Source organism: Megalops cyprinoides, chromosome 25 (assembly GCF_013368585.1).
Source record: "Megalops cyprinoides isolate fMegCyp1 chromosome 25, fMegCyp1.pri, whole genome shotgun sequence".
In the NCBI taxonomy this organism is placed as follows: Eukaryota; Metazoa; Chordata; class Actinopteri; order Elopiformes; family Megalopidae; genus Megalops; species Megalops cyprinoides.
Window position 1 is genome coordinate 1,224,088 of NC_050607.1, and position 54,940 is coordinate 1,279,027.

Genomic DNA, 54,940 nt, shown 5'->3' on the forward strand with positions numbered 1-54,940 from the left:
TGCTTGGCCTTTCTGACGGCTTTAGGCTTTCACAGGAATGAAAATATTTGTGCTCCGCACGTGACGGCTTATTTCAGGAATGATGTTTGTGTTGTCGCAGGCCCTATGTGGTTATGACAAGGAGTACAAATATAAAACCTGAATGTGAATAGTATATTCATTAATTAAAAGCAGTGAAGCATAGCCTCTCCTCTGGCTTTAGTCTAGTACTGTAGCATAACCCACATCAGTCACAAAAGGGAGATGCAGTCATTATATTCTTTCCAAGACCGGTGCTGCTGATGCAGACAGAATCAGAAATAACACCGGCAAAATGACGCTGAAGAAAAACTGGCAAAAACAACACTAAAATGTCACTGGCAACTTGAGCATAAGCATGGATCTAGTGAAGAGAAGTCTTTCAGGCAGGGTGGTGTTTAAAGTTGAAGCATTAGTTGCCAAGTGTACATTTATGATAGTCAACATCAAAAATAGTACAGCATGATGCCGAATAAGTGAAAAACTGGAGGTCAAATGAAAATACTGTCTGCGAGCTAACTACTGTCCAGAGTGTTAACACACTCCAACCACAGCTCCTCTCTCCAGCTTATGAAAGAGAGTCTGAGAAGCCCCAGGAACATTCTGCTTACTGTTCAATTCCCCATCAAGATTAGCACAGATTGTCAGGCTGATAGTGCCGTCTTAACTTACATCCAGCCCTTGGTGGCCGGTGCTGGTAGAGTAAAGCCATTCAGGTATGAGCTAATCTGTGTTAATGGTGCAATGTCAGTACAATGTGGCAATCCATCTAAACTGCTTTTATCAGACAGGACCTCACGTTAATGCACTACATGAAGCTGTTAAAGCCACAGCCTTCCATCACACTGCATGCATTAGGCTCACTGTACAAACAAGGCCTGGAATTCTGGGAGGGGAACAGAAACTTGGAATTCTGGGAAGGGAGCAGGAGCCTGGTACTGTGGGAAGGGAGCAGGGGAATTACCTTCAGTGTTCAATATCTTTTCAAACAAATATAACTGAACTGGTCATCTGGCAAACATACAGCCCATATTCATTAAATTTTAGTTTTTATGAGCATGCATATGTGATGAAACAGTTATTCCTGATGCTCTCATTAGCTGTAGCAAGATTACACGGCAGGCACATGGACTGGAGCTGGCCGATCTGCTCTGTTTGACTGTTTGACAAAGTTTCACATTGTAGGTGAAAGATAAATTATTAGATACATCATTTTGTAATAAATTGTTGCAAGTAAACATGCTGCAGCTCCTGACTCGCATGCTGCATGTTGCCATCAAATGTTTTAAACTAAACTTACACATGGATGTTTATACTTGATATTTTACAGCTGTAACCTCAGCAAACACCGCACTGATGATGATGTGAAATGTAAGCACTGTGATGTAACCCGCTCATTTGCCTCTGTGTTTCATCAGGTTGAGTTTCCTGCAGAAGCTCCAAGAGCACCAGAAGGGCAAGAGTGTTGCTACGGGAACAGTGGCCAGCCCCACGGCTTCCGATGACTATGCCCTGGAGGCCAAACGTGATTGGTGGGAGCTTCTTCTATTCAAGGGGCCTCCACCCAGAGAGAGCGGTGACGTTCCCATGCTAAGCAGCACCCTCCCACAGGCAGAAGACGCCCCAGAGATCAAGAAGAGGGGGTCGAGAGCTCGTCGTCACATCCACAACGCGGCCCGGGGTCACCACCATCCCCAGCTAATGCGTGTGGGCTGCGTCCTGGGCACCTGCCAGGTGCAAAACCTCAGTCACCGCCTCTACCAGCTGATTGGCCAAAGCGGCCGGGAAGACTCCTCCCCCATAAACCCCAAGAGTCCACATAGTTATGGATGAGCCAGAAAAGCCAAACCAAAGAACAGAGACATCCAAAACGCAGCACTCTCAATGTTTATTAGCCTTTTTAGTGCAGTTAGCTCTTGCATAGAGATTGATGTAATCCGCTTACTTTTTCTGTCTTTGAAAAAAAGGCAATTTAATTATGTTTTAAAATATCTGCTGTGCCTTTTTCTTCTGCAATCACCATGACATCATCAGTGGAGTCATACATGTCCCTGGGGAAGTTATCTGGGATGGCTGAGGGGGCTGCAGTTCCTGAGAACCTTTGCACTTTCCTGCCAGACTCCCTGGGAGACGCTCTGGTCTGAGGGATCCGCTTTTTCGCCGAGACATTTTTGCTTTCTGTCCTAATCCTGTTAATGTGAGAATAAAGGCTGGTTCTCAGACCTTCTCATCACAACCCCAGAGTGTGACAGTGTGTGTATGCAGGGTGCCAAATGCCTGCCCTTACCTGGGCTGGAAGCAGCCAGGGAGCCTTTAGCTTCCGCGCCGCTGATCAAACGCCTAAGCCTCTAATGTGGACTTAAAGCAAGGGCAGGACTGAGGCTGCTTCAGCTCTCAGAGCTGTGCATTCCAAAGGACTGGGGGAGATAACCCTGCCCCCCTCCCCCTGGGATTGAAGGCTGACAGCTGGACCCGGTTCATAGGCCATGACTTCCACCCTCTGCGAACGACCCGGCGCCGCCACTCGGGTCATGTGACCCACCCCGGCCACTGCGTGTGCGTGAGGGGTGGTCTCTGCTGTCGGCACACTGCTGTGGTGCATCGTCAGCGGGTGACAGCTCTGATTACTGTAATTGGCCCTCAAGGATGCAAGGAAAGCGAGAGGCTTTGGTGGGCTTTCACAGCTAGTGATGCGGCTGGAGATTAGCTGCACCCTCTGCTCAGGCAGCACAGAGAAATCAGGTTAACGCTGGACGTGAGGGAACGCTGCCGCTGAGGTTCAGAGAGTTTACCTCCCCTGGGTTCAACTACATTCCCCTGGATAGAGCTTTGGGTCTTCATGAGTGCTGGAATGTGGAATTTATCTAGTCATTAGACAAAGGTTACATTTCATGAACCTACTTCACTTGTACACCATAGGATCAGTTATGGAGAACGGCAGGTTATCACCTACACACACAGAAGTGAGTCTGTGTCAGTGTACCTTCCTACTTTCTGAATGCTAACGTTTCTTCATGCCATCTAGTAGGACGTTTAAGTCATGTGATTTATGAATTCTCTTCATAACTCCACTTGAGAGCAATTTAATAAAGCTGCTTAATGTAGGCAGTTTGAGTGCCATGGAGTGGCCGTTCTCTCCTTTACTGGAATTTGTAAACAAGCCGTCTCTCTACAGACTGATTAACACACCACTAAAACTCATAGCGTCCAGATTAGTGCTAAACACAGAGGCCAAAGAATCCGCTATAAATAGTATATGAATTAGTAGAGGGCTTTGAGAGACACTGCTTCTATTGACTCTTTATACTTGTAAGACTACACATCAGCAACTGCTTTTCTGTGAGGAAAAAAAAGCAAAAAGTTACAGTACGCTGCCCTTTTCACAACAGTGTGGCCCACTATACCATTTTGATAGCATTATGAGGGACCGTGGATTTTTCTGTAGACTAAGTAAAGAGATCTGGAATGGAATGTGAAATTGACAGACATCCAATGGGGCAGTGGGGTGTGTGACTGTCTTTTAGTGTGACTGGGGGAGAGTTAGCAAAGGTTCTCTGAGAAAATGGCAACAACGTCCTTTTAGAAATATGAAAATATGGTATATCCTGTGTGCCAAAAATGTCTAAATTTGGCCTCAACTTCTGGTGCATTGTGGGTTTTAAATGAATGGCTGTCGAGTTACCAAAATTCAAGTTGGTAGGACGCCAAATGGTATATCCCTTTATGACCACACTACACAGGCTGTAAAATTTTCTGGGACTCCTTTTTTTGGTGATGCAGGTTTTTGAATTATGGGTTTTCACACTAAAAATAAAAAATGCACTCAGCCGGCAGGACCTAGCACTGAAAAGCCTTAAAATACAAAATACAGTGTAATCCAAAACATGACATTCTGAGTATTCCTAATTTCATTACAATGTGGCTGAAAATCAGACATTTATGGCAGATTTCATACTTTCAGTTCCAGAGGATTAAAACAATAATGATCATACCTGACACTCAGCTATGTCTGTTCCCAGACGCCCAGTTACCTTTAATCCCAGGCTACTAGTGCTATGAAGAATAAATTCTTGGGATTTCTATGGTTACCGAAGGAGCCATTTCAAGATAATCGTATTCAGTCCGTTACAATAAATGCTGCCAAAGACATTTTGGTGAACGAGCCAAAACGAACACTAATCTGAGTTAATGTTTTTATTGTTGCCTATGCCCAAAAGTAATGCTAAGGAATCCTTTACCTAAATCATTTTACTACAATATTTAAACCAGTCAGCTAAAAATTCACTAAAGACCTGACAAGACTTGACAAATCAATGTTGTAATCTTGCTTCTGCTTCAGTAAATGGTTTACTGAACTCCTGTGGAAACTGTGCTGCAGAGCCACACCATACAGCTTTAGCTTTTAGCTTTTCCACCCTCACTGATTTTTTTCTGAATCTATGAATCATTTCAGGGGATACATGCTGTCATCTTCACTTATATTAACTGAACATTATTCATTGCTTAATCTACTCTCTCTTCACTTTTGTCAAGTGCCTCATGATAATCATACCAGCTGGGTAATAATCTGCATTGGCGAGTTTCATTTAACCTGTCCACAGACCTTCCGCTAGCTCATATTCATGTGCTGTGAAATGGATCGAATCACTGTCTCGTGATTGAAAATTAAAAATGCTTTCAAATGCTGAAAATCTGTTGGTTTCTGTGCTTTATAGACTTAAGTGCTTTAGAGTAATAGTCAGTGTGTAAGAGAAAGCTGGGCTGTAGTCCTGTCCGCCACACACGTTACCTCAGTGCTTAGAGGAGGGGTGCTGGTGAGCCTCACTGGGAAGGGTGACGCAGACGTTGTGTCTCACAGGTCCTGACACCCCCCTGCATGCCCTCCTCTCTTAGATGCAGTCTCTGCATTGCAAAGTGAGAGGCTTTAAACCCCCTGCTCAGAACAACCCCTCCCACCTCCCCAGCGTCGCATCCCCAATCTGTCTATTCAAGCTTTTTGGCAATTCACGTTTTTAACAGAATGAAGTTATTTGACAGTATTGTAAGTTTAGCCGTAGTTTTGGAGTTTTTACAGCCACTCCACCTGCTGGAAACTGCTGCTGCTGAGTATCAAAACATGAAGTATTCGAATTATGTCATGGATCTATACAGTAACAAGCATCCTCCCTGTTGACCCATGCAGATGGCTTCTCAATAAGCAGATGGACTGCAAAGTGCTGGTTTCCGCTGTTAGAGGTGAGGCTAGCATCCCTGACTTTACTAAGAGTGCCAGGCATTGGCTGTGATGTGCAAACTTCACAAGTCTTCAAATGAGCGAAGCCTTCAAGAGACTGTTAGCACAGACTTTCTGTCTGTAATCCCCAGGCCAGTGTTTGTGATATGGTGGCAGTTCTGTGGAATGGTGTTCTGTAAATACTCCCTGTGTTTAATAGAAGCATAGCCAACACCTTATCTGTGTGAATGGCATTGATTTTACCCAGCTCTCCACACCCTGTCCCATTTGTTCCACGTTTTACACAGACTTCTTAAAGGTCAGCTGTTTTTCTGCAACACGTCAAAGCACTTTAAAACAAGTACAATTCGATATGTTCTCCATGACTTGAATTAAAAAGTGTTTTATTTACTTAGAAATGAATGAAACCTTGGTTGTATATATGGCATTTGATACGCATCTGTATGAATGTATCTTAAAAGGGGTCAGTATACTCCAAGTTCTTACTACCCATGTACACTTTGTTAATATTTTAGCTGTAATATTTAATAAAAATATTGTGTTTAAGTGACATTTGTATGTGTATATTTATATGACACCAAAGAAACTATTTATCGCTTTCGGTTTCCTTGGACCTTTTAGGAGTATGTTAGTAGTAAAGAAACACATTTAAGCACAATCTGACAGCTATGCAAATGTTAGTTAAGCCTGTGTTAACATTAGGCACTGCCCTTCACTTTGAGCAATAAAAATTGTCATTGAAAAGAGATAAAAAATATGTGTGCCTATTATTGTTTCTTTTTTATTAAATATAGACTTTTGTGTCTGTCTATGTGTGTTTGGACAGACGGTTCTTCAATATCCTGACTTTGAATATTTTCAGATAAATCCCGATAATACTTCAGTTCTGTGCATTACTCTAAAAAGCCGAATACTTAATCCCATACCATGGCAGAGCTCTGAGGCGTCTTTGCCAGTGGAAAACAGATGAGGGCCTATTTCTTTCCCTCCCCCTTTCCCAGAGCGAAGCCTTTTTGCTCTCACTGTGCACTACCTACAGTAATCTGGGATAGTCTTTCTGTTGCCGGCAGCAGCATACACAGAGCATGCTTTACTCAATACTGGCTGTGTGAACAGCTGTAGGATAACTTATGCATCTCATCAGTGATAAAAGGGAGCCACAGATGTACAGTACAAAGCAGGTTTCTCTGCATGCACAAGGCTGGCAGTTCTAAAGGCCACACCACAGTATGCCAAGTTAGCCAGTAGGAAACCCTCCACAGCAACATACAGCAGACTTAAAGAAAAAGTAATGTGGACCGTGTGTCCTCATACGTGAAGAGAATGTATCACTAAAATTCAGAGTGTTTTTTCATACTCAAACCCATCACCCTGCAATCTCAGAAATGCAACAGAACTGACTGGATTGACAGATGAGAGAAGATTACTCTTTCCATGCGTCCATCCGGTGAAATACGCATTCCCCTCTAGCTTAATGTGGAAAATCAGGCCTGAGCAGCTGTTAATGTGTGACCAGGAGTACGGCAGCACAAGCTCAGCACCTGTCTGTTCACAGACCAGTCTGTGGGGAGACTCCTGCCAGCGCTAGTCAGAGGACACTGCGGGAGGTCACCCTGCTATCTGGGGGGATTTCAGGGTCACCTTGATCTCAGAGGCTCATGTTAAAGGGCTGCTTGTCCCAGCAGGGCAAACTGAGCACCTGCCACATCACAATTAAGCCCAAAAGCACATAAATGGTACATGTAGGCTCAATGTAGCCAGCCAGCCAAATCTGCTTATTATTATTTTCAGTGTAACTTACAGTCCTGCCAATCCAAGATGCCATCGAGAAGAAAAACAAGTTTGTACATGCAATTCATCACTTGTTTGGTTTTTCATACCAAATCCTATTTGTAGTTCCCACAAAGCTGCAAAAAACTGTAGCAAAACGGTGAGTGCGACCTCACCATGGCCACAGGCTGCAGGCAGCCTTCATGAGCGCAGTAAGAGCTGCGGAAAAGGAACCCACGATGAAGCCCACGCGCCGAACTTCAGCCCGGTGTGGGTTACACACACTGCCACTCCATGGAGGAGGGATTACCACAGTGGCCCACCACCCCACCCTCCCCCGACACACTTCATCTCTCAAGGACAAGAAAATCTCCGCCCACTTCCCAGCATGACCAGGCCCCAGTGCTGGCGTTCTGTGCCCTCCACAGAGGCATCACTTCAGAAATAACCCTTCACCTGGCAGTACGCAGGTGTAGCGGGAAAGGTCACAGCTCACTGAAAGTGTAACAGCTACAGGCACAGAAGCATGCGGTCTGAAAATGTTTTCAGAAACTATGGAAAGGAAATGAAACTGTTACCAAACTAATTTTATACCTAAATTTCCATATCCCTATAAAAAGAGTACAGTAGGCAGGTACTGTTGTCAAAATAATTGATGTTCACTTTGAGAGAATTGCCCTAAAATCTGCGAGGTGTGGTGAGTGAAAGCACATGAACAGGAATTACCCCACAGTCATTCCTAAAATGACTGCAACCATCCCATGCAACTGAAAACCCCTCCCTGGGTCATGTGCTCTTTCCTGGGCTTGTAGCCGTGGCTATGAAGGAGCCACAGGGCTCACTGCGGGAAAGCTGAAATTTCAACCTGCAGTTGCATCATTCAGAGAACTATCAGCTGTTCCGTCTCAAACGCCTCAGGGAGCGGCTTCTTCAGGCCTGAAAAAGGGCCGAGTCAATGACTGATGTCACCTAGGTTACAGTGATTTATCTCCTGAATTTGAGATGCAGCTTTATGTTGTATACACTTGCAGGGAACTTCACAATACAACACCACTAAGATAATATAAATAGACACTCTTTGTCATTTTTATTAATGACTCACTTTCAAAATAATTTAGGATACACATTCCAATGTGGTTTTCAAACATATAGCAATAATGTACTTTCTTATTTGCATAATACTGAAATATGATTCTCCTAAATTCCCTGTTGCTATTTATTCTGTAAGTCGGCCATGGAAAAGTCATAGCTGGAAATGGAGGTTTGATTATAAGCTAGGTGCAGAATATAGATGCTCATTATGGTTTAACCCATAACCTCGTAACATCTGACACATACTCATGAGTCATTAAATCTGTCAACCCATCACATCCCACTCTCACCTATGCAGGCTTCTCCACAGAGACTTTCCAAAGCAAACCTGATCCTAAATCCCAAAGTAAACCTGCTCAGCACAGCAGCCCTGTGAACTGCATCCCAACCCCTGTCTGACGGCAGGTTTAAACTGGCCCACCTGCAGCTGCAGACGGTGGCCGTGGTTTCAGTCACGTTCACCTCACCTTCACGCCATCATGCTCCATGTGTCTGGGGGTGGGTGGGGCAGAAGTGGGCGTGGCCATGCTCGTGACTCTGGAAGGAGGGACTGTGATGTTGTCATTTGTCTCCTGAAGAAGTGTCAGAGCAAAGACAGGTCTGTGCTAAAAATACTTTGGGTTTCCCAACTATGTGCAAAGGCAAAAACCTGCTAAACATGTTGCTGAGCCTTGTAGAGACGCTGATTAAAACAGCTGCATAGGTGTGCTACTGCTGGAACTGACAGCGTCACACAGAGGGGATTCATGCTGGACAATACATGCATAAAGCTATTCACCTTACATTAAAATTGTATTTCCTCAATTGAACAGACTAATAGCCACATCAAATAAACTTCTTATTGAATTCCATTTACATGTGATTTCACAGCCAAATAAACTGGACAAACTAAAACACAAAGTAAAATGGAGAACAGGCAAATAAAAAAAAACACACAAAATGAGGCAGCAGTTTCTTATAGTCTTTGTCTCCTTCATTCTCCATGTTCCAGGAGTGTTCACACTCCCCGTCATCCTCAAGTACTTCTGCTGCACAGGGGCAAGGAAGGGCAGAGAGAGCTGACCTCTGACCTCTGACACTACTGGAAGGAATCAGGGGTCAGGTATACCGTGAATACTTTACTTTGGTTTATAGCAGAAGCGGAGACCTTTCGAGAGTTCAAGACCAGGCATGACATAGTGCTACATACACTCTAGACTACAGACAGAATGGTGAACTCTCTGGACTGAATGACCTGTTCTGTGTTCTTATACCTGTTGAAATTCTACAAACATGGAAATGAAAGGCATCACACCAAAGGCACAGTATGGGCTTAGTGCCCTTGGATGATACACTTGGGTGTGCCTACAGGAAGAAAACCACATTAAGCTAAACTGACATTTAACTTTAAGCGTGGCTTTTTCCTTTTTTTTTTCTACAGGAACCAATCACTTTTAAACCATTTCCTCAAGGACCTCCTCCTAACATTTATTCAGTACCAATTACATAAATGCAGTCAGTTACATCTGGGTCTCTTTTCTTGGGTATTTGTGTGTCAGTCACACTGGGGGATAATTCCACTAAATCACTACTGAAGTGAGCCTGCCTCTTCTGCTCCCCATTAAGTTAAAGCTGAACCAAAGAAGCATCTAGTTGGTGGCATGCAAAGGCCCTCATTATTGTTTCTGTCCATAATGCCAGCATTCTTACGCATTGCTTTAAGGAACAGCAGGGGAACAGAACTTGCTAGGGTTTATCTAACTAACTTTTCAAAACTGATTTGCTGATGAGTGAAACTAGTTACTCAGGACATAACTACTAAAATAAAGCACGTAACACACACATTGCTTTCCTGTATTTCTCCAGTGGGGTGTGAGTCAAAATAACGTTATTGAATTAAACTGATTGCACTTTCCCCTCGAACTAAAATGTGCAAATGCAACGTCAACAAAAGATGGGTTCATTATTAGAATGGCAAGTCATTTTCCGTATTCCACAGTGATTTTCCATGACGACTATCCGAGGAATAATAAAACCGTGTATACTAGAAACACACGATTCCCTCAGTATCAAAGTAATTACTTTTTGCCAGTACCAAATGGGTCACTCCGGTAACCCCCCTTGACTACGTACTTAAGCTGCGTAAGGGGACTTCATTCTGAAAAACGTATTTAGGTTGTTACTGAGGAGTAAAAAAATTGCAAGTTGAAGGCATTAGTTTTGTAACTGGCGATCCAAATAATGCAGAATTGATCAAGAACTGATACCTTTCAATGTTGACACTTTTCCTTTGAAGTGATGCAGTTTTGAGGTTTAACATGCGGGCAGATTGCTGGCAGTTTGTCATGATTTGGGTGGTATCTGAGAAAAGAAAACACATTTAGGAATCATTCGGATCCGTGTCTGATGTAATTTTGCTCTGTTGAAAATCGATTCTACGGCGATGTTTCCGACCTGCTCAGACTTTGTTCTGGCTCCACAAACAGCCTCCTCTGTACTTTTGTTCGAAACATTAATAAAACAAACACCACGAAATCTCCTCACAACATTTGAACATTTTTGCTTAACCTGTTTTCCCACGAAAGGATTTTTTCTTCAGTTCAGGACAGCCTTACTTTAGTTGTTAAAAAGAAATTTGATTTCCGAAAGAAATGTAGTCTGCCCTGTCGTTATGAAATAGTATTTCAAGACGTACAAAATTACAATGTTAAAGTGTTTTAAAATTCCTTCCTCAGGAAACCGCCATCGCCTCACTGCTCGCGCGCGTGCGGTGATGAACAGCCTCTGGTGCGTGGCCACAATATTACCACATTACCAATATAGCATTTATGCCACAGAAACGCAGTGCGTTCAGGGGCTACTCTTTATTTACTGGTAAACAGGTATAGAAGTTGCTGATGTAGATACATTTAAGTAATGTGGAGTATTTAAAACAACGACATGGTATTGCCATGGAGTCATACATGGTGACCTGGGTTTTAAGAGGAAATGTAGGGCACCTTTAAATGGCCTATTCTAACATTCCCACCTGCCTTACACTGACTAGTGCATGGATTTGTCATTACTCACTTTAGGGTAAAAGTACCACTTTCAGAAGATGACCTGGAGGACAACTTCACAGAAGCACACTGTTTGAAGTAGAGGTAGGCCTAAAGTACCCTGCTATTAAGATCACATTTCACATTCACTTGTTCAGGTATGTGTCACTTGTACTTGTTTTCATGATTTAGAGTTAGCTAAACATTATGATTATGACATAACACTCACTGGTTCAGTGATATTGAGTAATGGCAAGATATTACAGGAATGCCTCAATTTCAAGGGTTTGAGGGCTTCACAGTCAAGAGATTAAGATAACCTCATGGTTTCAAGGCATAGTATTTCAACCAGTGGTTACATAACTGTTTTTGCAGCATTTTTTAAATTTATCTTATAATTTGTTTACTTATGTAATTACATATTTATTTTGTTCAACTTTATTTTCAGGAAATTAGGCAAATACACATGATAAGAGACCATTAGGGAGTTCATTCCTGAAACTGTATGAACTGTCAACATTTCAATGATACATAACAGGAGAGCCATTCAGAGACGTCTGTGATACACAGCCTACTTCCACCAGGCACACTAAGCACCAAGACAATATGAAACTTGGTGAGCATGTTCTCTGACAGCTGCACAGATTTAGGCTCAATATGTATGTAGTTCTGTACTTCAATATTCAGAGGGAAAAAACATGCCAAAAGAGTTGAATGCATATTATGTTACATACTTTTTCTGTTTTCTGTTCATGAAATAATATCTGTGTGTATGTTTTAATACAGATCCCAGCGGAAACTGGAGCGGCGTGACAGACCTGAGGTAGCTACAGAGTGGTATATGGAGCAGTGCTCAGCTGGCCTGTGACATCATCAACACCCAGGTCATGAGAGCCTTCCTCAGACAGAGCATGGCGTGACTCAGCATCACGCTCCCCACGCCGTCCCCCAGACACCTCCAGCAGAGCCAGGGAGATCACCCCCACTGCCAAATACGTGCAGTCCAACACGGAGGCCCTCCCCACCCAGCAAACTGGCTACGCTTTACTGCCGATGGAAAAAATGACAAGGGCAACTGCAAGTCCTGGCCGTTACACCACCACATGAGTTAGCCTGTATTACCTTAATCCAGACGAGTCTGGAGTGGGTTGGGACTGCGATCCACAGCTGTGTGCATTGTTCACAATAAAGATAAATGAAGGGTAAATACAATGCCCTTTTGTTACACCATGTTCAGTTATTTTTACTTTAACCCACAGTGAGTTGATGGCATACATATCTGCTCAGAAAAGGGAAGGAATAGGAGTGTTTTAGGAAGCAATTAATAAGAGTCCAATGAGCAACAATAGACTAAAAAAATCACACAGATAAATCACAGGGTGACAACGACATCCTTTTGAGCAGTCTTTATTTTTTCACCCAGAGGGAGAGCTGAGAGCGACCCCTGGGGGAGGGCTGCAGAGTTGCACTTACGTGCAACAGCAGAGAAACGCATTGCAAGCAGGTCAAACATTCTAATACAAGATCAAACATGAGAATGAATGTTTATGAACAACTGTGGTATTAATTGTCTGTTTTGGGTGATGTTTAAGTGATTATTGTCATTTAAAAGGCAGGTTCAGCAGCTCTCCTCTGCAATGCTGTAGGATGTTGTGTTTTGCTGTTATATCAGAGCCCGCCCCTTCAGAGTCGACCAATAGCAAACAGGGGTGTGAAGAGACGAACACACAAAGGTCTCTAACCTCGTTCTTATGAGAAAATACGTGGCTGGAAAACTGTATGACCTCAATGGCTGTACAAATAAAGATAGGCCAGTGTTTCGAGCTTTCCATGAAAAAGACCTGAAGCCAGAGGAAAAGGAGAGGCCTTATCAATACTTCATTACAGTGCAGGCAAGGGGACTGATCTGTCAGGCCAGCACAGAGCTACTGTAATCTGGGCAGGACAGTGGAAGAGCCTAGAGAAGGAGAGACAGGTGGATTCTGCTGTAGTTATTAATGTAGAATCTGAAGGATCGAGTCACCAAAATGGAGAATCAGACATCAGAGCCATTGAGCGCAGTTGACAGTGCTGTTAGAAGGCTTATAGGCAGCACAACATACAGGTGTCAGCAACATCAACCTCTCCTTTCTCTGCCTGACCTGGTTTCAGAGATACCCCCCACCGCCCCCAGTGCTAACGCTCAGTCCTTTTCCATGATCCACACTTCTGTCATTATACAATCAATCAATCAGTAAATCAATAAATCAATCAAAACCGCTTTGATATAGAGCACAGGGAATTTCTGCAATAGCACAGATACCAAATTCTGGACAGAGCACATATTGTGCAGAGAAAAAATATGAAAAAAAATTGCCAGCTGGAGAAAAAGTGAAAACGCATTCCCAAGCATAGAATAGGCATAATACATACATATCTACATATACATACACATAAATGCATATACTATTCTTGTATTTAAAGTAATTAAATGGTATAGAAGTCATTACAAGCTTTTCACAACTTAACACAATAATATTGCCTCAAGCAAAACCACTGAGTCATTGTCTAGCCAGTGCTGACCAGTTCGGTTCGATGTTTTGAGAATTGGGTTAAAATCTTACTTTTGATGTAGTGATGATGGCAAAGACTTGGAGTTCAGCCATTAGCTCCTGCCAGAAGTCCCGCCAGTGTTTGGGCAGCCTTCAGTTAAACTGTCACTGTTCACTGTGTGCCATAAGGGGGTTATGCACCTCATAGTTCATCCTTTAAACAGGTCAGATATATAGCGCAGGAAGGCAGCGCTGCGTTAGGACTGTCAGCACACACACGTTTCACCCAGGACAGTGCAACAGCACACCATGCGAGTTGTCAACATCGTACGTATATCTTTTTTGTAAACATTCATTATTAATATGAGTAACAACATATTATTTTTAACATAGTTTATATTTGGCTAAATATACCAGAATGAAGAACTATTTTTGAATGTATTTTGCTGTCTATGAAATTGAAAATAATTACAAAATATTGCAGCATGTATTAGAGTGTACATTTATAAATGGTTCAATTAAAGGCATGAATGAATAAAACAGTGAATGCATTAACTAAAGTTTGGATTTTAAGGTATTTAAGTTATTTAAGTGTTCAGATCTCCAGAGGGCGAGACTTTCTTTCAGCTTTTATCATGCTGGCCAAAACAACAAAAAACTTGTTTTTTTATAAGGGACCAGACCCTTCGCTGGCATATCGGCCAGATCCGGAACTGAAAGATGGCAAAGACAAAAGTGAATACAGGAACTTTGAGGTAAATTTCTTTTGTCCCATGGGAATCCTGAGAAGCTTTAAGAAATGCTTAAACTAACTTTAATCTGAGTTGTAAAACAGGTGCATATGCTTTCAGTATACACTGCATGTGTGACAGTTTGGGTCTGTATCTGGGACAGAGTGGAGATCTTATCGAGAGGGTCTACAACACCTACAGACTGATGCACACCAACCAAAGCCTGGCTTTCGTCAAACAGAAGGTGCGTGTGCTTTACCACCAGTGCCACTGCAATAACACCACATTTCAGCTCAAGGAAATGTACTGCACTGTAAATGTTACGGAGTACCTGTCTTTTACACATTCTTCAAAGGACTGACGAAGAGTTTAGGGGTGAAATACAACCAGGGGTTGATTAATTACTCAAGGGTTGAATATGGACCCTGAGTATGTTTGCGGTGGGAGTGAGTGACAGCTTTGCTGTGGTACTGAGCGTGTGCGGTGTGCGATGTGCATGGTGTGTGTCCCTGCAGCACGAATCCTGGGCCTCCTGCAGCCGCACCAGCATGACGGTGATGGAAAGCATCGAGGCGCTGGACCAGCTGGTGGATGAGTCCGACCCCGACGTGGACTTCCCCAACTCCTTCCACGCCTTCCAAACAGCAGAGGGCATCCGCAAGGAGCACCCGGATAAAGGTAAGAGCGGGGTCACCCCCACATCTCTGCAAAGAGCGGGGTCACCCCCACCCCCACATCTCTGCAAAGAGGGGGGTCACCCCCACATCTCTGCAAAGAGCGGGGTCACCCCCACACCTGCCGCCTCCACATCTCTGCAAAGAGTGGGGTCACCCCCACATCTCTGCAAAGAGCGGGGTCACCCCCACACCTGCCACCCCGACACCTCTGCAAAGAGCGGGGTCACCCCCACATCTCTGCAAAGAGCGGGGTCACCCCCACACCCGCCACCCTCCACATCTCTGCAGGTGCTGTCTCTCACTGCGGGTCAGCTCAACGCCATCAGACCAACACACATTCCAGCTGTCTTTAAAATCCCACACGTCTTCAGAGCAGATTCAGGCTGCATGTACTCAGTCAGAAGAGTGAAGAGTAGGCTTTGGTGGTTCAGCGGCAGGGTGGTCTTGGTTTACTGCTATGTGAGTGGCCGCAGTGTCAGGGCTCTTCCTCTTCCTGTTTGGCTTGGCCAGCAGACACACGCCTCGCTGTGTCACAGCGCCCCCCTCGGGCTGCACAGGCAGCTCATGCAGTGATGTCTCCCGTTCCCTCACAGACTGGTTCCAGCTGGTGGGACTGATCCATGACATTGGGAAGATCATGGCGCTGTGGGGGGAGCCCCAGGTGAGCAGGCCCCTCCCCCACCTCTCTGTGGCTGGATCAGATTATCATTCATTTAGCCAGGGGTGGGGCAGCTTGTGGCCCAGAGGTGCCCGTCCCCACTCTTTGACATCATGGTTTGACAGTAGTATTTAAAGCCATTATTCTTTCCTATAGTTAGAGTGCCTTATAAGGCACCACTACAGTTTGTCATAAGATGAACATTTCTTTTTCAAATTAATGAAATTATTCATAATTAACAGACCCATCATAATGACAAACTCAATCAGTTTTAGTCCAAGCTCAGATTTGCTCAGAATTTTTATTTTCTTAACAATGCTACGATGTTCAAAATGATGGAGTAAAACACTGAAACATTTGCCCATTCTCCTGTATTATATGTATAGTTTGATCATCAATGATTTTTCATTAATCTGCAGTCAGATTGAAAAGTCTTTGAAGTCTTGTTTCTGGAATAAAATAAAAAATATTGTGAAATATTAACCAAAAAACTACATTGAACTTATTACAGTACTATCTATGTCTTCATAAGTCTGCTTGTCATCGTGGCAGACGAAACTGGCCCGCAGTGGACTCTACAGTACACCGAGTTGGCCCCTAGATGGCGTGGTTGCTGTGCTCAGTGTGTGGGTTATGTATTTCCTCAGTGGGCTGTGGTGGGGGACACTTTCCCCGTGGGCTGCAGGTTCCAGAACTCCATCGTTTTCAGAGACTCCACTTTCACAGACAACCCTGACGAGAAAAACCCCTCCTACAAGTACGGTGACCTGCCGCTCTCCCCTCACTCCACACACCCAACCCTGATCTCCAACAGCCTCTTATCCCCAGGGAGAGAGGCCATTCATACACCAATGTGCTAAAGAACAGAGAAATGTGTATGCTGAATGCATCTTTCTGTCCTCACCCTCCCAGCACTGAATATGGAATATACAAACCCAGCTGTGGGCTTGACAATGTGCTCATGTCATGGGGTCATGATGGTGAGTCCTTTAAACATTTTACATCCTTTAAATCAGAGACATGGAGTGGCCCTTCCACTCACACGCTACCCTTCATACCGCTGGCCTGTCATCTCCAGCAGGTCCTACGATTAGAGTGGACAAGTGTATGGACATGAGAATACTTTAACAGAATTCTCTATTCTCTATAATTATACTTTAACAATGACAACGGGCAGCAGTGGGATGTAGCAGAAGGGAGAAGGGCTCGTAACCGAAAGGTTGTTGGTTTGAATCCCCGCTGGGACACTGCCATTATATCTTTGGGCCAGGTACTTAACCCACAATTGCCTCAGTAACTCTCCAGCTGTTTAAATAGATAAAACTGTAAGCTATTATAAACTGCTCTGGACAGGAGCGTCTGCTAAATGACAATAATGTGATGGCATAATGTTTCTAACTGTAAGGGTCAAGATGATGTAACGAGTATTGAATTGTCCCAGAGAAACTACCCGTGTTTTTAAGGACACATTCAGCTAGCATTTTCATGAGTGCCACATGGAGAACATAATTTTTAGGGAGTGTCTGCTGTAGGAAGCAGCAAAGCCTGTTTGAGGTCACCAGTTCTGCTCATTGTTTTCCAGATAGAACAGGAAAGCATCTCTGCTCCCGTGTCCTCAGATCTGACATCTGTTGAGGTTATAAAGGGATCTTGGCAAACAGCTTTTCCTGTCAGCCTCCAGACGCAGAGATGTGAAGCAAAGGGCCACTCATTCTAAAGCTGCAGAGATTCTCCCATGCCTCCTTGTCTTAGTTATTATAAGGCACTGTCCTTTTCTACAGTAGTTTCAAATTAAGACAGGTACACTGCCTGAGTTTTCATGATGCACCACTGCCACCCAGTGGTTATATATGGTACTGTCACACAGTAGAGTCAGCAATAGCTGTCTGTCCATTTGCCACAGAAGGACCTTGTCCTTGCTCACTTGTGTTTCACATTCTTCCCAGAATATCTGTACAGGGTCATGAAGTTCAACAAATGCACCATCCCAGAGGAGGTGAGTGGAAAAAGGAATGCTATGGACGCTCATTCCTGAGGGGGGAGACGCGCAGGGAGACAGCGCATTGTGTGTGAAAGCTGCTCTCTGCACCTGTCCTCACAGGGTCTCTACATGATCCGCTTCCACTCCTTCTACCCATGGCACTCCCACGGGGACTACATGCACCTCTGCAATGACAAAGACCTCAGCATGCTGCCCTGGGTCAAGGAGTTCAAGTAAGGACAGGCCGCTCGCGCTGTGGCAGGCGGGGCTGTCAGCACCGCTGCCCACAGTATCACAGCTCACTGCATCAGCAGACCATGTGAGTGTTACTCGCCTGTCAGTCAGCCTTACGTGCTGCCATCTGACGAGCTCTCCACCGCGGTGGTCTTTTCCACAGCAAGTTCGACCTGTACACCAAGAGCTCGGAGCTGCCGGACGTGGACAAGCTGAAGCCCTACTACCAGTCTCTGATTGACAAGTACTGTCCCGGGAAGCTGTGCTGGTGAGGAGAGGATCCTGCCTTAGCAGCCACTCAGTGAGGCTTCAAAGGACGAGCGACGCAGCCAATCAGCTTCACTCCACACAGCTTTAATCTGCAGCTGCAGTGCCCGCAGGACCCACAGTCACCTGCCATTGGTCACATTCAGACTCTCCATTACAGTAACTGAAGGCCTGAGTGTAACTGAGTGTCCTCCATCCTCACCTGGTGCCCTTTCTGTAAAATCCACTGTCTAAGCCCAGCCCCAGGCCCATACTCTTATCTACAAACACATGCAGAAATGCAGGAGTATTGGTCCCTCTCCACCCCCGTGTTAGCAGCAGCTGCAGTCTGATACCTGCATGGAGTCTAAAGCAGTATCACTCTTTACTTAGCTCCAATACGCTGAAAGGAAAACACCCAAATTACTTATAACAATATGAAAGAGTCTGTCAAGTAGAAATTCAACTGGGATGAGAAATATAAAATTTGTGTTGGTGTAAGGATTGATGAAATTACCATGTCAGTAATATTCCAAATCTTTATTATAAATCATACAGAACATGAAAATGCTTTCTTTGCATATCTGTCTCTCATTAATCAAATGCATATTAACTATTGAAAACAGCAAGTCTTTCTCATATTTGCATAGTAGTAACAAGTGCAGAATCCTAAAAAAACACATTAGTGTCAAGAGTATGTGTACACAAGTATCAAAAACCAAATATATACACACAAACCCCAGAGAGCTGCATGCTGACAACCATCAGAATGTGGATGTGGAATCTGAGAATAAAATTCTACAAGACTCAGTAGCGTCATGGTGATCAGTTACACCTACAACAGAAACAGTATACTGGACAACAAAATCTCCAGTCATTCTCATCACACACTCAGCCACACAAACATAATTCTGGGGTCATCAAGCATGTTTTGCAAATGTGAATGAAAACCGTTTTTCTACAGACCTGTCATGGAATGGAAAGTATGTAATGATGGTGACAGCATGATCTATGGTATCAAGTTTTGGGTTTTTTCCCCCTAAAGAAAGACACATCTCAAACTTTTAAGCTCAAGGCCCCCCACCCTCCAAAAAGGTAAGTAAAACAGCTTGTTAAGTGTAAAAGTTTTCAATGGTTTCTGCGTTACTGTCACTGTATTCCAGGACAATTAATGAGTAGTCCTTCAACACAATTTCTAAAGCATCAAATTAAAGCAAAACCCCCATACAACAGTTAACCAAGGCCACAAAGATAAAGTGCAAAGCAGGAGAAGGACAGCCGAACACAGAGGCCCAGGAAGCAAACTCAAAGGTGAGTTTACACAGTGGAAGGGATGCCTGTTCAAAACTGCAGGTAACACGGGAGCCATTACACTCTCCACCCTCCCACCTGAGATCATGGCAGTTACAGCTTTTCATAAAGGTGTGATTCACACACACAACTTCGTTCTTTCTCTCTCCTCAAATTCCCCTGGTCACGTATGATTGGCTAAGACATGTCACACGGTGTGCAGACCAATCAACATCCATGTAAAATATCAGCAACAACATATGAACTTGAATCCTTCAAACTGTGAAACTTTACTTTTCCACACTACTGGGACAAACTTCCTAGAGATCTTAACTTTTCCAACAGTAAATATAGAAAACAGGCAGTGGATTATGCAGGCAGCCTCTGGCTTGTGGGGTTTTATGTTGGTTGTGCAGAGCAAAAAATAGGCATTCATTGGTATAAGTGCCATGCCACTGTTACCTGTGTGGAGGACGACAGCATGCCACTGATAACTCCTCTGCCCTCATCAACACAAGCATGAGGCGCTGGACCTGAGGTGCTGTCTCCATGGCGCCAAGGTAGGCCACCTTATAAAACACTCTGAAAAACTACTACTCAACACTTGCTCAACACTTTCAAAGTGTTCAACGCTTTGTAGAATCTGCTTGAGATTAAGCAAACCTGTGGCAAAAAGAAGGCAGCAGGCTGGCAAAAGGCAAAGCAGTGATGTCCTGAAGCTCTGAAGTCACATATGGTCGAAAAAATATGAATGCAGCAGAAGATTCTGAATCTCGTATTACAAACAATGTAACATTAATATACATATCTAGGCCTAACCTAGTCTCAACAGCAGGGAAGAATTTACCATGACAATGGCTGCAATCCTGACATTCAGGCAGGTGTGGCAGGCAGGGAGAGACATTAGACAGGCTGACCTTAGAAAGCAGGAACAGCTTCTGTGTACAGAGAGGAAGAGGAGAGACCTTCCTCAGGTTGGACAGTGCTGACAGACAATGTCCCACAGCCACAGAAGTGAACCTGGAGGAAATCCCTGAATGGAAAACATAAAACTAAAGACTGATGAAGAGAAGCACTGGAGGTTCTCTTTCCCTGGAGTCAGGCATTAAAGAGGCCTGCTGTTTGGATGGAGATCAATAGAAAGGCCTGTGCAAGCAGCCCTTTGCAAGTGCTGTTGTATTGCTGACATTCAGAAGTTAGCCTGGGGTACGTTCAGCTCACTGTGCAGCATCACCACCCTGGCATATGATAGCTAGAAGTGCAAGGCATTAATGAATGTGTGTTTGTGTGGGGAAGAGGGGCAGCGTGGGGGTGGGCGGTGCTTTGACAGGATTGGCAGATGAAAGGGCACTTGGGATTGGCACTCGTTTCTGCTTCCTGACTTAGGAGCCGCACCGCCGCATCACTTCCTCTTCCTGGGGCTCCTGTCAGAGTCCAGCGCTCTCTCCTCCGAGTTCTCCCTCTCTCCCTCGCTGGGCTTGCACTCCTCCTTGGGTTCCTTCTCGGGGGCGGGTGGGGACTCCTCCTTGGGCTTCCTGCTCTTTGGTTCCGCAGGGGCGGGTTTGGGCCGGCTGCCCGCAGGGGTCCCGGAGAACAGCACCTTCAGGAGGCAGATGGCCGCCCCAGTGCTGAACAGGGAGCCAAGCAGCAGGGGGGCGGGCAGGCCTCGAACCCCCTCCCTCACCTGCCTCAGGGCCCGGGGCAGCGCGGTGTCTGCAGCACGCCTGACCACACCCTTATCCTTCACAAAGGGACACAGAAACAGCACCATCAGCCCACACCTACTGATCTCCCTTTACACACACAGCACCATCAGCCCACACCTACTGATCTCCCTTTACACACACAGCACCATCAGCTCACACCTACTGATCTCCCTTTACACACACAGCACCATCAGCCCACACCTACTGATCTCCCTTTACACACACAGCACCATCAGCCCACACCTACTGATCTCCCTTTACACACACAGCACCATCAGCCCACACCTGCTGATCTCCCTTTACACACACAGCACCATCAGCCCACACCTGCTGATCTCCCTTTACACACACAGCACCATCAGCCCACACCTACTGATCTCCCTTTACACACACAGCACCATCAGCCCACACCTACTGATCTCCCTTTACACACACAGCACCATCAGCCCACACCTACTGATCTCCCTTTACACACACAGCACCATCAGCTCACACCTACTGATCTCCCTTTACACACACAGCACCATCAGCCCACACCTGCTGATCTCCCTTTACACACACAGCACCATCAGCCCACACCTGCTGATCTCCCTTTACACACACAGCACCATCAGCTCACACCTACTGATCTCCCTTTACACACACAGCACCATCAGCCCACACCTACTGATCTCCCTTTACACACACAGCACCATCAGCCCACACCTACTGATCTCCCTTTACACACACAGCACCATCAGCCCACACCTACTGATCTCCCTTTACACACACAGCACCATCAGCCCACACCTGCTGATCTCCCTTTACACACACAGCACCATCAGCCCACACCTGCTGATCTCCCTTTACACACACAGCACCATCTCCCCACACCTACTGATCTCCCTTTATACACCTGACAAAAAAAGGGCTTCACACCACAAACAATTTCTGCCATATTGCAAAAAGCCCTACTTCACCATTTGTCCTGTGGGAGAGCAGTGTCACCACTATACATACACTGACACATTCAGCACTGCCACACACGACTGAATTTCAGAATTCCCCCAGTCATGTGACAGGGGTGCAGTGCGAGGCCCACGCTGGCCTCGAAGCGGACCGGCTCAGTCATATCTACCTCTCAGCTGCGCGACAGCACGGAGCCCTTGACTAGCAGCTCATAAGCTGGAGAGACTGACAGGTGCACTGCACGTACATGAAGGCAATGTAGCGCTGCAGTCTGCCTGAGCCTGTCTGTGCGGTCGCACCCGGGGGGGGGGGGGGGTGTCAGAGCAGGTTACCTTCAGCCCGTGCTGACTGAGCAGGCCCTCCAGGACAGGGTCTCCCAGGTGCACTGTGGGATAGAATTCCTCCACGTACTGCCTTCTCCACCACTGCTGAGGAGGCGACCTGTACAGACACAGCGTTCACACACAGGGAGTGACAGCAGGCCTGTGACTGACTACAGGCCTGAAATGCATCACACACCAAAGCTGACACTACTAGTATCAAATAAACCACAGCACTCTGTGTTTCTACTGTACAGACAGCATGAACAGCTTCTCTGCCATTTCTTAGAAATCACACAGGATGACATAGTTCTGCATATTATATCAAATTGCAACATATCAAATCATAGTGCAGTTGAAGATTAAAGAAAAGTTTCCAGTTGAAGGATATTATCCCTTGCAACCTTCCCCACACAGACTCGGTCTTTCCATCCTCTTGAATGACTGGCCTCTCTGCAGCAGATACTGAAACCGCTCTTTAGTGGTGTGAGAGCAGAGAGACAGGCCCCTACCCATCCTCACTGGCCTCGGTGAACCAGTACTTGTAGAGCTGGGCGCGGAGGAAGGCGGGGGGCTGCTGACTGAAGGGGTACTGGGACACGTCTGTCTGGATCAGCTCAATCACTGCAGGGAGGAGCACACACACCCATAACCATCTATTCAAACACAATCATTTTATACACAATCTATTCATACAAACTCGCACAAACTCATATCCAACATTCCCCCCAGCCGCTACAAATCCTGCTCACCTCATCCCCCTGAGAAACACACACTCGAGTATTAATAACACTGGCCCTTTTTGCTTCCCAGCTTTAATTCTGTTTCACACGCAAACTATAATAGTACATTATACTACTGTCCAGTATAATGAATACTGTCCATTATAATGCATAGTCACAATACTACTACATATACTCTTAATACTACACTGCACAGACACAGTATTTAGACACTGCAGTATGTAGTGTAATATCTCCTCCTGCACACTCAGTGGCGCTGTGGTCCTCCTTACTGCACGCAGCGGGTCTCACCGTCCCTCTTGCCCTGCAGCAGGCGGTGCACCAGGCTGGTGAACCAGGGGCTGTGGGTGTGGGGGCCCAGGGCAGCGAACCACATCTGCCAGTCCAAGCGCGGCTGGTGGGGGGCCACCACTGGGGGGGGCGCGCTCACATTGCCCGGCTTGTACATGAACTCGATCTCCTGAGAGGAGGGAGAACGTGTCTCAAATTACTGCGACACTGTGACACTTCAGCTACAGTGAATGTTTTCAGTTTCAAAACCCACAGTTTGGAATATCACTTATTACTTATTATTACTTATCTGAAATATTAATATCAATGAGGAACTCAAGAAGCATTAGCCTCTTCTTTGGGCTGCCACTCAACAGCAGGGAAAACCATGACATCACAAGCCTACAGCTCTCTCTCACCGTCCAGGTCACTCTGTCCATGCTGCCCTCGATCACCACCTCTGGCCGTCCCCCGACCCCAGTCATCCTCCTGAAGAGACCGTAGGAGTTGACCACCTGGTAGCGATCCACAGCTTCATACACCTTCCTCACACCTGGCCAGATATTACTGTTGGACTCATACTCAATGTAGGTGTAGGGAACCTGTGGACAAAATAGGGTAATAATGAAAAACAGGCTCCTCATAGAGCAGTTGTTCAGTCTTTCCTTCAAACACAAACCCTCCTCGTAAAGCAGTAGATGAAGGGAGTCTACAGTGCAGTGCGCAGTGTGTAGGAGAAAAAAAGAGTCTGCAGTGCGCAGTGTGTAGGAGATAAAAGGAGTCTGCAGTGCGCAGTGCGCAGTGTGTAGGAGATAAAAGGAGTCTGCAGTGCGCAGTGTGTAGGAGATAAAAGGAGTCTGCAGTGCGCAGTGCGCAGTGTGTAGGAGATAAAAGGAGTCTGCAGTGCGCAGTGCGCAGTAACGTACCACGCTCACAGCGAACACGCCTGCAGCAGCAGTGGCCATGATGGCCCACTGGAGAGTTGCCCAGAGTTTCCAGAAGAAGCCTCTCACACAGGCACACCTGAAGTGTTAAACAACAGCAGGTAAGATGCCACTGGCTTGAGCGCACACACACACACACACACACACACGCGCAAACACGCAAACACACACACACACACGCAAACACGTGCGTGTCCGCAAACACGCAGCATCAGTACCACTGACACGAGCACTCACACACATTGGATTTCAGTACAACTGCCACAGCCAATCACAGCTGGGCATGTTATAAACAGGCATTTCAGACTCTTGTGTCACTGGAAGGTTCTTATCAGAGAGAGCTGTTTAAAGGAACTGTCTCCTATCTGATGAAAGGGGTGAATGAAGACACAGAGGCCCTTACTTGAACATGGCTGTGACCACTTCCCAGGTCAAAGACAGCACTCCAATCCAAATGCTGGGAACAGTGACTGTCTTCAGAAACTGGTTAAACTCATGGTAGGTGAATGCTAAAAAGCAGACAAAACAGTTAGACAGAGCAGGAGCTAATACTTTGTACTGAGTTGCTATAAATAGGTATGTTAAATTCCACAAGTTCAGCAGTTCTTTTGCAGGCATCACTTTAACAAACCCTCTTCCATAATGCCCATGACACAGAAACATATATACAGATATACACATACCAGTTTTTGAGGATACATTTTTGTTATTCCAGTTGATTTCCAACTCAAAATATAATTTGGACAAGTAGATGATGAAAGCATAGACTCCCAGCTCGATCAGGAGGGTGGTCCATGAGACCAGTGTTTCAGGCCAACCTGTGGACCAGCAGCAGAAAGGGTTAGACAAGATAAGATAAGTACTTTATTAATCCAAAATGGAAATTAATGTTCAGGGCTACACGCACCCTTTTCCCTGTCAATGTAGGAAGACATCTTTCATGCCTTTTACACTGATCAGTGAGATCATTTGAAATTAAAGCTATGCACCTACTGGATACAGAGGAATGTTTCAGCTCCCTCAAGAGAAGTGAGGGTGCCAATCAAACTGTTGAAAAAATAAACCCCCTTTACCAGCTTTTAATACCACACACACACACACAGCTGTCCTTGCATAGTGACAGCTACAGAAGGACTCAGAAACCTCTGCAGTGTACCCCTCCAACCCCTAGGGGAGCTCTCTTAACGCAGCAGCTCATGCACTGACACAGAGAGAGTAGCAGAAGGAGAGTCTACAGTACCCATAACATACGGGTCCTGCAGGGTAGCACACTCACGGCAGGCTGCCAGGAGAGACTGGGCGCCGAGCCACAGCACACAGCTTCCTGTTACATTAGCTCCTGACGCTGTGCAGTCATATTTAACAGGCCCCCAGCAATGTTTCCCCACTGAGAGATGAGCAAGGAGGTAACAATTATCTGCATCCTTTCCAGAAAGCCTGAGCATGTGTAGCATTAGCACTGGTAGTGCAGACATGGGGCCTGGAGGCAGAGTCCAAACACACAGGGCTATTCGCCTTCCAGCACCTTCCCTCACACTGAAAATCCATCTAAAAATAACCCCTGTGACTGCGCAGATCTGCCAGAAACACAACACCAAAATGGCGTACTCTTGGCCTTCTTCTTCTTGCCACGCCCGAGCCAGGAGTGCACCTGGTCGTCGTCCAGCAGGGAGAAGCACAGGGTGAGGGTGAGGAGGTTGAAGAAGTTGTAGTTTCCTGTTAAAATGATGAGCACTTGGAGCAGGACCTGAACGCAGGAGAGAGAGAACACAGAGTCACCCCGAGAGCAGCCCCCGCCGGTCCCAGTCACCCGGGCGACTCTGAGGATAAGACCGTCAGGCCGTGTGGCGCACCTGCAAGTAAAAGGCCCCCAGCCGCAGGCACCTGATTGGTGCAAAGAAGAGGAAGGGGAAGGCGATCTCGATGACGAATGTGCCCACCACGCTGAGCTTCTGGAACCAGACAGGCAGCTGGTGGGCGAACCAGGCCAGTGGGGTGGGGATGCACTGCGTCTCATAGTGGTACGTCAGGGCTACAGGGACACAGGAGCATCACACCATCAGCGAACGCCTCTCTGACAGAGAGGACACACTGCTGCCGTTACCCCGATACTACTAACCAGAGATTCCAAGTCTCTCTCTCAAACACACACACACACACACACACACACACACATATGCACACATGCAAAACACTACAGCCTGATACTAAAACGCTACTTTACACCAGTCTTCATGCATGGTTTTGCTGTTCTGTACTGATATTGATGATACAGAACAGAACTCTATCAGCTATCTATTAGTTAAAAGGCACTTAATTTCTGATCAAAGCAATCACTGATCTGAGGGATGTACGCTTTGCTTTGCACACCTGTGAGGCCCCACCAGGTGGGGCAGCGGCTGGTGAGCTTGACCACGCCCGAGGCAAACATGAGCCGGAACAGCAGCCAGCGGACCAGCCAGAAGGTGATTCCGTCATGGAGCTTGAAGGAGGACTTCCCCCGAAACAAGTTGAGAGGTGCAATCAGGATGGCCAGGAAGCCTGTCTCCAGCAGGAGATTGTCCCTAAAAACACCAGGGTGGGAACTCAGGGGTGCAGGAGGAGGCAAGATCTGCACACAGTCCTGATCTTCCCACATTTACAGCATCTTACTGATCCCTCAGGAATACACTATGACCTCACTCCCGGGGGAAATGCCTGCAGCGCATCGTCAGCACACACATTCAGGCCTCGAAATGGGCCTGAGCATACGGCCTCCAGCGCCATATTCAGTCACAGAAACAGTTCATCTAAGAGCAGCTCTGAGGGCCATCAGGGCCATGACTCGGTGTGAGCGACGCAGGAGAACGGCTATGGAGCCACCCCACCCCCTGCATGCAAATCCAGCACTGGCGGCACGCTCTGCTTTGGCCAGCAGAGCGGCGTGTGCGGCGGGCAGCAGGAGGTGCAGTCAGCAGGGCTAACTGACTCCAACACCTACCTGCTGCTTGCACTGCGCAGCCCCACCCAGGCCCCTAAGGCTAACACACAGCACACGCTGCCAGCCCTGGGACCAACCTTCCATTGTTCAGCACTGCGCCCCACACAAAGCGCTCTTCTGTTACATCGTTTACTGCGTTACACAGCAGGTGCTACACATTCCCCACATGCATGTCACATCTAGAAGAGGCGAGGCAGATTGGATCAAGAGAATTTGCCTTGCAAATGTACTTAACAGTAAAGGTAGAGAGTTGATCGGCCACAGGTTTCATGGTTTTACTCAGCAATAAAAATGTACCATGGAGATATGAACATAAAGCTCCCCACTGTGAGACTTCAGAAACATGAATCTATGAATTGCCAGCACAGGATATCGTTTTTAATTCATAATCAGACCATGAATGAACTGAGAAAAGAACACTTACCACTGAAAGTAGAGAAAGACTTGACCAACCTGAAAACACAGAAAAGAGTCAGCTGTTGTTGGTTAGATTGCTTATCAATTCCTCTGAACAACAGAAGTGAATAAAGGCCATGTAACAACCAACAATGTAATACATGTTCATAATGTAATACATTTTGCACTAATAATGTAATAAAAATGGATTATGTGATAACTTTACATTTATATAATATGTAAGATTATTAACTTGAAAACTTATTCAGCTGATAACATTATTTACCACTATCAAATTATTACACATTATCCAGAGGTCATCATATTATTTGGTTTTATTACATTATAAATACAAAATGTATTCACATTATCAGTTGTCACAGGCCTAATGCCATCACCTAAACCTGTGTGAATGGACACTGAGTCTGATTTAATTACTGTAAGTGTGCTGCTGCAGCATGGACACACTCCAGCACCGTGCTCACTGCACCCCAGCCTGTCTCAGACTGCCGCCCAGCATGGACACACTCCGGCACCGTGCTCACTGCACCCCAGCCTGTCTCAGACTGCCGCCCAGCATGGACACACTCCGGCACTGTGCTCACTCCACCCCAGCCTGTCTCAGACTGCCGCCCAGCATGGACACACTCCGGCACCGTGCTCACTGCACCCCAGCCTGTCTCAGACTGCCGCCCAGCATGGACACACTCCGGCACTGTGCTCACTGCACCCCAGCCTGTCTCAGACTGCCGCCCAGCATGGACACACTCCGGCACTGTGCTCACTCCACCCCAGCCTGTCTCAGACTGCCGCCCAGCATGGACACACTCCGGCACCGTGCTCACTGCACCCCAGCCTGTCTCAGACTGCCGCCCAGCATGGACACACTCCGGCACTGTGCTCACTCCACCCCAGCACTGCTGATGACTTCCCCCTTTCCCCAGGCCTACGTCATGTGCCTCTCAGCACAGCTGCCCAAAACCCTATTCCTGCTCCCTCTTCCTATAAATCTGTTGCAACATGCATTCATGGTCCTCTCTAAACTGAGAATCTCTTTAGATGAAAGGCACCTTGGGTTATTCTATTAGTGGATATAAATGGAAGGTACAAGCTTTTCCTGGACATACCAAGCACTTCGTAACAAGCCTAGTTAGGTCTGCTGACTCGGGGGGCTCTTAGTAAATCAAAGTCAACAATTTCCCTGCGGTTCTTTTTTTTCAGCATACTTCTAGAAATCACATGATGTCAAGCTCCAACTGGATGCATACGTTAACACACCCGCCTTGGCCAAAGGTAAAACGGAGGTCATTTTTTCATGTTCTTTAGGGGGTGCGGCTCCCCCCGCAGCGCACCTGGTAGAGGGACAGGTACAGCAGCCACAGACACAGGAACACCAGGCAGTCCCGCAGGGGCTCCAGCACCATGGCGCCGAAGGCCAGCAGCGCCCCCAGCAGGCAGAGGAGCTCCATGCCCTGCTGGGTGTCGAGGCCAGCCTGGGGGCCGAGCCACAGCAGCGTGGGCGCGTCCTGCAGCTGCTGCAGCAGCGGCTTCCCTGTGTAGCGCATCTGCCAGCGCGCCGGCAGGATCCCCTCGTTTCCATAGAGACCTGGAGCAGAGACACGGGGCACAGGTCAGCGGCTGCACATCCCATCAGCAACAGCACAGACCGAGCACTCCTTTTACACCTGCAGAGTGGGGGGCCTGTTTGCTGACAGCACTGGCTACACTAAAAGAACAGAGACCTGCAGAAGAATCGGGCAGTGCATCTGGGTGCTTCAGCCAGCCAAGGGCTTGGAATTTCCTGGGGATTAGTGAAAGAATCTAAAATATGCAGTGAGGGTTTCTACTTGGTATCTTATGCCAACCACAAAACAAGCTCTCAACAGTAAAGACCAAAGAATGGACCATTATTGCCAACCAACATTCAGGCAGCAGGTCAAACTGTACCAACAGGTTGTTTCACACATGCCCACACAAGCAGCACGTGTTAGTCTGGCAGCTGCCCAATCACAAAAGCAAATGTTAAATAGGAAGCTGCAATGAACGTTAAATCAGTTACAACACACAATTAATACAGTCATACTACAGAGGTGACGTGTGGATGTATTAGGAGGGCAGTCAACTTCTCCACACTTGCAGATTCGTAAGAAGGTTTAAACTGACACCACATCTGTGCTGCACACCACCACTGCACTGATGAGATGCAGGGAAGCATTTTAAACTGTGGCATTTTGCTGGAGATGAAGAGCAATCATCATCAGCAAACAATGTTCAAATGACACCTCTGTGCTTGGCAGAGCTCATGCCAGTATTGTCGCTCACAGGATTAGCATCACAGTTTGCTCAATGCTGTCTCTGCACAGTGACCCACGTTTCCTGACACCTGGCAGGAAGTGGGAAGGCTGCCATGTGACTCTTTCCCTGTCACTGGTCATATTTTAGAGTGTTATGATGCACAGGGTTTGTGCGGATACCTGTACAGTTCTGTATCTGGAGTAGCTGACTGATACAGTGGGCACAGTAAATACAGGATAAAGGACACCCATCCAGGTTACTTAAAGATCAGTGAATGTGAGATGAAAGAGTGCAGTACAAGGCCTTAATAACATGACCACTATTTGCTTTGCACTCCCACACACAGCTGCTACCACTGCTCCAAGGTCAAGTTCTTCTGCTGCACATAAGTGGGCAGTAGGACATCCGCCACCGCATGAAAGCGTTTTCATTCCCAACTTAAATGCTTTCTTACCTAGCTGTGCTCCTCCACTGAATTAGTGTGCACATCTGTGCAGCAAAGATACAGGCTGACTATTGGCTCCACTGCAGTTGTAATTTAACTGCAAAACATGCAATCCATTGGAAACTCGGTTTTTCCTTGTTTTGCAATTACCATACTAGAAATACTTCATGCAGCTACCATGCATAGCTGAGGTCAGCAAACACTGAGGCATACAGACATACCTGCTCTGTCTGCAGCGAGATCAGCCACACTTCCACTAGTACAAACTAGACAAACCATACCCCTACCGACAAAGGCGGTACACTGTAATATAATTGTAGATGTGATTTTTTAAACTTAGTTAAATGTTTACTGACGTGTTTTTATTACTGTTTCTCTATGTTGTTGTTATTCTGAAGCAGCGCTGGCTAGAAGCTCCTAAATGACAAAATGTAAATGTTGTTTGTTTTTCATTTCTCCATTGTGCAATCCATTCACAATTAACCATTATATAATCCTGTAGTGTGCTCCATAAAGCTTTCTGATACTTTCATATATACAGCGCTACAAGTCAAACTACAATAATAGACAAACGGCGGTCTAAAGGGGGTCTACGAGCTTTCATTCGTTGTAGGAAAACTTATCATTGGATATAAATAATAAAGAGCAAATGAGAGAGAAGAAGAAAGAACTATCTGCAGTATTTTAATACCCAATTAAAAAATCTAAACGTGGAATGAACACGAGCGCAACCCTGACAGTGACCGCGTTACCTGCGCAATTCATCTCCCAACGCAAAGATACACGAGGAGAAACCCACAACTTCCGGGGGTATCTGACAGCCAAAGAAGTAGATTAGATTAGACCTTTTTCTCAGCATTGCCATGCATTTTGCGATTCTCTGAAAGTTGCCTTATGTTTCTCCTAAATTACAGGTAATCAGACCACATGATCAGTCGCGGACTACAAAGGGTTAATACCGCATGCAGTCAGCGTGTATCTTGGCAAAACCAGTGAATGCATAGAACAGTGCTACAATACCTGGGATTTTCCCTGCGATAAAATGTTGCAGTACTGGACTATAATCGCTGTCTCTGCTGAATAATGTCCACAATGAAATGCGTGACAGAAAGTTAAGACACAAACAAACGTTGATCTAAAATGATCTGCGAATCGCGGGCACTGCACCCTGCCTGTCCCAGCGCAGCCAGGCAGGGCTCTGTCCGCACACTCCGCCACCGGTTACAAGTTTTCTGTAGGGGGAACTTTATTCCTGATGCGATTAATCGCGCCTGAAGCCCTGCGATACACTATCCAGACAACACGCCGTTCACGGGGATGCCTTTTTGGACAAAGTGTCGTGTTACTCTTACAGCAACGAAGAGACACAGTCTGTATCTTAAAAAAAGACAGCTTCTCTTCAAGCTTTGCAAAAATCCATGCTTTAAATCGGACTTTTAGAAGATCCTAAGGGAAAATGCGGATATCAGTCGACTCACTGACTGGAAATGATATTACACGCTGTTGCGTAGTATGCTGGCAAACGTTAGGTACTGTCGCAAAAAGTCTCAGCCACAAAGCCAAATATGCTTAAAGGGATGGGAAAAAATCCAATGACTCAAAGTTGGTACAGAGCCATATTTTGAAAGCAGCTCAATCTGCTTGCAAGAATTTGCTTTCAGGCCAACTCACGCTTGCAAGCACAGACCAGAAAAGTGACCACTTACACATTTCATATAATGTTTTATGATGTTAAAGAATCCAACAGTACCTGCAGATTCTCATAACATCACCCGTAAAACTACTGCTCAAGAAGGCTAGATAGCGAGCTTGCTAAGCTCAGCGTAGCGATGTAAGCGAACAACAATGCGGAACGCACCGCTTACCTGGTATCTGAACGTAGAGAGATGCGAAGGCAAGCATGTAAATAACAGATACGCTCCACAGAAACATGTGCCTCGGCAGCCTTATATCCCCCATGTTTGTGTCAATGCCTGTCACCGTTTCTTTTCTGCGGGAGAGACACAGGCCACGTCGTTTCTACACGGCTCTCCTGCAGGAAAAAGCGGGGAAGCCGAAGGCGTGGTTTGCACTGCGAGACATGCGCCCTGCTTATTTCCCCGATTCTGGCCAAGATGATCTACAAGCAACGTTTATTTATTTAATTTATTTTTAGTTTATTTAATATAATTATTAACTAAATTTAGTTAGTGATAATTGGAATTTTGAGCAGTTTTATATTTATTATGCTGTCTACTGTCTGTGTTGTTTGTAAAAAGTGTGTCAAGATGTATGAATTCGTCGACTGCAAACCAAATCTACCTGCGGGTCCAAATAAAGTAACCCGGACCCGAACCTATGCAAAAGCGCCTGATGCCCAGTAGCGCGCTGTCCGAATCCGCTGCTGATTCCGAGGTGAGCTATACTGTGTAATTACATTTTTGCAGTCATTCGGGAAGTAGAGCGAGTGAAACTTGCTGGAAGAATTCAGTGTGCAGTGCAGGTCATTCATTAAAACAGCAGCTTTGTTTAATTCAGGTTAACAAGAAACATTTTCACAATGATTTCAAATAGGCAATTACTGATTCACACACTGAGATATACAATATAAAAATTATTTTAAAAAAAACCCACACAGAGGATCTGGCTGCTGATTTCCTTTTTGTAATACGTTGACAATGGTGCTCAGCAGAGTAGAAATGAACACACTGTGGGTAGACAGGACGCCCCAAGGAGTGCATACAGCCACACCCCTGAGCGCGGAGGAAACCAACCCTTCCATGTGCTTCCACTGCTCCACTGAAGATTAAAATGCTGATTAGCAGGTAGTATATATATCAGTGAAAAGTAAATGATTAAAGGGATTATAATAATTAGTTCATAATCCTTGAGTATTAAGCTGGGAAATGCTGTAAAAAGCTGTTGTTTCGTTTTCCTCGGTTTAAATGTTATTTTCTGTTGTGCTGATATATGGGAATCTCCATTCCTGATGAATAAACTCTAAGCTATGGCTTATTAAAACATCGGCAAGCAGGCAAACCGCTCTGGTGACCCCAATATGAGAAACACTATCAGACCAGGGCATGGAGACCAAGCAGCAGAGCTGAACCACTCCAAATACACCATGGGAGTAGCATCAACGATCAAGCCCTAACTCTGCACTGGTCTATGACTTTTGCAAGGAACTTTAAAATTAGGCTGCATCATAGCCTGGCTATCCCATTACACATATGTCAAAGAGGAGAGGTGCACCCCTCATTACCTCACCTCAAGTCCACACCAGTGATCGCGGTCTTTAATTCAGTTGGCCCTACAGGGTATTTCAGTTTACAAACATGTGCATAGCAGCCTCACCTACAGAGCTTTACATGCATAGTGTTCCACATCCAGACCAACCAGATGACAGTGTGGATTGTGTGCAAAGAGAAAATCAGGCTACCCTTATTTAAAGGGAATAAGAGAAAGAGTCTACATCTGTGGTGTCAAGAGGGTGACCCATATACAAGAACACCCTGAAGGAGGACAATCCACCTCCTTCATGTTGAATGCCAAGCAAGGAGGCAGTGGGCCTTCATTAAGTCTTTGGTATGACTCTGGCAGGACCTGAACCCCACACCCTTCTGGGTCAGAGTAGAGTCTGACCACAAGGCCTCTGATCCCATATAAAATTAGGAATTTGGCACTGTCAGAAAATATCCGCCTAAAACTTTCCTTTAGTTTTTCTCTCTCCTGTGATGAGCTCACAAAAGGTGCCCATCATGCTAAAGCAGAACACATTTGTCATTGTCAGCATTTCTCCTGTATGTTTGCTGGGCAAATGCAGCCCTTTGTCGAGTGGGAGAGGACCAGCTCAGGGGGCTAGCGGAGCCAGGGCTGTAACGCGGCCCTGACAGCGTACTCGCTGAGCCAATCCGCGAAGGTGGGCGTGTCGTACTGCTTGCCTGGCCAATCTGAGAGGAAGGCCGAAACAGGCTGCTTGTTGAGCCACTGTTAACAGATGCACGTGTCAGGGTGTTAGCTGAGCTAGAGCCGGAGACGAGAGAGTGGGTGAGTGTGCTGGCAGTGCTACCCGGTGAAGCAGAGTGTGACACAGTTCCTGTTGAACTCTGCAGGTTGTCATAGTAAGGTGAGCGTGAATACTGAACACTTGTGGTGTACGATGCAGCTGAAGGTGTGGTGGCTGAGCTCGATGTGCTCGTGCTGGAGGATGTGGCTGCCGCGCTTGAGGAGTTTGTTCTGGAGGGGCTGTCTGAGTACATGCCGGAGGCTCTCTGCAGGTTCTGGTTGTGGTAATACTGTGTGACCTTTGAAAATAAAGGATCGCTTGACACTGAGGTGCCACTCAGTGGTTCTGGAGCCTGTGCTGGCTTTGCAATCACAGGAGGGGCACTGACTGGGGGTGGAACCTGTTTCGGTTGTGAGATCACAGTGGAGGTGGTGGCTGGGGGTGGAGCCTGTGCTGGCTTTGCAATCACAGGAGGGGCACTGAATGGGGGTGGAGCCTGTTTCAGTTGTGAGGTCACAGTGAAGGTGGTGGCTGGGGGTGGAGCCTGTGCTGGCTTTGCAATCACAGGAGGGGCACTGAATGGGGGTGGAGCCTGTTTCAGTTGTGAGGTCACAGTGAAGGTGGTGGCTGGGGGTGGAGCCTGTGCTGGCTTTGCAATCACAGGAGGGGCACTGAATGGGGGTGGAGCCTGTTTCAGTTGTGAGGTCACAGTGAAGGTGGTGGCTGGGGGTGGAGCCTGTGCTGGCTTTGCAATCACAGGAGGGGCACTGAATGGGGGTGGAGCCTGTTTCAGTTGTGAGGTCACAGTGGAGGTGGTGGCTGGGGGTGGAGCCTGTGCTGGCTTTGCAATCACAGGAGGGGCACTGAATGGGGGTGGAGCCTGTTTCAGTTGTGAGGTCACAGTGGAGGTGGTGGCTGGGGGTGGAGCCTGTGCTGGCTTTGTAATTCCAGGAAGGAGCCTGAGTTGGGGTGGAACTTGCGCAGGTGACACGGTAACGGTAGAGCGAGCCCATATCATATCTTCATCGTACTGAATGAGGTACTCAGGGTATACCTGGTGCTTTTCAAACACCACAAATATCGAGGGGTCATAGACATCGTCCACACAGCTGTCATAGAAAATGGTGTCTCCGCCATCTTTCGAGGGAGGGCGAAGGTAACTGGAGTTTCCCTTCGTGTAGTTCCCGACCAGCACCCGGCAGACAAACATGGTCCTCATTCCAACAGAGCTGGTGTAGCTGTGAGAGTACTTGGCATCTCTGGCAAAGTAACTTCCTGGAAGACATTGTAAAATAGTAACTCTTTGAAACGTTTGGCAAAATAAAACATTCTTATATTTAATGCTGTTGGATGAGCCCCCTGTTTACTTGGTCCTTTTTGTTCTGCATTTGTTTTAAATCTGTTGTTTTGTTTTGTGAGTAGCCTGCCTGTTTCTGAAAGGTATTAAAAGATTGAGATGAGGTCATGACTTTGGCCAGGAGTGGGGCCCAGAGTTTTTCCTGACCACGTGCTCTGCCAGCCCTGTAACTGATGTTTTCATCATTATCCTGTAGGTGTCACTACAGGCACTCTACAGTCATGTGATATTCACTAAAGTCAATTTCTCAGGCACTTTGTATAAACCTGTAGAGTTACAGAAAACTGCAGAAAATAAACTTCGTGGAGCAATGATGGGATATTCAATTAAATCCACAAACGTGTGTGTGTGTGTGTGTATGTCTGTCTGTATGTGACTGAGTGTGTGTGTGTGTGTGTGTGTGTGAGATGGCGTGATTTTCAGGGTATGTGGACCCACCCTTCCCATAAGCCGTCCCATGTGTTCCACAGATCCTCCAGTCAAAGTTCTGCAGGCAAATGGCATCGTTGTGTTTGCTGTCAGTGCCGTGGAAAAGCAGCTTCTCTGTGACGTTTTTCCCACCATTATTCTTCCTCATCAGGTCTCTTTGCCTAGAAAACACAGACTGCAGGTGTCAGCCTGGTGTCTGGAGCAGTCTCAGTATATGGCTGAAGATTTTCAGTGTGTTAAATTAAACTGATGTTTCTTTTGTCTCGATTGTGTGTTGCTTGATACCAGTTGGCTTTGCGCTGGAATACTGATTTTGCAAAGTTGCAGAGATATACAGAAGTGTGAATGCAGTAGGCATTCATTGTCATGTTGAAGTTACATATCTATCGGTTTTTCTGTGTTTCTGTCAAATGTAAGAAAAATCACATCTATTAACTACAACTAATGTCAGTAACGTGAGTTTACAGCACTGTGCCATAATCTTCAGCCTCTGTGAATGAGGGGGAAAGCTCATTGCCACTGTTACAGTTTAAGTGACTAAAGTAAGCCTGCAGTGTGAAAGCAATGTAGCATTGTGGTAACCGAAAGGTTTCTGGCATGACTCCCCACTGTCGCACTGTTGTGGCACCCTTGAGCAGGGTAGTTAACCCAGAATTGCCTCAATAAATATCCAGCTGTAAAAATGGGTAAAATTGCAATTTGCTCTGGATAAGAGCATCTGCTATATGACAAAAATATAATGTTCTGTAAACCCTTGCTTGCATTTGAGGAGATTTAACAAATAACATACCACTGAAAGACTTCCCACAAGGCTCTGTTCTGGATCCTCTCAATGCTGCTAATTCTGAACCCCATCATAGTCATATTGAAAAGATCCAGGATCTTCTTGTATTCGGAGATAGAAGCTTGCAGGGTAACCTTCTGGAGAGGAAAGAATACAATAAATTTGGAACCTGACTGTCCAAGGTCAGAGTTCAAAGGTCAGACAGCTCTGAAGAGGCACCCCTACACTCTGCTCAGAAATACAAATGGCCATCTGATGTCTATGCCAGCCCTCAGCCTAACCCTAATACGATCTGTCCTGATCTCTTACAGACAAAATTTATGCAGTTACATTTTCATTTAGCACAACTTTTTTGTTGTTTTGCTGTTTTTTTGCTGACTGTTTTAGTTTTACTCAGTTTTTCACAGAATTGGATCTGGGCCTACCTGAGAGAAGTGGGAAATGCACTAAGGTGGATGGACCTTGTCACCCTGGAAAACTGTCACTGTGGCAACGCAGTCTGCAAACACTGCGCCCTTCATGTGCTTATCTAGACCACGCGGAATAACCCTTCTGTATTTCCAGATTAGCAGGTAAATCAGCATTTGCCTGATTGAGCTGGACAGGTGACCATGCTCTCCAGTCATGCAGTACCTTGTATCCAGTATCAGGCATCAAGGTTTTGTCCCAGTGTCCGGGCACCGCTTTGAAATTATGTGATGGTCTGTAGGGCCCCTTTTTGCTGATTCAGAAGGAAAGAGATGCAGTAATACAATGACTATGAGTGTCCATATGCTTTCTGACAAGCAACCTATCATATGTGTATTAATCATTTCTACAGATGAGCTCATGGTACTTGCTGTACATTGAGAGTTAAGAGAGGAACGCTGCTGTTTGTCTCTGGGTTTTTACTTCAGTCACTCAGCCTCCTCACCTCGTCCTAGCAGCCTCTGCGTCTGCGGCAGAGACGAACACGGGTCTCCTTCTCACCAGCCGCTTGGTGCCGTACCGTTCGTTTGTCTGTGTCATGTCTGTGAGGATAACAATGCAAACAGATTCTATCATCAATTCAGTTTCCACAGGAAAAGCACATCTATACAGGTTTAATTATTGGTCTATTCAATTGGCTAACAGAAAGTCTGAGTTAGTCTATTATTGGCTGCTCAGCATAGCCAAAATTCACACTTTGCAATACCTTGGAAAGACAGCTTGTATGTCTGTGAGCCGGCAGCGAACTCCACCACAGCATTGCAGTCCTCCTGGTACTTCTTCTCCAGATCCTCGCCGGTGATGGAGGACAACCTGTGCTGTCCCTCCTGTTAGTCCCCAAACACAAAGAAGTGAATCCAGCAAATATTAAATGAAATGAGTAGACGTAAAAATATCAAGTCCAGCACTGACTTTGAGATTCGAGCCCTTTTTACTGGGTCTTTTTTAATGCATGTGTCTGAGGGAAGGACGATGTGCTCTGATTTGGCGGGGTGTTCCTGTGTTTGTTTCCTGCAGAGGACACGCTAACAGAGCATATCCGCTCCAGAAACCTCCATACTCCATCCTGCAGGCCCTGTATTTACACAACCCTTCCTCATTCTGGGAACCCAGCTCAGTGCTACCCCAGACACAGCAATGCAAAAATACCAGTTGGATCACAGATGACAAACAGCTACTGTATGGCTCTACTAAATAGATGACAGGTGATAGGGTGGAACAGGTTCAAAGGTTAAGGGTACAGGATTGTTTTGTTTTATCTTTTTCTTTCCTTGACAGAGGCCTGTAGTGCCAGGTGCTGGTGCCTCACACCCTGTTAGATGTTTTGCCAAACACACAGACTGGGTGTAAATGTTGACAGGGTACACACCTGCTGACCAACACACTACTCTATAACTACTCATTGTATGACATCATAACTGACTAACAAAAGAGAGCAAATGTACAGCAACACTTAAGCTTTCTGAACATGCTGTTCATTTATCTGCCACTTTGTCTTTCAAGATGCCTTTTTGTACACTTGGCATTGTATCTGAGATCAGTGGAGCTACACTACACTGTATTTGAGTACCAGTGGCATTGAACTGATTCACAATGGCAGACATTTAAAATATTACTAAGATGCTGTTTTAAGCCAACAGGACACAAACTTTTTAACAACTCAGGTCCACCATTTTCCTGGTGCATATACACTTTTGGGAACAGTCTATAACATGGCACTGCTCAGTCAATGACCAGACATGAGCTCTGTGTGTGAGTCCTCACGTACCAGTGATGCATACTGGATCCAGTTCCCGTACTCGTCCTGCCAGTACCAGGCCCACTCTGTGGTGAGGATGAAGGTGGGCTGAACCACAGAGGAAACGGTGGAGAGACGCCTCACCTGGGCCGATCCGCGGGTCATGGTGTCAAAGTGCACAGGTGGGGATCCTCCACTGCGATGACACCAAAGAGACGATGAAGCAACACCTCACAATGCTTCGTACCTGAGCACTGAGACTTCACCAACGTGAGATTTCTTCAACTAATGTGAATGGGTGGACCCTGGATTACCACTGTTTCACTGACGTGACCCAATCATAGTGCTATGCTGTGGTGAGTAATGCCGTTTGGTTGGTTCACCACACAGTAGCTCCACCCATAATAGGGCTCATGAGGCCTCACTCTGCCCTCACGGCGCTCGGTGTGATACGCATTCATTCACAGCAGTTTGGTTTCACACACACCTGTACTCATTGAAAGGGTTGCAGAAGTCCCTCTCCATCTCCTCGTTGTCTGGGACTGGTGACCAGCTCTTCCCAAACTTCACCTCCCACTTATACGGCAGGGTTGAGTGCTCTCTCTGGCATTTGTCTTCAACACAGATTATTGTATTAAAAAAAATGAATTTAGTAAAGTGTTTACAAAACATTTCTGTCCATCTCACTCATGACACTCATTCAACAGGAGAGACACGTTAGTGCAGTTTGTAATGAAACTCAGGTATTTCAGATGTAAACACAGTGAGATTATGTAGCAGGTGCAGGATATTCTGTGTTCGATGGGTGGAGGGTGCTGGGCAGTTATTATATATATGCAGTAGAAAATCTTCTAAATTTGCTTCCTCAGACCTGTCCTGCTCCTACCTGATCTGTACACCTTTTTCACCTGCATCTGTACACCTCATAGAATATAAAACCATGCTAACCCCCAACACACACACACACACACACACACACCACACACACAGAGGCATACCCACCTCCATGTTTGCAGCTACCCTTGACGTAGTACATACAGATTTCTGTCTTTTCTGCAAAAGATAACATTTAATATTTATGACATGGAGGGACTTTCCTTGTGTAAGTTTTCCAAAGAGCAAAAAAGTAAATCCAATCAAGGCTCATATATCGACACTTGCATCATCTGAGTCTTTCTGAGTCAGATAAGACTTCTTGGCCATATAAAGTAGGACATGTTCCAGCACTGTGATTCCAGTCACTGACCCGAGCACTTGTAGTCTCTGTGTTCATTGTAAGGGTCACTGAGATATTCTGATGTGAGCAGTATCTGAGATATTACTACAGTCTATTACAGTTTTTCTCAAAGTCACTTTTGCAGGGTACTCCTTAAACCTCACAGTCATTCCAAGTTCAAATCATCAGTTGCATGTATAAGTGAAGATATCTCTTACCTGGAGCTGACCTGCCAGCGCTGGTTTTTCCTGTGTGTTGAGTGCTCTGTGTGTTGCTGCTGTTGTTCTTCAGGGCCTGTATGTTCTGGTAGACGGAGAACATGGAACCGATCAGCTCACTGGGGATTCCTCTCTCCTGCAGGGTTTTCAGTGGGTGGGGCTCAAAGAAGTCATGTGACCTGGGGCAGTCCACCCCTGACCTGCAGGTGCCTCTGAGGTAGCGCTCACAGATGTGCAGTCTCCTGCAGCTCTGCTGATCAGGGCAGCTGCCGAACTCTCCTGTGCCTTTGTTGTATGAGAAGCACACCTGACAGGAAACAAATGTCACATTGCAACCGTGACAACAGCAGGATTTAATATTGATACTGATGGACTACAGTGTGATGTATAGGTGAGAAAAGTGCACCTAAAATGGAAGATAACAGACGATCTTCAGCTAGGCTCACTGTCATTCTGTCAAATAAAGGTACTTTTTTATCAAAACACCTGTAAATCTCACAATTTCAATGATAAAGGTTATTTATCCAAAATAATGGAAATGGAAAGAACGCAGTCACTGCAGTGACATAATTACTCTTTTACCTGCGCATGCTTACTTTTAGACTACAGGCTATTGACCTCTGTCACAGCGACTCCTCAATACGCATCTCGGCAAAACAGCTTTTATACTTTCCCTTGGATAAGAAAATCAACCAAATTAATAAAGGTTAATAAAGTTTTGGTGAAACACGTCAACCTTGTGTGGCAAGCTTCTATCTATTTTCCAAAAAGCTATCATTATTTAGCAGTGACAGCTGACTCCAGGCACAGTGATCCCAGAAGCGCTGGGGAGTCTTACAGGGGGCAGGAGGGTGTTGTCGTTCTGTAGCAGTAACGTGCACAGCTCCCTCCTATCCAGCTCATGCAGGTTATTGTCTCTCAGGACCTGGGCGTTGTGCTCTGTGCGCAGGTTATGGCCGAAGCGACACCCTCGCCTACACACAGAATGAAGGAATCACGGGGTCAAGGATATAGGCTGCTTTCTTTTCTAAGTTTGAATACATATACAGCAAAGTACACTCAACACACAATACTTAATATCGTACGGTTCAAAGTCGATGACACACAGATCAGCAGTTTCCTCGAATCTGGAGTTCCCCTGCGTTTCTTATTCTCGCCATCTCGGTGATCACCCAGTTTACCAGTTAAATAAATCCCGTCTCTTCACTCTAATGGACCCCACTGTGCCCCCTAGACAACAACACCGGATTTACACCGACGGGCTTTCAAATGTTCCAACTTTAACGCTTACGGGACAACACACCGGATACACATACGACAGATTTTACGTTTTAGTAACAGCTACAATACATATGGAAATTCAGGTATTTTATATTTAAAATATTCAGTTTTAAACTTACCTCCCCCTGCGCGTGCAGTCTCCGTAGAGGTAAGCTTTGCACAGGTGTAAATTACAGCAGTCATTGCAGTCTCTGGCTTTACACAGTCTTACTTTAGTTTTAGCAACAACTCTCTTGATCCCGTTTAATGTAGTTATGGAAAACAACTCAGAGTTTCCAATGACTATCTCAAAAACGCCTCTTAAATTCTGAAGTCCAAAGCCTATATCGGCCAGCTCTCCGTATTCCATTGCCCCATTATTGAAGCAAATAACTTTTATCATGAGGGACTCCGTCATTTTCCAAACTTCCAAGCAGACCTATTCTGCGGAATCGTCCTTCTGTCTCCAGAGGCCAGCTGATGTGCTCAGTAGTCACGTATGAGCAAGCGTACGTTGCACACAGAAACACTGCTACTGCATCACTTCTCCAGAAATCGAAACTTACGCGTGAGCTACGATCAAGACCATGTATTGCAAAGATAATCAACTCCAAAGATTCCCGTGTTCTGCATCGTCAGGGAAAACTAACGACCAATCTGGCAGTAGGACACAGACAGTATCTGGGGGCGTCCCTCTCCCCAGAAAAGTTTAAAAACCGGTATTTTTCCTATCAGACCACGGTAGCCTGTGCAAAACAGCGCATATATCGGAACTATTAGCCCGTCTTTTCTGCTCGGGCAATTTCGAGACAACAGAATACCCGTCAGGGTCCATTTCATCGTCATTACACACTGCTCATGGCTCTCTTGCTCTCGTCCGGGGTTAGAGACATACAGTATTGTGCGTGTACTTGGTAGCTTAGTACTGGTATAACTGCACTGACCACGAACTGGTACATTTTGTTTTTATCCAAGTTTAATTTTTGTCCTCTCTAGCAGTACAAGTGTATGAGGATCACCTTATACTGAGTCAGCCCAAAAGAATTTAGGGATAATTTCATAATTACCACTCTTCAAAGTAAACATCCGCTTGTTTCTGAGGAAATACCAAATCGGAATCATTTCCATATTTGATATCCAGCTGGCGCTTGAAAAGGAATATAGAAATCATAAGGGGCTGGTGTTTGCCTGGTGTACGAAGCAATAAGCTGTTACTGCAAGCCAGTCAGTAATACACCCTCATGACTATTGTGCAATTTCATGAGTGACCTGCCAAAAAGTGGACTGCCATTTGAGAAACACAGTTTAAAAAAAACCAAAGCATTCCATCAAATATAAAGATGAAATGATGTATAAAAAGATTTTATTATCATTTCACAGTGCAGGTATTCATGTTATTTTTTATTAATTTAAATCCGATTATTTTTATTTACCTCATATTTGTCAACCTAAGAAAAATAGCCCATTCCAAATGTTTCCATTCCAAAACATAAAGTCTTAAAGCACTTTGATTATCTGGAAACTGAAGGTTTTCCATATTAATTCAATTACTGAAATACATATGATAATGAATACATATAACAGATGATAGAGATAAGGATGAAGAATAGTTAAATGATAGATTTCAATATTTGATCTTGCTACTGCAACATATTTGGATTAAAATGCACTCTTCTTTTAACCAAGGACACTACAGCAGTAACATAGTAACAGCCAGAGGTATTGCACTGTATAGCGCTTAAGGAATAGGTGTCCAAATACTAATCTGAAAGTATAACTTAAAAAAATACTTAACACTACATTCTCTCCAGCATATAAACAGTAATGTGAAAATGTGGTGAAACATCTGTCAGTTTCCAGTTGATTTAAAACTGGAGGAAAGATTAAAATGCTCTTGTGACTTCATATGTAATTATTAATAGAAAGCAGAGGAACAGACAAAGCTGTCAAAGAAATCCTCTGGCAGGTGAGCGCTTGAGCACATGTCCACCGGTGAGAGGCAGACGGTTATCTCCACGGTGTCCAACCTGCTAACAAAGACTCAAACCACCTTTGTCATTTCCAGAATACTGGGATGCCAGAACACCCATATCCCCTTTGACTTGTCTGTCACTTGGAAAACACAGAATTAACTAATGACACATAAACTGTCTGAATCAGAGGCAGTGGATCTGGGGGGCACACTTGCTATGGGGGGGGAGTATGCTGGTGCAGGCTGGGGTTTCGGCCTGGGCGTCGGCCTCGGTGGGGGCGGGACATAGTAGTTATGTACAGGTGAAACCGGCACATCATCATAGTACTGAATGAGGTACTCGGGGTATATCTGGTGCTTTTCAAACACCACAAATATCGAGGGGTCGTAGACATCATCCACACAGCTGTCATAGAAAATGGTGTCTCCGCCATCTTTCGAGGGAGGGCGAAGGTAACTGGAGTTTCCCTTCGTGTAGTTCCCGACCAGCACCCGGCAGACAAACATGGTCCTCATTCCAACAGAGCTGGTGTAGCTGTGAGAGTACTTGGCATCTCTGGCAAAGTAACTTCCTGGAAGATTGGGAGTTGCAGAGTAAACAGTATCAGCACTGTGACACGTACGAATGTTTTCCACATGCAAGAGTGTATCCCAGAGAATGTGTGCATGCTGATACTTATCCAAACCTCAGCTCTCCATCACTTAATGTATGTAAATATTTCCTAATTATGTCACATATTCAGTGATCACATGAGAACTACAAGGCTAAGCTATTATTCATAGCAATGAAGTAGAGGGTCACTTTTAACATGTAAGAGAGTTTCCCCCGGATCTGTCCTGACCCGGGGCCTCTGGATTAGCATTTCCAGCTAAACTCAGCTGCTGGTTTAAATTATATAGTTTCAGTTTAGAGCACTGAAGGTAGAAGTAAAAGACTGTTTCACTAATTGTGAGGAAAGCTTGGTAATTTTTACTGAATGTTGTACTTCCTGCTGTTTATATTTATTTAATATAAAGATAAGATTTGAGATGAATAAGAACATGAATGAGAACATGAATAAACCTGGACTCACCCTTTCCATAAGGTGTCTTTGTGTGTGTGTGTGTGAGTGTGTATATATGTGCGTCTGTATGTGAGTGTGTGTGTGTGTCTGTCTGTCTGTATGTGACTGAGTGTGAGTGTGTATGTGTGTGCGTCTGTATGTGAGTGTGTGTGTGTGTCTGTCTGTCTGTATGTGACTGAGTGTGAGTGTGTATGTGTGTGCGTCTGTATGTGAGTGTGTGTGTGTGTCTGTCTGTCTGTATGTGACTGAGTGTGTGTGTGTGTGTGTGTATGTGTGTGTGTGAGATGGCGTGATTTTCAGGGTATGTGGACCCACCCTTCCCATAAGCCGTCCCATGCGTTCCACAGATCCTCCAGTCAAAGTTCTGCAGGCAAATGGCATCGTTGTGTTTGCTGTCAGTGCCGTGGAAAAGCAGCTTCTCTGTGACGTTTTTCCCACCATTATTCTTCCTCATCAGGTCTCTTTGCCTGGAATAATATATAATGTAAAAACCCGTGCAAATGTATAAAAAGCTCCTTTCAGAATAAGAAAGTTCAGAAACACTTATTATGATGTTATACAACAGGAAGCCTCAACAAGGCTCAAACTGTGCATGGCACAGCTGTCATTAAAAGGACATTTTTAAAAAACGTATTAAGAAAGTTTAGGAGATTTAAAGACAGATTTCCACAAAAACAGCATACTGACTGAGTAATAGAAAGATTTTTGTCTTCATGGCAGTAGGATTATGGGACCAAAGTGGTTGTTATTCATACTGCATTGAGTTAATCGGCTGGTAAGGACCAGCACAGCACAGGGACTCACCACTGAAACACCTCCCACAGGGCCTTGTTTTGGATTCTCTCTATTTGGCGAATACTGAACCCTAACATGGACTTTCGGAAAAGCGCCAGAATTTCCTTGAACTCAGTTGTTGAGCGCTCCAAGGGCACTTTCTGGATGGGGAACAGGAAGCCATGAGGCAAAAAGTGGTCAGAACAACCCAAACACCCAGCTTGACACACAGACAGACTTAAATGAGGGCTGGTCAGACCTGTAATCCATGTCAGACAGCGGTCAACACTGAAATCACTGAAAAGACACAGATCTTTGTGTTCTAGGAAAGTGGCTTTGTTTGTTTGACATTTCATGTCTTCAGGTGTTAACTGCATTCTACAGAACATTTCAGAAATATACACATAATAAATACATTACCTTGTACCCAGTATCCGGTGTCACAGACTTGTCCCAGTGTCCTGGCAAAGCTTTGAAATTAGCAGCTCGGTTGACGGGACCTTTTTTGCTGAATGAAATGAGAGTAAGTGAGGATGAAATGCATGCGTGGCGAGTGATGCAGATCTTCCTGCTTCTCCACCAGCACTCCCTGTTTTAATGCACCAATAACCACTCAAAGCAACATCCACTGAAGACAACACCATCAATAAGCAAACATGTGAAGAAGTCTGTTACAGCCATCCCCTGGTGGACAACTGCATGACGGAGCGGGAAAAATTCAAACCTGCAGATGATAGTGCCGTCAGAAAAAATGGGGTCAAAAATGCAGGCAGTGAGACAGCTAAACCCAGGCAAAGGATCTGGTCTGATGTAGTAAGAATTTGCAAAAGAATCTTTTGAAAGCCACTGACCTGTGACTGGTACAGCAAAATAAAATCTTTCCCTAGGATTAATTTCAAATACTCAGTGACGCAGTTCTAACTGCAAATGCATGTTAAATATGGGACTCCTTTAGAGGGTTTAATTATGCTCATTAAACACGCTGCATGCTGTATTACCTGGTTCTGACGGTTTTCTCCTTTAGAGGGTTTAATTATGCTCATTAAACACGCTGCATGCTGTATTACCTGGTTCTGACGATTTCCTCCTTTAGAGGGTTTAATTATGCTCATTAAACACGCTGCATGCTGTATTACCTGGTTCTGACGGTCTGTGCATCCACTGAAGAGACGAACACAGGCCGCCTCCTGACTACTTTCTTGGTGTTGTACTGCTTGTTTTTCTGTATCATGTCTGTCAAACGAGACAATGTCTGAGCAAAAGAATACCACGTTTCCTTGCCAACACTGGTACCACATACAAAATAGAAATGCCAGAATCTTCACAGTTGTTGAAGGGACACTTTGGTGGCGGTGGTTTAGTCGTAGTGTGAGTGTGGCTTTTATGTGAGAGTTGTGTTTTGGTTGTGGTGTGAGTGTGGTTCATATGCGACGGTTGTGTTTTGGTTGTGGTGTCAGTGTGGTTCATATGCGACGGTTGTGTTTTGGTTGTGGTGTGAGTGTGGTTCATGTGTGATGACTGGAGTCTGCACGGATACCTTTGAAACTGAGTTCATAGGTCTGTGAGCCTGCTCTGAACTCCACCAGTGCGCTGCTGTCCTGCTGGTACCTCTGTTCCAGCTCCGCACTGCAGATGGTGGAGGCGCTGCGCCCCCCTGTCTGTGATTGGGCAGCAGACACACCCGTTAGGAGGCCCTCGGTACAGCTCTCCTGGATCAACAGCATACCGAGCATACTGGACACATACCGATGATGCGTACTGGATCCAGTTCCCGTACTCGTCCTGCCAGTACCAGGCCCACTCTGTGGTGAGGATGAAGGTGGGCTGAACCACAGAGGAAACGGTGGAGATACGCCTCACCTGGGCCGATCCGCGGGTCATGGTGTCAAAGTGCACAGGTGGGGATCCTCCACTGCGATGACACCAAAGAGACGATGAAGCAACACCTCACAATGCTTCCTACCTGAGTCAGGCAATACAAAGCGCCATAAAACCACAGTTTTATTAATCTGACATTTGACAGAGGGTACTGTGTGTGTGGGTTTGTGTATGTGTGTGTGTACAGTCAACCCCCTATAGTGCATAAAGGATAATTGCATACTCTGTTCTATTGTATAGCATATATTAATTCCAGGGCCTTAACATACTGCAAAACTTATGTTTATATTCTTGTTAGGTGCAAAGTATTACAACAGTCCCAAGCAGCTGATATCATTAGAAGTCAGCCATGTGCACATTTTCTTATGGAGACATTTGCACGCCTTGAGTGTGCAGCAGCTGTCGCCTATACAGTTTTTACAGGCTGAGGTTTGAATACATCAACAGTGTCCAAAAGGGAAGGTTTACACCTGAGAAAGAATCCCTGATTCCATCGCTGTCCCCCCTTTTAATTCCACATCATTACACATACCTGTACACGTTGGCCGGGTCACAGAAGTCTCTCTCAATCTCCTCGCTGTTGGCTATATCTGACCATCCTTTCTCATCTCTCACCTGCCACAAGTACGGCAGCTTTGAGTGCACCTTCCAGCACCTGTCTTTACAGAAAATCCCACAGGAGGTCATCTCTCTCTTAAAGCACCGCGCCCTGTTGTTACAGTTAAACTCAGTCATGTATATTTATATAGCCTTGCAGTTACTGTGTTCGTCTGAGAGGAGCAGGCCTGTGCAAAGCATACTGCATGTGGTCTGTTGCACAGCGATAGTCTTCTATTCTATGTGCTCATTTGTAGATGGGAAAAAACATTATTACCTCCATGCCTGCAGGTGCCTCGGATGTAGTACATGCATATCTCCGTTTTCTCTGTGGAAAAGAGGTTCTTTCACTTCATATCGCAGCGCTGACAAACACACTGAATTTCCTGAATTAAAATTCCTGATGATCCATCCATACGGAATGAGGCTCCGTATGGATGATTCTCTTTCATATCCAAAATGGCACAAAGAAAACTACTATCACTAAAGGTATGCTATACACTAAAACGATGCACTCACAAAGATACTGTTAAACACCGAACTGTTGGGCTAACACTGAAGGTTCTGGTCCTGTGTAGAAAGCTGGAGTTCGGCGTCAGAGTGTGTCTTGAGATATGCATCTCTTTCCTGACCAGCACACACTCCCCACTGTGATTCAACTACATATTAAATCTCAATTTTTGGAACCTCCACTGTATAATGATTAATTGACTCAAATTAGTTAGAACTAGTTAAATCATTTTCATTTTGCATGCTCTCACTGGTCTTAAATCTTCAGTTTAGTGATGGGGCTAGTTCTACGGAAATGAAGAGAACAGCATGAAAATAGGTCATTAATAAATGGATAAATTCATGAATAAGTAAATATTGAAAAAACTCAAGTCCATCATGGCATACAGTCAGCTACATCATGACATAAATGTGATACCTGGCGTCCTGGGTGTGTCTGCGGGCGTGTCTGCGGGAGTCTTGCTGGTTTTTGCTCCCTGTGTTTGATGATTTACACATGTGTTGCTGCTGTTGTTCTTCAGGGCCTGTATGTTCTGGTAGACGGAGAACATGGAACCGATCAGCTCATTGGGGATTCCTCTCTCCTGCAGGGTTTTCAGTGGGTGGGGCTCAAAGAAGTCATGTGACCTGGGGCAGTCCACCCCTGACCTGCAGGTGCCTCTGAGGTAGCGCTCACAGATGTGCAGTCTCCTGCAGCTCTGCTGATCAGGGCAGCTGCCGAACTCTCCTGTGCCTTTGTTGTATGAGAAGCACACCTGACAGGAAACAAATGTTTTACTGTGTTTCTGCTGAGAACTCTCTGCTTTGCAGTCAGCATTTATTGGTCTGAAGCAGGACAATTAGGGTTTGGCAATCATGAAGAAATGATATAGAGGCACATGCTTTTCCCTCTTCTTTGGCTTAAATGCTGTGGCTTCACAGTGGTATTTTATTTACCATTTTTTCATTAAGTATGTTTCTGTCACAAGATATCAAAGCATCAAAATAAAAATAACTTACACAAAGAACTAGGAATAGGTGAGAATATAATTTTTTATCTGTCTCTGTATACATCTAAAACCAGTTCTGTTTTGTACTGCAGTCTGTAGCACCTTTTGTTAAGAAGTGGGGCTAACTATAAATAAACTGGTAAGATCTCAGACTTTACTGATGCCAGCACCTGAAATAATTTATGATAACAATAACAAGGCTAACTGATAAGTACTAGTTTTTATGTCCAGTGATACTGCAATTAATTCCAAACTACAAATAGATTTACATGTTACAAACTTACATAACAGGTAGAACCACTGTAAGGCCAATCAAATTTTCACAGGTAAGTATCAAAGTACAACTAATCCATCAAAGACGTAAAAGATAAAATAAATCAACTGTGGTAAGCTGTCACACCCCAGCTGGAACTGAAACCATGTTCGGCTGGTGACCTAAGATACATTTACAGAGGGATCTAAGCTTTAGGCATTTACGCAACTTAAAAAGTGACTTAATCTTTAATAGATATTAAGTAGTGTCTGTTTTGAAAAACGACTGAGCTCATGAGGAAGAGGTGGAGCAAGGCTACACATCCTGTTGATCACACAGGACTGGGCTTTCCTACTTTCTTTCTAATCTCTGCTGTGGAAGGTGGCTTAAAGTGGTTCCTGAACTGCAGGCAGTGGGAGGGGCTGGGTCAGTGCTTGGCTCTCTCATCCCCATTGCTAAGGAGCCTGCTGTTGCTGGCATACCCTGTTCACACAAAGCCATGTAAACAGTTTGCCACATTCACATATTTCATGAAACATTCTTCCTGCAAAGTTGACAGATAACACTGCTATAACACTGCTGGTGTGAATCAGCCTGCCTACCTCTTTCATTAGATTTTAAACCAAAAAAAACTGCCAGACAGCCCCAAGTTGTATTTATTTAGTCAGCAGTGACAGCTGACTCCAGGCACAGTGATCCCAGAAGCGCTGGGGAGTCTTACAGGGGGCAGGAGGGTGTTGTCGTTCTGTAGCAGTAACGTGCACAGCTCCCTCCTATCCAGCTCATGCAGGTTATTGTCTCTCAGGACCTGGGCGTTGTGCTCTGTGCGCAGGTTATGGCCGAAGCGACACCCCTGTCTGCAGACAAAACCACAGAAACAATAAGAAACACAGCATGCAGGATTCATCCAGTGCCGTCGACACACCACCATTATGTGAGCTGACCGACACTCCTGCAGCTGCTGTAGCTATAATTCATTTCTGTATTTGAACTTTCATAAACATAACTGATAAACTCCATGGCAGTGATGAGGTCCAGTGCAAAGACCTCGACCAATCAATCAGAATAAATGAGCACATATGTATACAGCAGAGCAGATTAACAAGAACAAGACCAAACAAACTGACGTCAAGGCCAAAGTGTGGAGAGTTACCTGCTCACCTATATGACATCGGCACTGTTCAAACTACCACAAACTATGTGCAATAACACACTGTGTAGGGTGAAAATATTTTGAATCTAAGCAGCCGATAATCTTGAAGTGTATGTGTACTGTGTATTAAATTTGGTGAATCAACATTACTGACCACAGAGATCAGCAGAGATCAGTATAAAGTCCATCAGCTTTTCCTTGAGGTTCGCAGGTTTAATTCTGATAGAAAAGACCATGGGGGCAGCCCAACAGATACAAATGTGTCAGCAGGAGCTCAGCATTTCTCAAGGACACGTATTAAAAGGAACAATATTTCAAAGGTTAACACACAAACCAACAGAACGTTTTTCCTATTACTTTTGCTTTGTCATTAACAGAAAACGAACAAATTTTGTTCAACAGATAAAAACGTATGGCTCCATGCATGGACCAGTACTAATCCATCGGTAGTTTAAATGTACTAATATTTTGCGCCCTAGGTCTGTAACTCCGCGTCTACAGCTATTTATCAGCCTTTCCCTTTGTAGTGCCTGTAATGGGGAGGAAGTTAGTTACCAAAATAGCATGACGTATTTATTTTTGTTTATTAGTGAGACTAGATTAACAGGCTTCTATTAAATGCACTGTCTGGAAAATGCAATGCCTGTTTTAGACTTACCAGTCCATATCAACGTTTTTGTAGTACTTTTTGAGCTACTCGCAAAGACTAACTTGGAGGTGTTACCTCTTTTTCTTTCAAAAATTTTAAGGCATTTATTTCATTTCTGTCATTAACTTCACAGACAGACTTACTAACTCATTTTCTCAAACTTTTTGGTTTTGTTGTTTGCATTTGTTAAAACGGCCTGACTCAATTCAACAAAACAGTACAAACATTTTTACTTTTTGTGAATAAAAATTTACACTTTAATATCTCGTATTAAAAATCGTAGCCAAGACAAAATACATTTGACTGCGTCACGATACAGCGCTATCGGGTTTCATAGTTATAAACAGCACCGGCCGAGCAAAACAACTGTCTGTCTACCGCACTAAAACCATCCGTTAAATAAATTCGTATGTATCACAAGTGCTCATAGAGAAATGAGTAGCGAAACTGCTGTCTGTTTGTGATAAACTGTTCTGGTGTGTCGGGTTTGATCCACTGTGGGCACACATATTTACATGTCAGCACGTCGCATAGAGCTACTCAGTCGGCACGGAAGAGCCCGTGTCAGCTGGCGGCGGAACGCGCTTACCGTCCTCTGTATTTGCAGACTCCATAGAGGAAGAATTTGCACAGGTGTAAATTGTTACAGCCATCGCAGTCTCTGGCTTTACATAATCTGACTTTGGTTTTAGCAATGACTTGTTCCTTTCCGTTTACATTAACGACAGGGAAATTGTCGCCATTTCTTACGATGTTTGAAGCCCCGTCCTCGCTTGAAAGGTTCAGTCCAATATCCAGCACCAAATCCTCATATTCCATCGCCCCATTGTTGGCGCATATCACTTTTATTACGGCGGATTCTGCCATGCTGTGTGCTTGTCGAATGATTATGTCCCACTTTAGCTGCCTCTGCCGCCCTCAACTGAACGTAGAAGTCGTCATTAACCGTTTGATTTCAGGTGAATCGAAACCGAAACTTAGCGCTGGGCTACAGTAAACTCATCGACACATACACGTATATACGGTTGCATCCCAATTAATAAAGAAAAAAGACAATAGAATAAAAAAAATACTACAGTTAATTGTTTATACATTTATATTTGCGAAAGTCAAAAGGCAAAGATATTACAAGAGATTATAGATAGCCTATACAACAGATGATGGATGTAGCTGAGTTCTACACATTGTACACATCAATCCCTGACAAATAATAGTAAATATCAGTCAGTTACTACTGTGTCCCACTGATGTTTGTAACAGCGACTGGCCCCTGGTGTCTGCAGGTCATGTTACTTTGCGGGGGTGGAGAATCTGAGAGTATAAAACCGATCACGGCTCATCTCTTCTTCCAGTCCTCTGCACTCGTCAACCGAAGCGTCTCGGGGGTAAGATGAACCTTTCAATGATTATTATTACAAGGCATCGATGGTGTTACAGCGCTTTAAAACACGTTGACATGGAGTTAAATGATATGAGTTAAGATGTATCTTCCAGTCTTTTGTAAGTTCCAAGAGCTTTGCGTGTCTGCCAAGTTGTTAAGAAAATCAACATTAATGATAACATCTATAATCAGATATTACTGTATTATTAGTAGTAATATTATGCCAATAACACTCTTCTTTTGTTTCTCTAAAATTATTAATAATCTTAACACCAATAACAAAAAGGGAAAATAAATATAAAAATTGTATATCATTATAAAAATAATATAATATCATATAATATCATATAAAAATAATGATACCGCATTCATTATTTCATTTACTGCAGCCATTTGATCCTTAAATCTTTGAAAAGTAATTTCTTAAGCGTCAACACTTAAGGTTTTTCTAATTACAACGATTCTAACCACACGTTTTGCACAGTCTGTAATTTATCAATTCAAAGGTTAAAAGGCATGTTATAGGCATGTTAAAATGCATTAAAAGATTAGAAAGTGTGGGCAAATCTCATTTTTGGGGAGCATGTTTGAAAAATCGTGATCATTAATTGTGCCGCAGAACTGGCCCAACCTGGTCACATTATTGCGCGATGCTGAGCTTGTGCTTTAAATTCCCACTTGATAGCAGGTTTTTCTTCTCCAGACGTCCGTCAGTATGTTGCCTCGGTATTGCGGTAGGCATCCGGAGAACCTGAGGGGCATAAAGGAAGTCCCTGAGGATTTTAATATAACCGGTTTCTCAGCCGCTTCACTTAGAGCTCATACATTCAAGCACAGAGTCAGTTGTTTAAGGACTACAGAAGGGGTGGTCCTGCATGACCCAGGCTGAGTGGCCTCGCTGTTTTGCTAGAGGTAAAAAGTGGCCTGAATTATTCCTAAAAGCAGGTCTCAGTGGAGCTGCACCTCAAACACACAAACACAGTTCCAATATCAGTCAATCTCATTGTGTTAAAACAGCGTATTGTTCATACAAAGGAGCTCACACACACATATGGGTGTTCACACATGGGTCACCTGCTGCGGCCTTTATTTTCTTCAGTAAGCTAAAGCCTTTGTTTTTTAGACATGATCTCAAATGTAGGAATGAGAAGCTATGGCATTTCTTGCTGCAGAGACGTTCTGGCAAATTCTACTGCCTTTGTACTGATATCATGTGCCTCCCATGGTTGCATGGTATGTTTTACAGGGTACAATGGAGGAAGAGGAAGGAGATGAGGAAGATGAGGAGAAGGAGGAGAAATAGGAAGAAGAAGAGTAGCCTGCTGCCAAGGGTGGGGACACTATGTGAAGAGAAAACCAACATCATGTAACAACATCTCCAGTGAAGTTCTGTCGGAGTTCTCACAGGCTTTACTGGCTTTTGGAGCTCAATAAAAGCTTCAGCTGCAGAGGCAGATTGTTCCTACGGACTGTTGTCCAGACTTTCTGTCGAAATGCGACTTGAGTACTACACTAAGTACTCAAAGAAAAATAAACAAAGAAAACCTTACGGACTTGACCTGTGGTCATTCTGTGTGTGCACGGTGTGCCACAGTTCAGCCCACGAGGAGACACAGGTGGGCCTGTCTACTCTCAACAGACATCCTGCTGTTTACAAATCACCCAGAATCCAGAAATATATTTCCCCTATTTCACCCTGACTTTGGAATTGGCATTTCACTAAAGTGCAACAAACAATAA

The 54,940-nt window shown here is 45.1% G+C and overlaps 4 protein-coding genes across 5 annotated transcripts; 1 reads left to right on the plus strand and 3 right to left on the minus strand.

Annotated features, from left to right (window-relative positions):
• Positions 1–13,864: 13,864 nt before the first annotated feature.
• On the plus strand, positions 13,865–19,305 carry miox (myo-inositol oxygenase). Its single transcript, XM_036520417.1, has 10 exons — positions 13,865–13,988; positions 14,336–14,416; positions 14,556–14,636; positions 14,908–15,070; positions 15,663–15,730; positions 16,375–16,484; positions 16,640–16,707; positions 17,674–17,723; positions 17,829–17,941; positions 18,106–19,305. The coding sequence occupies exons 1-10, from the start codon at positions 13,971–13,973 to the stop codon at positions 18,212–18,214; spliced, it is 861 nt and encodes a 286-aa protein (XP_036376310.1). The 5' UTR covers positions 13,865–13,970; the 3' UTR covers positions 18,215–19,305.
• Positions 19,306–19,953: 648 nt separating this feature from the next.
• Positions 19,954–32,552, minus strand: lmf2a (lipase maturation factor 2a). The gene is made up of 14 exons (XM_036520416.1): positions 32,391–32,552; positions 29,138–29,391; positions 27,814–27,842; positions 26,780–26,973; positions 26,263–26,441; positions 26,018–26,156; positions 25,093–25,227; positions 24,813–24,918; positions 24,392–24,488; positions 23,885–24,067; positions 23,487–23,655; positions 22,965–23,076; positions 22,465–22,573; positions 19,954–21,219 (listed from the first exon to the last, which is right to left on the minus strand). Exons 1-14 carry the CDS (start codon positions 32,482–32,484, stop codon positions 20,881–20,883), a joined length of 2,139 nt encoding a protein of 712 aa, XP_036376309.1. The 5' UTR covers positions 32,485–32,552; the 3' UTR covers positions 19,954–20,880.
• Positions 32,553–33,115: 563 nt separating this feature from the next.
• Positions 33,116–42,494, minus strand: LOC118771934 (protein mono-ADP-ribosyltransferase PARP12-like). 2 transcript variants are annotated; one of them, XM_036520117.1, is made up of 13 exons: positions 42,121–42,494; positions 41,559–41,694; positions 40,721–41,027; positions 40,289–40,339; positions 39,774–39,900; positions 39,317–39,482; positions 38,255–38,375; positions 37,994–38,090; positions 37,714–37,801; positions 37,087–37,217; positions 36,306–36,457; positions 34,656–35,785; positions 33,116–34,610 (listed from the first exon to the last, which is right to left on the minus strand). In XM_036520117.1, the coding sequence occupies exons 1-13, from the start codon at positions 42,396–42,398 to the stop codon at positions 34,266–34,268; spliced, it is 3,129 nt and encodes a 1,042-aa protein (XP_036376010.1). In that variant the 5' UTR covers positions 42,399–42,494; the 3' UTR covers positions 33,116–34,265. The 2 variants fall into 2 exon arrangements, with proteins under 2 accessions (XP_036376010.1, XP_036376009.1); XM_036520116.1 differs by having other exon boundaries at positions 33,117–35,785.
• Positions 42,495–43,823: 1,329 nt separating this feature from the next.
• On the minus strand, positions 43,824–52,750 carry si:ch73-252i11.1 (uncharacterized protein LOC553517 homolog). Its single transcript, XM_036520118.1, has 12 exons — positions 52,409–52,750; positions 50,739–50,874; positions 49,194–49,530; positions 48,543–48,593; positions 48,201–48,327; positions 47,537–47,702; positions 47,328–47,448; positions 46,927–47,023; positions 46,211–46,298; positions 45,821–45,951; positions 45,332–45,483; positions 43,824–44,524 (listed from the first exon to the last, which is right to left on the minus strand). The coding sequence occupies exons 1-12, from the start codon at positions 52,684–52,686 to the stop codon at positions 44,109–44,111; spliced, it is 2,100 nt and encodes a 699-aa protein (XP_036376011.1). The 5' UTR covers positions 52,687–52,750; the 3' UTR covers positions 43,824–44,108.
• Positions 52,751–54,940: the final 2,190 nt, after the last annotated feature.

What these genes read in the sequence shown, in the direction of transcription:
- LOC118771934 (XM_036520116.1), bottom strand. Translation starts at nt 42,398, where the DNA reads ATGACGGAGTCCCTCATGATAAAAGTTATTTGCTTCAATAATGGGGCA. An exon ending in ACAACACCCTCCTGCCCCCT is followed by an intron (nt 41,028 to 41,558) that starts GTAAGACTCCCC and finishes GTTTCCTGTCAG; the next exon opens with GTGTGCTTCTCATACAACAA. An exon ending in TGGGACGGCTTATGGGAAGG is followed by an intron (nt 35,786 to 36,305) that starts GTGGGTCCACAT and finishes AATGTCTTCCAG; the next exon opens with GAAGTTACTTTGCCAGAGAT.
- lmf2a (XM_036520416.1), bottom strand. Translation starts at nt 32,484, where the DNA reads ATGGGGGATATAAGGCTGCCGAGGCACATGTTTCTGTGGAGCGTATCT. An exon ending in GTGGTCACAGCCATGTTCAA is followed by an intron (nt 24,489 to 24,812) that starts GTAAGGGCCTCT and finishes TTAACACTTCAG; the next exon opens with GTGTGCCTGTGTGAGAGGCT. An exon ending in GCGTGTTCGCTGTGAGCGTG is followed by an intron (nt 24,068 to 24,391) that starts GTACGTTACTGC and finishes TTTTGTCCACAG; the next exon opens with GTTCCCTACACCTACATTGA.
- si:ch73-252i11.1 (XM_036520118.1), bottom strand. Translation starts at nt 52,686, where the DNA reads ATGGCAGAATCCGCCGTAATAAAAGTGATATGCGCCAACAATGGGGCG. An exon ending in GACCCGGCCAACGTGTACAG is followed by an intron (nt 47,703 to 48,200) that starts GTATGTGTAATG and finishes GTGTCATCGCAG; the next exon opens with TGGAGGATCCCCACCTGTGC. An exon ending in CTGTGGGAGGTGTTTCAGTG is followed by an intron (nt 45,484 to 45,820) that starts GTGAGTCCCTGT and finishes ATATTATTCCAG; the next exon opens with GCAAAGAGACCTGATGAGGA.
- miox (XM_036520417.1), top strand. An exon ending in CAAGGAGCACCCGGATAAAG is followed by an intron (nt 15,071 to 15,662) that starts GTAAGAGCGGGG and finishes GTTCCCTCACAG; the next exon opens with ACTGGTTCCAGCTGGTGGGA. An exon ending in GAGAAAAACCCCTCCTACAA is followed by an intron (nt 16,485 to 16,639) that starts GTACGGTGACCT and finishes TCACCCTCCCAG; the next exon opens with CACTGAATATGGAATATACA.